General features: G+C 36.9%; 4 protein-coding genes across 4 annotated transcripts; 3 read left to right on the top strand and 1 right to left on the bottom strand.

Moving 5' to 3' along the window:
• Positions 1 to 2,199: 2,199 nt before the first annotated feature.
• On the top strand, positions 2,200 to 6,874 carry LOC125179348 (mucin-2-like). Its single transcript, XM_047885046.1, has 4 exons — positions 2,200 to 2,265; positions 3,955 to 4,046; positions 5,533 to 5,716; positions 6,212 to 6,874. The coding sequence occupies exons 1-4, from the start codon at positions 2,200 to 2,202 to the stop codon at positions 6,872 to 6,874; spliced, it is 1,005 nt and encodes a 334-aa protein (XP_047741002.1).
• A 31,177-nt stretch (positions 6,875 to 38,051) lies between these two features.
• LOC108678167 (proteasome subunit beta type-2) lies at positions 38,052 to 42,351 on the top strand. Its single transcript, XM_018166519.2, has 5 exons — positions 38,052 to 38,248; positions 39,072 to 39,146; positions 39,498 to 39,691; positions 40,335 to 40,500; positions 41,371 to 42,351. Exons 1-5 carry the CDS (start codon positions 38,227 to 38,229, stop codon positions 41,526 to 41,528), a joined length of 615 nt encoding a protein of 204 aa, XP_018022008.1. The 5' UTR covers positions 38,052 to 38,226; the 3' UTR covers positions 41,529 to 42,351.
• Positions 42,352 to 50,233: 7,882 nt separating this feature from the next.
• LOC108678162 (microtubule-associated protein RP/EB family member 1-like) lies at positions 50,234 to 57,538 on the top strand. Its single transcript, XM_018166513.2, has 7 exons — positions 50,234 to 50,515; positions 50,898 to 51,004; positions 51,611 to 51,670; positions 51,971 to 52,139; positions 53,028 to 53,134; positions 53,984 to 54,136; positions 54,616 to 57,538. The coding sequence occupies exons 1-7, from the start codon at positions 50,356 to 50,358 to the stop codon at positions 54,673 to 54,675; spliced, it is 816 nt and encodes a 271-aa protein (XP_018022002.1). The 5' UTR covers positions 50,234 to 50,355; the 3' UTR covers positions 54,676 to 57,538.
• Positions 57,539 to 59,888: 2,350 nt separating this feature from the next.
• Positions 59,889 to 66,222, bottom strand: LOC108678161 (basic proline-rich protein). The gene is made up of 5 exons (XM_018166511.2): positions 66,067 to 66,222; positions 65,365 to 65,441; positions 64,823 to 64,904; positions 61,974 to 62,318; positions 59,889 to 61,082 (listed from the first exon to the last, which is right to left on the bottom strand). Exons 1-5 carry the CDS (start codon positions 66,136 to 66,138, stop codon positions 59,949 to 59,951), a joined length of 1,710 nt encoding a protein of 569 aa, XP_018022000.1. The 5' UTR covers positions 66,139 to 66,222; the 3' UTR covers positions 59,889 to 59,948.
• Positions 66,223 to 72,089: the final 5,867 nt, after the last annotated feature.

Genomic DNA, 72,089 nt, shown 5'->3' with positions numbered 1-72,089 from the left:
GAATAACATAATTGATACCACAAGAACTTTACTGCAAAGAAAGCACAACAAATACCAAATTATTGTGACTTATAATGACTGATCCTTCAGCAGTACAGTAAATGACTGTGAGAAATATCATAGCAAGCCATTTAGTTAAATTTTGCTTAACCAACTCAAGTTAATTTAAGTCAAGTTGAGACTGCAGATGCTAATGTTGTGAAACTCAAACTTAATTTTTCAAGTATTAAGCTTTAAGACATATTCGATGTTTAAACGATTAAAATTAACATTTTCATCATTCGTGGCCGATGTTCCGTTTCCGGCTTTTTTCTACGAGCTGTGAGATTTGCAGTTCGTCACCAAATGCGTTGATTTTTGCAGTCTGTGATAATTAGTCGTATTTATTCATTCTCGGGCTAAATAGTTCGTGATGAAATCCTTCCGTAATTAAATCTTTCATAAATAATTCGTTTGTGGTAAATTTGTTCCTTATAAATTCATTCGTGATTAATCCGTTCGTAGCCAGTTCATTCGTTATTAATTCGTTGGTAGTTTCGTTAAATGAAGCAATCACCGTGGGACGGCAGTTGGTAGGTCACGGCGGCATGATTGCCGACTTCTTTGCCTCAGCAAGCACTTGGCCCTCACTTTGGCTCCGGCCGCTATCAAGGGAAGGTGCATGTGATTGATGCAGCTCTCCAGAGTTCACTATATCATCAGTGAGCATGTAGCTTAAGGTGAGATTAAAATAATGTTTCATAAAATATTACAACCTGCATTATTATTTACTTTATTCCACAATTAGACCGACTTTGCAGGATAATGTTTCACATTTTTAAGTATATATTTTTGTCCCGATCCATATTTTTAACGCATCCAAAATGTACTCAAAAATTGCAACTATAATCACAGTGACTTTGTAAAAGGATTTACATCGGGAATTTCTTCCACTTTCGTGAATTAATTAAATGGTTTAACGACAATTCTTTTGAAAATTTCTTACAGTAATTCCTTTTTATCTCGTCATAAACACGAAATACTTTCATTTACCATAATACCATATTTTTCGTTCAAATTAAAATTTCGTATAATTTTTTGGAAATAAATTTAAGATTAACTACTGGACTGACTATTATTGATTTTTACAACACTTCTCTTTAACTTCACTTCTTGTCTGTTTGTTTGTTTGTTTGTCTGTCTGCTACAAATCTTATAATCAATATTAAACACACTTCTAACGGTCCAATTGATCTAAAATTTTGCACACTTGCGTAAAGTTGAAGACAAGGCATGAATCAATTAACAGAATATATAATTTAGAAATTAAAACAATTTTTTTTGTAATTTGAAAAATCGAAAAAATTATTTTTTCTGCTACAAATCTTATAATCGATATTAAACACACTTCTACCTGTCCAATCAATCTAAAATTTTGCACACTTGTGCAAAGTTGAAGACAAGGCATGAATCAATTGACAGAATAAATAATTTTACAAATTTAATTTTTTTAAATATATTATTATTAAAAAAAATTAAAAATTATTTTTATTAATATATGGGAATAAAATTAGAAATTCATTGTAGATGCGCAATATAGGAGACACTGTTGAAGTGTTGACACTGTTTAAGTGTTCTTTAGAAAAGTTGTCTTTAAGAAGTAATTTGTAAACGCATATTATTAAAATAATATTTAATAAATGCGGTCAACAAATATTTGCCTCTTCATATTTTTCTGGCCACGCAAAATTTTTTTCACTCCTCCTGATTCCAAAGTACTTTTGTCATAATATCTGCAGGCACTGCAATAGTTGACGCAATAAGTTGACGTTGCAATAAAAGTTGCAATAAAGTTGACGTGGTCCCTTATGGCGTTTACCAGAAGTTATGGCAAAGATGTCATCATTTATAACAGGTATCTGGCCCCTTTTAGTTTGAATATAGTTTTGTTTTATTTTATCTGTTACAGACTATATATATTACAGACTATATATGTTACAGACTATATATGTTACAGACACATACTTGCGTGCATGACTCATCGACGTGGAGGGCTACGGAATATAAGAGTTTACTGTGGAGTGACACTCAAGTGCCCGTTAACAATCATCCGATGACAGCTGGTGACAAGAGTTGACTGCGGACAAGAGTTGACTGCAGACGAGTTGACTGCTGACAGGAGTTGACTGCTGACAACAAGAGTTATTGCTGACAACTGAGATGACTGGAATCATTGTGACGGTGATTTTGTTCTTGGCTGTGGCCACAATATCTTCCGACCTTCAGGTAATTTGATCACAGTGATTGTCACTAGCGTTAGAATTGAATAATGTTTATATAATTTTTTTAAATTTTACCTATTTTAAAAATCGAAATATTTTTTAGTATTTGTCGAAGGTCGAAGCATTTGTCCTTGTATCATGTATTGACGGAGGCAGCAATATTCACGACGCACTATTCATAACCATGCATAGTTGGACATAATTACACTCGTAATAGTTTACTAATCTTGTATGAATAAAATTTAATTCGATATCTTTTCGGCATAATTCCTGCCTAACTCACACTGCCACCGAACCTAGTGAACAAATAAACTCGTACATGAGAGGTACGAAAATTTGCATGAAATTTTTCTCTTATTTATATCATTAACTTTCCGATGATAGAGTTTTTTTTGACGCACACAGCTAAATATGAAGTATGGTTGAACTTCTTTGAGTCTTTCTAAGAAAGCAGACTCAGAAATGATGAAATTCGAATTGCCTCATCGCGGCTTTGACCCAGGAGTCGTAACGAACTTTTCCGTGTTTTAAATAGACACGAAAATATATTTTATTTTATTATATATTTATTTAAATAGTTAAATATATATTTATTTTAAATAGTCACTTAATAGAAAATAACAACTTGCGAGCAAGAAAAAACTATAAGTATCCATCATACACATGGTAGCAAACAATGTAATTATTATTCACGTATCATATACTTATTATTGTGCATATTACACAGTTTATTAGTATGTATCAATTCATATTCGTGTCTATCATTTATATATTATTGTGCAAAATCCCCATATTTAATAGTATGTATCATATTCATATTAGTGCACATCATAACCTATTAGTGTACATTATAGACATATTAGAGTGCACGATGCAAAAATTTTTATGCATCATACACAAATTTTCATATGTCACACACAAATTAATATGCAACATGCCGCACGTGTTGCGGATAAAAGTTTTGAATATTTTACAATATTACATATGTGATGATATGAGTATGCGCAAACTTGATACAATTACAGCTTTCCTACGTTAAAATTTTAAAAACATCTCACATAATTTTTCCGTCGAAAAAATGCCAAAAATTGTGCAAGTGTTATTTTTATGGTTACTTACAATATTCCACCGATCTTCTCATTACTTACAAAGGCTAATGGTACACATTGGTATTTGGCGAAACATGATCGATAACCAATTATTTTTTGCGACAGTCACTAAACGTTGCCTTCATTTGGCGGCGCCTTCAAAGTCAGTGGAAACGAAAGTTTTCTGATATTTTTTCTTGTAAATCCTCTACGCTTGTTAATCAATTACTTGATTTGTTTATTTAGTTGTTCTTACAATTAACTTCATCATAAAGATTTCTACTCAAACTCGTTAATTCAATTACTTGTTGCATCGTTCTTTTTTTTTTTTGTTGCATCGGTTCAGTTAGGAAAAATTAGTTCATAATGACATAAGGATATCTCAGCCAAGATTAGAATTACTCAAGACTGTTGTTTTAACCTTAATCTTTGACGATTATGACCACGTGACCCATGTGAGATGCGAATGCTTTCTTATGAAACTCGGATAATTTCAATTGAAAAGCAATGCAGACCAATGGTCTGCAACTGCTCAGAACCTTTCTTGTTTTCATGCAGTCTATTCGATTCTAGGTTTGATTAATGATTTTATTTTATTTATCCAGGTTGGACGAGCAGGTTTGCGGAGATCGGGGGCCCTGATGCTTCTACGCAAATCGCTCGCTTCTGACGACATTTCGGGTTTTGAGGCTAAGGCGTGAGTGGAAAAATATTCACAATACTGGTGTGAATTATAATACAAAGGAGACATTTTCTCTTATATTTAATGCGACGAAAAATGCTCCATTTTGCATGTAAACGCAAGATTATTATGATCTATCAAAAAAATAGCCGGACGTTCGTCACTTTTGAACTACTTTGAAAACATTATACATCATACAAGTCACTCAAACTTCAAGTCAATAATCAAGACTACGAAAATAGAACATCATGTGAAATACCTTTAAGATTGTTGCATTACATTCTGTTTATTTTCAAGACGAACGATATCTATTAACAATACACAACATTTCACTCAATTTACGCTCCGGTATGTTGGCCACTATCCAATCCGACCGTATCCTATGCCTATAACGACCGTATCCTATGCGTATCCTATGTCTGTTCTGCAACTACCTACCTGTAATCAATAAATAGTGGGAATTTATAAAATTACGAATAATCAAAACTCGAGTGAAATATAAGCTTATAGAAGAATTATGAGATATTATATATATAGAATATATATAATTATAATATATACATTATATATATGGATATTATATTTATTTTTAATTCCAATTATCCGGACTTTACTTTTTTCTAAATTGAGAAAAAAGGTTATAAAATTTACCTGGCTGGACCCAACCGCTATAGAAAGGTCTCTAGCAACGTAAAGAAGGGTTTTATACACACCTAACCCTAACTCCAACCCCAACCTTGTTGGCGTTTTTTTATGTCCGATAATGTAGTTCATTTATTTTCGCGACCGGTTTTTAAGTAAAAACTAATTGCAGAGTACACAATCGGACGCGATTTTGTCCGGGTTTCTAACCCATGTTCGGTAATGTTACCAACTCTGTCCGGCTATTGTTAGACTTATATATTTTAAAATATATATATATATATATTATATATATTCCATAAATAATAGATATAGAATATATATTACCTTATATATATATATAAAAAATAAACTTATATACCTATACGAAAATATCATATAGTTTATTCTTGGCGGACTACATGAATGTAAGTGAAACAATAACACATATAAATTAACGTGGCATAAAATGTGTTTATTCAATTTCCTAAATCATGCCTTCATGGACTAACGAAAGGGAAATTATAATCACAGATAGAAATAGGTTCAACAATTAATATATTAATGGGCACAGGAGAGTTTAATTAAAATAAAAGTCAATAAAAAAATAATATAATCCGGTGCACAAAACTGAGAAATTGTCCATGTAGAAGAAAATCAGGATGAAGTTGCTGAAAGAGAATGATGCAATAAAAGTATATTTCTATGTTAAATTTGTTGCTTTAATGCAACCAAAATACGAAATAACTACAATAATTACAACTTATTCATTTAAAATCGTCAATGTTGCACAGCCTTATTTCCGCTAAACCAGCTTCTTTTTCTGACTTCAAAGAGATTCTTTGAACTCAAAGCCTAAAAAAAATAATAAATTTTGCAGCGCGAGAGAAGTTCAGCTGGACCCGAGACCTGGCCAGCCCCCGCAGCCCTTAGCTCCTGTCAGAGCTCCAAGCCACGATCACGTCTGCGTTCACAATCAAACTTACTTTGGCTGCGCCACATGTTCATTATCCGTCATCTGCGTCGACAATATGGCCTTCGTGGACAGATGTTCCGTTCCAGAAGTAAGAAATATTTTCCATGCAGTCAGGTTCTTTTAAGGTCAGAGGTTAGCAAATCAGGTTGTGAATTGGACAAAGCCGCTTATTTCACCTTTTTTGTAAAAAAATTCTTATACACCAGATAATTAAACGAATAAGTAGGCTTCGAATCAAAATTAGCCTAAAAAATTTGTATGGGTTGAAGAGGACGCTTGATTCCATGAGAAAATGATTAAGCATTTATCTTTTAGTCAAATGCCCAAGCTATACTGAGACTGGCTTATGACTTTTGATTTTGTATGAATGCATGACTAGCTAATTTCGTATTTGGCGCTCGAATTTTGACTGTTCAATGTTTAGACCTGCTCTTTATTCAACAACTCCATCCTGCCGACCATATATTATTATTTAATATATGTTAGTTATGACCATTTATTTTGATTTAACTTGCACCATTACATCGATGTTTGAACCACTTTCTACATATTCGTACTTTTAACATCAGCTGCTTTGTTACAGGAATCGTGTTACCCGGACCCTGCGTTTGGAGGAGGGGTTTGTAAACCTGGTCTTCAGACCAACTGCTCGTGCACCCAGGGAGTGACTGAGAAAAAACCTGATCCTTTCGACCCTGGCTCGTACTTTCAGTGCGATGGTTCTCATTATCCTAAATTAGATGCCTGTGAACCATCTAAAGAGTTCCTCCCAACACAGAAAATTTGTGCGCAAGTCCATCCTGTTCCCCGGTGTTCTGGTTTAGGTACGTTTGCTAACCGCAACGATTGTCGGTGGTACTACACTTGTTTGTTCCCCTCAACAGGAGGTGACAGCTCCCCTTACCGACAAGTGTTGAGTCGCTGCGCACCAGAGGGAACTCTGTACAGCAACACAAATATGACATGTCAACCTCTTGATAAGTTCCCTGCGAACCATGAATGCATTTCACTTCTTACAACCACAGCACCTACAACCTCTACTACAACACCTACAACAACACCTGCAACACCTCCTACAACACCCACTACAGCACCTACCTCTGCTTCTACTGCGACTACAGCTACGACAACATTGGCTCCCATCACACCCACAACTGCAGTCCCTCGATACAATTGCCCAATTTTTGTAATATTTTTCATCTTCTGGTGGCCAGATGCTGTAACTTACATGTGCTCGCCTATTTAACTTGACGCATTTAATTATTTTCTACGTACAACTATGAAAAATATGTCAGGAAGAAATATTTAATTCCGGAAATTATTTTTCAACAATTCCCTGTTGCGTTGCATTTTGTGGGATTTCAAGTTTTATTTATAGATAGTCCAAAATAAACTGAACATTTTTTATTTGGCAATAATTTGATAAATTAAAACAAATTCGGTGGATGACGATATGTATTCCATCGACTTTTTCTCCTTTTTGATGGTACCTTCAGAATCTACATCCTCGTTCTATAATTGCAATAAGCAACTTTTACCTTTTCATCTTTTGCAAAATGTGAAAATGAAAAATGCCTTGTCAGTGATTAGAAGTAAGTTTGCCTTAAAGTATTCATTTTGATCTAGCAGTATAATAAACTTTTATTAATTTTACGAATACCTGAAGAACAGACGATGAATGTCTGTTATGTTGAAAATGACAGGCAATTTTTTACCAGTATCTCACTTACCGCTCCCTGTTTCTTTGAATTAGGTTATTCATTTTCTGCTCTTGATACCTGAATGGTGATGAGCTCTCATTTACGATAAATCAATGATAATTGAGCATCTGCTTAAATAGTGAGCATCTTTCATGTTTCTACGCACATTATAAGCCGCACTTTTGTTTCGTGAGTTCGAATTGATATACAAAAATTTCGTTCATTCCGCCTTTGGAAATACAATGTCTGGATGAACCTGTCGTTGCCCGTTTCTGTTATTATAATTTTTTCATCTATTAAATTTCAGAAGAAGATTATGAACTTTCTTTCTCTCTTTAATGTTTTGATAAAATAATAGTTTCTATTGTTAGAATGTTGAAAGAAAAATTGTAATTGACTGGCATAATACTGATATTACCGAGCTGATCCATCAGAAGGATCGTATGCACTCTAGATCCAAATTAAATACGAATGACATGAATCAATTAGTACCCAGAATAATGGTGAAGCGTCTTTCTCGCTGCTGTACATAGAACAATTCTTTAATATACTTTAGTAAGATATGTAATTGTTCATTGTTTTTCGTTATCGTCTGTTAAAATTGTAATATTTTAGCTTATAACTAAACAAAAGATATTAAAATCCTAGCATTTGGAATTCTGTCATTCCTTTGGACGCTATAATTATTAAATGTTAACATGCGTTTGTTGCATGGCTACGGCTAGACTGTAATGATCAAATCCTATCGTGTTTACCATTCATATCCAAATCTTGTGCTGAATGTCTCTGCCTATCCTATTTTTATTGCATATAGAAACTCAAAAAATACCCAAAACTGGAAAAGCAGGAATCGATCGGAAATACCTCGTCGAATCATCTTTATTTCATTAGACTTCGGGACAATAATTTGTCACATAAATACATTTTTAAATGGTTAATTTTCAAGTGGTTACTCATCAAATGGTTGCTTATCAACTAAATTAAAAATTTCCGCCAATGCCTGATGATCCAATATAAGAAACGCGTCACAAAAACTGCCAATTTCCTTATTCGCATATAATTCCTCATACGAAATCATTTACTTTTAATATTTTTATACCGTTAGTACGACTGAGGGTCAATGTGGCCAAATTAAATGTAATAAAGAAACTCAAACATCATTAAATAGAAATACGATAAATAATGCCATATAGAAATAATAAGCATAATTTGTAACTATCAACTTGGGCCATTAAATCTAACATTCGAGTATATGCACACTCAATTTAATCCTATTACATTAAAATAGGTTCGGTTTCTTCCCATTTTGCCTTATAATAAAGCATTAACTGTAATATCTTTGGCATCAGTCTTCTTGAGCATACAAATCTATGCCCAAGTAATTCAATTATCTTAAATTTCTAGCCGATATGTGCATTAGTCGCTCCTTGCCGAAATTAAGCATAATATTTTTGTGTTGTTTAATATGACAATACTAATTCTGTTATAAGTAAATTATTGTCACTTTAAAGAAGCTAGGTAACTTTTACAATACATATTTAAAAGTTCAGACAGGATGTTTCGTTTCATTACATTATTAATAAATTTAAGAAATTGCAAATAGGCTATATGTCTCACCAGGAATTTAAAAGTCCTCCTCATTCAGCTGTGCGCGTCCATGCCGAGCAGTGCAATGTTCCGGTGTCTGATAGTGATTTCAGAGTTCTAGCTTACACGACCGGTGTTACTGACCTACGGATTTTAGAATCCCTGTACATTTTTAAACAGAAACCTGGTTTAAATGCAGCCTTCAGCTCCTATCCCCTTGAAATTGTAAATAGATAGGCCTGTCTCCTTATGTGTATTTGTTTTTATTTTGTCAATTATGTTTTTATCTTCGATGTGAATTTAGTTTTCTAATTGATTCTTATTTTCTTATAGGTTTTGAACTTTTGAACTGACGATGGAGCTGGACTCCGAAACGTTTTCATTCTTAAGAAATGGTTAATACTCTGGCTGTTTTCTTTGCTTTTAAATTCCTGGTAAACTTGCGACTTAAGCAATCTAGTAATTTTTGGGCTATATGTCTTTGCATTTTTGTCAGTATTTCCTTAAATTAGAGCATAAGAGACTCGAGTGAAATTTATAAAAATTTTTTGCATTTTCACACACCTTTTTGATCATATTCAATATCACCTATACCAAAAATAATCAAGATACAACATGCTTACATATCCACAAAAATTTGTACAGTTCGCCACATCATTTAATTCCACTTTGTTAGTGCACAAGAGTTCATAGTTTGCCCGTCGAGCTTCAGTGTTTTTTTGCCCAGCAGTGGTGAGCAGCCTCTTTCCTTACGAGCTCCGCGTGATGATTTTTTTTAATCTTCATAGTTAAAGTAATTACAGAAAACCGAATTATTTCATTGACGCCGAATGCTTGTACACTGACGACGCCATCGCAATACTTTAAAAAACTTCCGCATTGCACCTTAGGTTTTGTTTACGTAATTATACGAACAACCCTGGCTTCTCACTGCTCGTCCTCAACCTCTATCAACGACTTCCTTCCCGTTACCACTGCCTATACAAATCTCCTACGATGCTAAGCACCACTTCTCATGCGGTTATTACTTTCGGCTACCCTCACTTCTTAAATTTATCATACATATAATGTTTTGATATAATCATCACTCATTCTTATCAACATCATTATTAATTAATTGTCATCATCATCAATATCATTTCTTAACACGATGCGCACAGCGTGGTCGCCAGACCTTGCCACAGAGCCGCCAGGTGGCGCGTCTGAAGTTGCGGTTATAGACGAAGTGCAGGGCGCTGTTCCACACGCTGTTCAGTGCCAGCAGCCACGGCGCCACGAACAGCAGCTGCTTCAGTGGTGCACGGTGATTCAATGACACCTGCGAGGGATGGCACTTGTATTTATACAGCAGAGTGATATGGTACTTACGATGTATGTCACTTAATTTTATACAGTAGAGTGGAATGATATCGAGAAGATAAATGCTTAGAATTCAGCTATCGGTTTGCATTTAGAGGGAAAAAGTTAATATGAAATAAACAGCCGCCACAAATGCAATTATGAAAGTTTCGTTCATGACTGATAAAAAAATTCGATTTTAAAGCAATAAAAACTTGATTTATACAACTTTATTTTCAAGCCAATACTAGCCTCACCTGGTGCGTGAAGAACAAGTACATCATCCAGCCTCACCTGGTGCGTGAAGAACAAGTACATCATCCAGCCTCACCTGGTGCGTGTAGAACAAGTACATCATCCAGCCTCACCTGGTGCGTGAAGAACAAGTACATCATCCAGCCTCACCTGGTGCGTGAAGAACAAGTACATCATCCAGCCTCCCACAATGAGCATCGGGAAGCAGGCGAGGATGAAGACTATCACGTTGATGAGAACTGCTTGCGTTATTTCCCGGTCACGTTCCACACTTGACATTCTGCACAAAGGTTTATTTATTTATTGCTTTGCCATTCGCAATAAAATAGGTTATCAACACTATTGAAGAAAGCAACACCAACCGAAGTGATTGCTAAATACAAAAGAAAGAAGACATACAGTATACGATATAGGGTGTCGTTTCCCATTCTGGCAACAGTTTGAAAAGTTATTATTTAAATTTAGTGTTCGTAACCGAAACTGCCTGTGGTACTGCATAATAGACTGCATCATATCGCACTATGTACCGAAGAAACGCATCAACAGTCCATGAAAAGTGTTAATACTCTCTTGTTGGAGATTTACGCATTTATTCTTCATATAATCACAGCATCGATGTCTCCAATGTGAAGTTTAGCTGGGTATTGTGCATTTAAAAAAGATCGGAGCTAAAATTGCTGTTTATTTTACAGATCAATGTAGCAAATATGCTCCAAAATTTAAGTGCGCAATATAACAAAATTGGTCCTTAATAGCATATGTCAAAACATGGCGACTGAGTCCGAATGTCAAACAAAGGACATTGAAGGATATCGGCCCAGTGAAAGTTTTAAAAGTTTTGTAAATACCAAAAGGAAAAAATTATCTCCGCCATTAATAGTTGAATTTGGTTGATGCTTCTGTGGTTGAACAAATGTTAATCAAACAATTTTTCAGGGAAATCAACAAGCAATCGACTTTGATTCACCGCCATTTACCTTGAAGGAAATCCTTCACTATACCGTTTATGGAGTCTGGAGCTCCTGGTAGAGCTGGGCCGAGTGCCAGGCAGTCCAGCGTCCAGCTCTGCTGGGCTGCTGGCGGTCGACGGCCGCGGGCTGGTGGCGGGTGGCGGCGCCCGACGGCAGCACCGCCACCACCACACCTGTGATGCTGGCCTCCCGCCACCCGCTTTGTCGTGACTGCCTTCCTTCTCCTGGTCTGCTGCGGGAATGATATTTTATTTAACTTTTATGGCATCAATTTAAGTTTGTTTTTTGAACTGTTTTATCAATTTATGTTTGTTATTTAAACTATTATATCAATTTATATTTGTTATATAAATTGTTTTATTTACTCATGTTATGTTTAGGTTTCAATTTTTTCAAGAAAAATAAAGCATGTTTGAAGCCAACATTATTCTGCATGGAAAGTGAATCATTTCTGTACAGATGTTTTAATATTTTGTAATATTTTCATGAAAACAGAAAAAATTTTGATGTCGTTAAGTCAAAATTAGCACGCGGATTCAGTTGAAGTTGCTTTATTCTAGGGTTAAATCAGCGTAACATCAGCGACTGATGTCAATACTTCTCAACAAGACTTCCACTAAAACGACTTTACACTTTGCTTATTCCACTTTAAGAATTACGGCATTAATTAGGGCATACATATTGAAAAACTTTTAATTTAAACCCATTAACTAATTTTAGTCGCAGTAATGAAACATCTTTTATAATTTTTGGCATATAAAACTTATACTTGAATATTTTAAAGCTTCGTATCTCTAGAAAGATGTTAGAAACAAATGTAGCCACGATAGTGGCTTGCACGGTAGCCACAGCTTTTAACACCTCTCATCTCCCAACACTTTCATGCGTTCATGTTAATTCCGTAAACATAGATTCTAATGCTTGAATGTTGCCAACGCTTCTAACCTGGCGACGTGGGACGGTGTGGGGTATCAAAAGAGACCACAGCGGCCGGGGCGCAACCAGCGTCCGCTGTCGGGAGCTTGGTGGCCAGCGGCTGCGGCCAGCGGAGGGAACCTCCCCACCATTTGCCAGAGCTGCGGTATGGGGAACATTTGTAAGAGAACACTACATACAAAATATAAACTATCAAATAATCAAAAATCAATAATGAGTCCCAAAATGTTCCCTGTAAAAGTTTGATAAAATTTATTCACATTGCATCGAGTGAACTGCGCAATTGGGGACAGCCTAATGCGCGGCACAGTGTTGGCAAGCTTACATAGCCTGTATGCTGGTCTTAATATATTATTGTTTGTGTTGGACGATGTGATTTCTTCTTTTTCTGTTTTTCGTTTGATGTAAATGGCCTAAGCCAATAAGGCTAATTCAGCAATGCCTAGCATTCGGATCAGTCAAGTATAAGCAGCATAACACGTCAAAAACAAGAAACAAAATAAAAGAATGCTTACATTTAATCAAGTTCAGTGCCAAAATATGTTTTCGAAACTTACTTCGCAACTTCCATACTTTGAACATAAATTAAGAATGTGAAGCGAAGGTATCATTAACAACTTTATGCCGAGATCTGATCAACAAACTGTTTATCGCGAAGCAACTTCAGTGCAGGAATACCGTGGGGACGAAAATTAAGCCAGTCAATCTGCTCGAGGTTCACTGCGCTTGTGCCGTTTTAATTGCTGATTTCGAATTCCCCAACACTGATCTCCCTTCTAGGAATAATTTGCATTAACTAATTACGGATCAGCAATATGCTCTCCATGGTCAGTCAAATGAGGATTGTTAGTTTAATTAGATCATTTCAGAAGAACAAAAGACTAAATTATTGTAGAAAATCGGGGAACATTTATTCTCTTCGGCACACAGATTTTACCATATATTAGTTGTTATGAGGCTTTTCTCCTTGTAAGTCATAATTGTGTTATCCATGATTTTTCATGAAATGCAGCACTGTTACGAAACTAATTATTTTATACCTCTCTAAATTAGTTCGTAAATAACTAGTTGTGATTTGTCTGTTCTGGAAGACGATGTTGCGCATCTCCTACGCCCCAGCACTATTCCCCTTAGGCGGCGGTGTTGCGTAGCGCTAGATAACGGCACTGTTCTTCCATACTTCATCACTAACCCCTTCTTATGAGTGTTCCCTCATCACTAACTCCTTATAAGTGTTCCCCCATCACTAACCCCTTCTTATGAGTGTTCCCCCATCACTAACCCCTTCTTATGAATGTGTTCCCTCATCGCTGACCCCTTCTTACGAACGTTCCCTCATCACTAACCCCTTATTATGAGCGTTCCCTCATCACTAACCCCTTATTATGAGCGTTCCCTCATCACTAACCCTGTCTCTTATACACATCTAGATGTGTATAAGAGACAGCACTAACCCCTTCTTATGAGTGTTCCCTCATCACTAACCCCTTCTTATGAGTGTTCCCCCATCACTAACCCCTTCTTATGAGTGTTGCCCAGCAGGTTGGGGTCGCTGTAGGTGACATGGGTGAGGAGAAGCGCTAGTTTGACCTGCCGTACGCTGTGCTGCTGGTTGTACGCGCCATACTTGCGCATCGTGCGCAGAGAGAACGCAAGCATCGCAGTCACGGGGACGACCACCACCACCACCGTTACTGTCAGGGGCACCGCCTGCAGCAGGTACAACTGCAAGACAAGTGAGTATTAAAATCAGTGTTAAATAACATGGAAGATGGATGACAGCAACAACCACCAACGTAACTGTAACTTGCACGGCCTGCAACAGGTACAACTGCACGCCACATGAGTATTAAAATTAGTATTGAATAACAGGGAAGATGGATTACAACCACCAACACCGTAACTGTAACTTGCACGACCTGCAGTAGGTACAACTGCACGCCAAATGAGTATTTATATGAGTATTGAATAATAGGGAAGATGGATGACAACCACTTCCACCGTAACTGTAACTTACACCTTCCACAACAGTTACAGCTTCCAGTCCAATAGACTGCTTAACTGACAAGTGATGAATTTTACACGAAACTTGACAGTTACTGTACGATCTATGCAGCGCCTCAATAGCTACGATAAACATTCAGCCCAGAAACGCAAAATTCTACGATTTTTCAGAAATTCTTTCTCACCAACGATTTATTTTTTTCGAGAATTCTCAAATATTTAATAAACATCCTTTATTTATCTCGCATTGCAAGCTTCTTTTGAAAGGTCGGGTGTGGCAACCCAAGTCAGGGGTTGTATGCCATTTAGTCGAGACTTCATTCCACATTTTTTAAGCAGTACTGAGAGACGGTCCGCTCTCTTCGTCATACATGCGAACTACAGTTTTGTGCTGCCTGTTGATTACTGCCTTCAGAATCACTATTCTCATCAGTCATTAAGCATTTCTCAATCTTCATATGAACCAGCTTCTCTGTTCCTTATTCTGTGCGGATGCCGTGACATTTTCTTTTCGCTTGGTTTGTAATAAATATGCTTATTTTGCTCCTATAGGAAGTTATAAAAAGTTTAAAGAATACCGTAATTTGTATCATTTTCAGCACATTTATATCAATTTCTATTAATTATGTGTGACATATTTCAAATATATATAAAAGCTTTTTAAATTAATTTGAGATCTATATTGAATCTAATTCTGTAAAGTTCGTATTAAATCTATATAAAAGGTATTAAATATATTATATCAAATTTATATCTAGCAACAGCAAATCTATATATTATATCAAAGTTTTCTCAGAATATATTAAATCTCTATCAAATATATTCAATTACTGCGCTGCAATTATATTGCAATTCGCAATGGCAGTAGGTTATTCTGTTATGGAATGTGCCATCCTAATTTAAGTCTTTGATTGTCGTGAAGTTTCTAGGGTAGTCTTCATATGTACATAGTATTCCGTACCGTAGTGAATGCCAGTAAGTTACTTTAACCGAAAAGTATTGACTATCAGCAGAACTGGCTCAACTCTTGCAATGTTAACTGCTATTCTCATTCCTTTGTAAGTATCCAGCAATTTACCGCTCTACGTGTGACATTTCATGTATGAATATATCCAGTTATTTCGTTCTTTGTATTTTCTATAGAAGTGTTATTTTGTTTCAGAATATTGCGTTCTTGTGGATTAAAGCTCTTTATGAGTCGCTTCGAGTTTGACTTACAACATTGATCTTCTTTCAACACGCAGCAAAATCTCTTGCCATCCTTGCAGTCTTCTTCCGTCCAACATTCAAGCCTTCTAAATAATTTTCTTTGAATTTCTGAAATAAATTCAAATTTATTCAAATGAATAAATTAAATTTTTTATTCATTTCATCATATGATCTTTAGACTGGGCATTATAAACCTCAGGTTAATTGGTTCAATAGGTGTTAATATCTTTATACCATAGCCCTGAAATTATGGCGTCTTTCATTTTACCGTAGTAATCCTTATCGAGTCATGAAATTTATGCTCTCTTTCTCGTATCCTCAAATAAAGCCATAATTGCTATGAAATATTACTCTTTATTCAGTGACTAAGTTAATTTTAACTACCGAATCCCTGATCAACGTCCACGCATAATAACACACTCAGCGATAGGCTCGTTGATCAAAGACTTTAGAATCACAGGCTAAGGCGCAACAGACGACAAGCTTCGTTATTAACAATATGACTAATTGTGTCGTTCCAACATGGCGTTGCAATGCCAGCTCAACAATTAATAATATATCAGCTTCATTCACTTCCAGATTACATTCAGCAAGTATTTCATTAACTCTCTTATTCAAGCATTTCATTGACTATTTCAGGCGATGATCCCATTAGCAAAATGGAAAAAAATCAAAATTACTTATTGTTTCATGAAATTGCTCAACACTTAACATTGTATTATTGTGAAGAGTGATCAATTTCGCAAGTAATATTCAGTGTTGAAACGTTATAAAACTACTGCATTCAAATGGGCTCATTTAGTTTGATAAAAAACGAATGAACTCAAGTCGTATTTGGTTTCGAACTACGCGGTTTCACTTCCAGTGTGGCCTTACGTGCAAAAAGGCTTCATGTCAATTTTTAGTTATTCTTTGAATTATCGAATCGTGAAAGACATTAACTATTAATTCATCTTCATAGTTTTTAACAATCGATTGATCAATTAAAATAACTTGAAAAAAGCTAAATCAGTTTCTTCGAAAAACTCTTTAGAATCCTAAATATCAGTAAGTAAACTGACGGCTGGCAAATCTTGCTCTCGTTGTTGATGAAGTGCACACAATAACAGCAACTTTACAATAACAGCAACTCACAGCGTAGTTGACGCTGGCAATCTTGCTCTCGTTGTTGATGAAGTGCACAACATACTGGCAACTTAACAATAACAGCAACTCACAGCGTAGTTGACGCTGGCAATCTTGCTCTCGTTGTTGATGATATGCACGTCGTAGGGAGACGTGTCGTAGTTGATGCAGATCGCCTTGATGCGCATGGGCTTGTAGAGGAAATGCAGCGCCGGCACCGACAGCCCAAAGCCCCAGGCGACCGCCAGGCTCATCAAGACGCGCTTACCTGCATTCATAATCGCTTGTGAAACATTTAATTGTGCGAAGGAAAAACTAGAATTAATGCTCTAGCTTAGAGTAGAACTGAAAAATCACTGAGCTTTAATTGTAAAATCCTGTGAGACTTTAACCTCGTTAAAAGTCATTTATTAGTCATGCGAAATATTTAATTTGATTGCTGAAAAGATACTTATTAACAAAGTTTGTTTTATGATTCAGTTGATTTTTTTAACTTTAAAATATAACCCATGCATTTAATTTTGAAAGACTCATTCTACCGATACTGTCATAAATAACATCCATGATGAATAACATCAATGATCAATGGCATCTGATTAATAATATCTCGTAATCTTCTTCAGATAATAATAAAATTTATCGTTGTTTGTTCAATTCGAATTCAAGCAAACTGGGAACAAATTTGAGCGGTATCGATATTTTGATGACACACTTTCAATACATCAGATCGGCACGATTCTAAAAGAAGCATGAAGCATAAAAGTTATTTATACGGCCGTCGTCTCACCCGTGACAAGCGTCCGGTAGTTTGTCTTCGTCAGGAGAAGGTGTCGGTCTAGCGACATGAAAGCGAGCTGGTAGAGCGACGCTATCACCGCTGCAGACGCCACAAAGCCGCTGATTTGAGTGGCCGTGTCCGACACTCCGTACAGACAATTCGGCACGTGACGGAACAAGTGTCCGTCTTCGAGATTGGCGTATCCTTGGAACCTGTCTCCGGGAACTTCTGAAAGACTCACGTACTGGTTGTAGGCTGCGTGCCCGCATACCAAAACACCTATCAAGAAATCCGTAAAAGCCAGCGAAAATCGCAGGTAGTATTTTGGTTTGTGGAACTCGGAGCATGAGATCACTACGCACATGATGGTCGTGGAGAGAAAAATTATTACGGCTGTAGTGAAGAGCATGAAGCAGAGTACTACCTCTTCTGCGACCCGACACTCAGACGGCATGCAGTCTGAAGCCGACATTAGGAACTTCGTATCATCAGTAGCACAGATGAAATCGGTGGAACACATCGGCCATGAGTGATGTTCCACGACCATACGCGATATGTTCTTGAAACACCTGCGATGTTCTTCAGTGATATGGTTGAATCTTATCATATAATAAATATTTCCTCCTTTCATCATGGCGTCACTGAACAGAACTTGAGAGCACCAGAAGTCCACACAATGAGTGTCATTAACTTTGCGTGCGATGTCGTACCCTCGGGCTACGAGGGTAGATCGGGCGGCAAAAGGGCATTCCTCTGGGAAACCCGGGACAGACATCACATCCCGCAGCAAGTCGTGAGCCATATTTGCGAGTTGGGACTCAACTCGACGAATTTTACAGACTGATACGTTTATTTGTTTCCCATATTTCTTTCATCTATGTGATATTTTAGTTAATTTTCTTCGATTTGAACTCTAAAATAACAGTTCGAGCTGCATTTCAATAACTTTGCTATGTTCATTGAAGGAAGAAATTTGTAGATGGTTTGATTAATTTGCCTCTGCAGGGAAAATTTAATTTATAAAATTATACGTAAGGTCTAGAAAAAGCCTGCTACATTGAAAGATGTTTGCAGAAATTTGTTTGAAAAATCTGATTTTTTTTACTGCTTTGACGAGAAATTTTTGATTATGCTTCCATTTTTTATTTTTACTAACGATTATGTCGATAAAAATACCAAACTTTAAGTTTGCAGCGCATCGTACAAGTTGAACAATGGGTTTTATAGATCGTGTGTCTCTGACTCAAATCGAAATAGAAGTATTCATGTTTTGAAATTATTTTTCAATTATTCCAATAACTTGTATTACTTTGAAGCATGCAATCCTTGAATATTGCGCAATCCGTGAAAAAATTCTTAAAAGTAATTTTGTTCGAAAATTGTAAGAAAACCACCCCTTAGTCACTTACTTTGAATGCAGAATATTAATAAGTAGACTAACAATGCTAAATTCTAGTAGCAATATCAATAAGTCTATAGGATCAAATATATGGTTTTACCACGCTAACTTTAAACAAGTCCCGTTTACTCTTTCAACTTGAATTAAAAACTTTGAATTCAAAGAGAAATGCGATAACAGATGTGAATTAAGTTTGCTGCACTGCATCTTCTTCGAAGTATTGTAAAACACAGATGATATTACATTCCAAAAATAATTTGTGAGGAGCGTGTAAATACCACCGTGATATTCTTTAAGTACGGGCTAAACTTTATTCTCCTCGTTTTGTAGTTTTAGCTCGTGATGCTATTTGTATCATTATGAAACTGGTATTTATTAATAAGGAATTTATGGATTTTCAATGATTATGATCAAATAGAAATAGATATCACGTAATCAATTTTAACAGAATTTACTAAAACACTTTTTACCTTATAATTTTGCTGCAAGGGTACATCAACATCAATAACAACAAAGTAACGAAAAACATTAAATTCATAGCAATATTCTTCATTTCAGAATATCTTCAGAGATTTTCTCCTAATTATGTCGTCGAAGCTCCGGCAACTTTAAAAGAGTATTTTTTACGTTCTCTGTTCATAACTGTTTATAAATTGAAAAATTCATATTCATATGTGTCATGGACAAATCGTTATAACTTTTAAACTAAGACCTCTAAACAGCCGCAACATTGTTACAGTCAAAATTATGAGAGATTTCTTTAGGAAGAGAAAAAATTCATAGAAAACCTGTAATTCGTTCATTTTAGAATATGGAAATTAAAAATTAAGAAATATGTAAAGTATTTGACGAGGCATGTGTGTATCTAATATGGCTGTACTTTCCCGAACTCGTTATTGACAAGCCATGTGTGATTATTTATACTCTTCATACTCATATTCGATTATTTTTATTGCCACAGCACTTTAATTAGGTAATTTTTATTACTATAATAACTTTTGGTACTTGAATGATGAAGAATGGCAAGTAATTTAAATCTACGTAGTAATCACCGTAGACTAAGCTCCAATTGCTAGGCGACCGCAATCGCGTTCATCGGAGTTCTGTGCTTGCTTCATTTTACCCATAATAAAAAAATAACATCTTATTACAAATTATAAATTTTATAATATTATATGCAAATGTTCTTTATTGAACAGCTTCCACAATTTATAAAGCCCAGCAGGAACGAAATTGAATGTTTTTACGTATATCAGAACCCAAGGGCGTCAAGGCCATTGCTCTGCTACTCAGGAATGACTAAAGTGGTGGTGTGTACTAAGATAATCATTACTTCTGTTTCCTTGCCGACTGTTGGCAGGTTAAAAATTAAATCAAAGCCATGTTTAGATTAATTTACTCTCGTAAATTAATTGTTCTAATTAACTACTTGATTAACTTAGGAAATTTACCAAGTGGATTTTAGAGAACATTTCAATTTTTCTAGCTGTGGCCATTGAAAAGTGGAGTGTTTTCAACCAATGATCGTTACATGGCTCTGGCCACAAAATTATTTATTCAAAACCCTTTCTGCACCAAATTTATAACACAGCAATGTATTTGATAGAATCTCATATATAATTAATGGATTTTATGGTATATTGTACCATTATTTCACGACACAACGAGCCGTAAGGGTACTAACTTTTTTATAAATGGCAAATGAGGCGGCGTTCCGGGGACAGAAATCTTAGGAGATTTTCTCGACCTTGGGCGACGACTAAAAAAGCAGCGGTGAGTGCTGGGGGTAATTCCGTGGCCCAGCTCTGGGAATACTGACAGCTGGGTACAATTTTCCCCATAAGAGGGCTTCCGTCGGACCCGCCTTAGTTGGGCCTTTGTTTCATGGGGCTGTTATTACATCTCTAGGACCTGCTTATGTTGGACATTACCTTGATGGAGTTCTTTCTCTTAATCTTATAATTCTGTTGTACCGGCTTAAGTTGGGCTTTTTTTGCTAGAACGATGTCTGATGGTCACGGGTTAAAATTAAACCCGTTTAGGTTGAGCATATACTTGAGCCTCCTTTGCCCAGCATAGCGGCGTTAAGCCTGCATCGTTCAGTCGAGCCTGGTTCAACGGACATAAAACGCTGTTTATAAAGTTCTCATCGTTCCCAGTTTTCCAATACAACGCCTCCTAGCATCTGGGCTGGTTTCTGATGAGCCTTCTCACGTGTAGGCCTTCTTTTGTTAAGCTTCAAACGGGGGCATCTTGAATTAAATTAGACCCGCACCGCCTTCATTTTTTGTTCAGAAGAAGTAAAAAAATCCGAAATGTTTGCATACCAAGCATCAGCGGCCTTTCCTTTTTATTGCAGCTTCTCGTACTCCCAAGCAGGGCTGAGTGTCGTGCTGCGCATAGTAAATGACAGGAGCAAGCAGTTTATTTCGTCTCATAGCAAATATAAAAAGAAAATATTCGTGAAGCATAGCATCTAAAATTTATGAATAATAATTGGAAGATAGGAAGTGAGTTTTACTTGTAGCGTTATAAAACGATAGCATAAACGTAAGCACAAACCTCTTGCGTTACTGACGAGAGTATCATAATTTATCTAGGCTATAATGAGTGAAATAGATCTATTGTCTTTTAGTTGTTTTTTGATTGTACAATTATAAAAAAATCAAGGAAATGCTTTCAGAATTTAATTCACTTTTCGGAAACTCATTGAGTATATGTATGGGTAATGTGCTAAATGGACGCTTATTTTGACTCTAAATTTCATGCATAAGAATTTACATGCATCACTGAATCTAGGTTTAATTTCAGGACAAAAGTTCGGCACAAAGAAAATAATCCGTTATGTGTCAAAATTATGTGCGAATGTAAAGCAAAACTGCATCAAAAGAATGACCCATCAAAATGTATACGTCTCTCATTCATTCCAAAATTATTCTTTCAAATCTTTCTTTGAATGAGAAAATATAAATATGTCCCTTTTTTAATAAAAAAATAAGCTCAATGATTATGTTAGTAAATAACATATCCAACGGAATGATTTACTTGGAAAATAATTTTTAATGCTATGGAGCGGAACCCCTACCACTAGTGGCCACGATGGAAAGTTTACTGTACTTTGCGTTGGAGAGAAAATCTTAATGCCCAGCACGTCTGTAGGCGGTCATGGTGCAAGTTATCAAGTCGTAGTCATTAACCAAATACGTTGAAGTCATAAGTTATTGTGATACAGCAATGATTGACATTTATTGTAAGAAATGATAATTACTCTCAATATTCACATTTGTTAATTGACCTATTCAAACATACTCAAGTTTCACTCCCTCTCGCCAAATCTAATGTTGGCTGACCTCCAAAATAAATGTCGGCTGACCTCCACTCCCTTGAATAAAGAACAAAACAAATAATACAACAATTTTATAAAATGTTTAATTTGACTTAGAAAGTTTACCTTGACGCTTCCTGGGTGGTTCAGACTAAATAGTACAATTACTAAATAATGCAATGACTTTGACTCACATTTTACCAATGAGGTAAAAATGACGTTTTCTTTTACAGGCAAATTTTCAAGTAAATATTCAACTCTTTCTATAATCGAAATGATTCCATATGATGAACCGGAACCGTTACGAGTGGTTTGGATTCAACGGAACCAACACTGTGGCCAAGTATGTCCAACATTCTCTCTTAACATTCAAGAGGTTCAGACTTAAAAAAATGAAGTTTATTAAAATTTTATTTTATCACGAGGGATTCATGTAGAAATTATTTACGTCATCGGACACCTCAGCACCGTCTCTACGGGGGTCGCATTTTGGTTTCGTAGTACAGCAATCTTCACGATTTATCATTTCAGCATCACATTGTTATAATTTTTCCCTAAGCCTTTACGGATGACATAAAAATTCAGGAGAAACATGACCAAAGAATTGGTAGAAAATTGCGTAAATATTTGTTACCTCCTTCGTCTCTCGTCCGGTGCTCTATCTGTCGTCTCTCTTAATGCTCTCTCCTTTTTTACGAAAAACTACATACAACGTAAAACCGTTACAATTTGAAAATTTTATTTTACATCCAGATTTTTAAAGTAGCCTTCGTCAAAATTGTAAAAGAACGCGTCTGATTTCCAAGCTCGTCTCGGCTTCGTATAAGGAAAAAATTCGCTACTGACTGTAACAACGTGAATGTAAATCTCCCATTTAGCAAAGTACCAAACTGTCGCTATACCTACAACCTTTCAGAGTGATGGCCGTAAAAGGGAAACTCGTTGACCTGAAATGCTGTTGTAAAGTTCTTCAAGTTCGTTCAAGAATTTAGATGATGCGCACCGAAATTTTGCTTTGTTAAGTCGAAGTTTGCAGATAAGTTATCAGATATCCAGGAGATTTGGACTTCGTCGCAAAATCTTCCAGTTCCAAGAACCATGGCAATCTCAAGCTTCCAGGGGATTACATGGATCGCCAAAAACATATGTGTTAGCTCATACTCATTGAACTGAAACTACCAAAAGATTTCTGGATATTTCGGTGAGCTAGATAACGAATGTTGAACAGGATTAGGGTTAGAAGAGAATCACAAAACTAATGTAAATTATAGCGATCTAAATATCGAAAGTTTTTACGCTTGTTGAAAATATGTAGAGTTAAGTCACCCTGTCAAATAAGAATATAAATAAATTTTCATTGTAGCGAATAAAAGTTAATTTTGAATAAATAATATATGTTGTAAACGGAAATTGCGTAATGGAGGCCAATAAAATAATTGATTCTTTTGGCTCTACAAACGAAATAAATTAGCACTCTGAGGGGCTTCAGCTAAGTCTTGATTCGTAATAGGATTTGTCTGAAACATAAGAAGATCGTAAACTGCAACTCAATTAGACCTCTAGCAAATAGGTCAGATAAACCTAAAATAGTTAATTATATATATAACACATATTAACCGTAGTTTTTCTTCATAGGAACTAGGATTTCATATGGGGAATCCTATTATTAAATACATTTTTATGAATTCATAAGCAAATCTGCGGACTATATATCTATATTGAAGTCAAGTCTTTTAGGAAACACATTTCATGTTTGCTGAAAGTCATGAGAAGGACTTCGGGAACGACGATTGCAGCCGAAAAACATAATCCGAGAACATTAACGTCTTATAGCAAAACTTGCTGGCGAGGAATGCTTTAAACTTTTGGAGCGTGCAATGATAATTCTGGATCGACCTCAACTAGACCCGAGCTTGAGAGTTTTTTCATGGACCAAACCAAATACTTTTCTATAAATTATTAATGGAAATACATTGAAATGGCCCTGTGACTTCCCACTTGTGACCTTACGGAGAGAAAATTTAATCTAGTTCAGGAATGAATGTTCATCAGGAATGTTAAACCATATTCGTACTGACAAAAAAAATGGCAAGACGTAGATACAGATCTCCCTTTTCAAGAAATCTGAATTTAACTTCAACTTTTAAATAATAATTACCATCACCTTTCAGCATCAAAGTGTTTAGTTGGTCGAGTAAGATGCATCGCACGAACGCCCTACCACGAGCATACTCGTATGTATTGCAAGTGCAACAATAAAGATCATAAATACCGTCTATAGTATCGTACCGAAATGAAAGCAGCCGTGACGATATCTACAGACCAGCAGGAGTAGCTTTCGGTTTCTGATTTTTTCTTCCAGAAGGAAGGAAAAGCAAAGACTAGCGAAGTATCGAAAGAATGAGGTGGGGCGCACTGCGAAGACATTTGCTGGTTCAAAGCTAAGAACAAACAATGGATAAATCTAGTTCTGTTAATTAGACACCCTTAGTTGAATCGATATTTCAATTGAACGAAAAATGTTAAACTGGATGGATTATTTAAATGCCGAAATGAAAGAACTATTTTTGTGATCGTTTATTTTATATTGTATTTGCATATGCAAATGAGAAGACTTTACTTTGGGAACTATTGTTTATAAATTGCACAGACTTGCCAATCACTGAGTGTTGCATTTGATACTTTTTCTACTCGTCCTGCTTCCGCCACACAGTCTGATCGCAATAATAGATCGTCCTTCATAATCATTCCCCGGCTCAATCTCCAAGGGCTTATGGAGCTCTAGTTTCTTCGGTGATTGAGCCGCGAAATTCTACTTAGACGCATCGGGTTTAATATGTCAATGACCTCACTCGCTATCCCAGCCCCTGGATAGCGTCCTCCGATATAATCGTAAAGCTGCTTGTTCTGAGCTTTTGCGCTCTGAGCAAGCGGCGCTACTGAGGGCAGAGCAAGCGGCGCTACTGAGGGCAGAGCAAGCGGGGCTACTGAGGGCAGAGAAAGCGACGCTACTGAGGGCAGAGCAAGCGGCGCTACTGAGGGCAGAGCAAGCGACGCTACTGAGGGCAGAACAAGCGGCGCTACTGAGGGTAGAGCAAGCGGCTTTCTTGTTGCTGCGGTCACTGACCCTCAGGCAGCGCCCATAGCTCGCGTCTACTGCCATCTTTCAGGGTTAAGTAATGAACGGGGCAACGGTTCAGTATACAGGTGTGGTGAAGTGATGCGGCTTGCGTTGTAAAGTTCGTGAGGTGAAGTTCCATGAAGTGAAGTGATGAAGATTATGAGGCTGGTTTGTGTTAGCTGTGGCAGTATGACATGAGCGTGGCGCAATAGGGAGGATTAGGGAATGTCCGATGCCTGTTTCTTGCTAAATAAAAGAGAGTTGGTCCGTGAGAGCAAGGATCTCAGCAGTTTTTTATCGAATTTAAATGTAGAATTTATTCGATATATCTATGGAATGTAAATGAAATTGCTCAGTATTAAATAAAAGTAGTTTCTTAATTAAGCAAGTGCCAATTGTTATGTGACGCCAGTATGATGGGACCTACGTTGGTCTTCGAGTTCAATGAGTTAAAGATAATTAAAATTAAAATTTTCTTATTAAATTTGAACATCTGCGTAAATCTATGTACAGAACTTCGCTAACCAGAAACATTTTAATTTTTTTCATCATGTTTCTAATTACCTCCACAGTGCGAGCGTCAGAAGCATTGTTTAGACGTTGCAATTGAGCAACGAGAGCCTCATTGTGAGGCCTTGTTTGCAGCGCTGTTCACGAGCAAACGAAGCTTAACTGACAGACAGACAATGACTTGTCAGGGGCACAAGTATCCGTGTTGAACTCGCTTCAATATTATCCAGTCTATGAAGCTGACGTGAAAAGACCCCGCCCTTGAATAAGACTTCCAATTAAGCAAGTCTCATTTTCCTCGAAGCAATCTTTCAAAATCTTCTTTCAAAACAGGATCTCGACACGTTCAGTATCATAAATGCAACAATAGATGCGAGATAAAATTGTGGTAATTGGTTTTGCATCTTTGAGTCCCCCAAGGGCAGGGTTTTGCCCTTGCATAAAAGTTTAGATTGCATTGCATCAATTGTTTTGTGAAAAAATTTTGGTTCTGGGCACAGGTCATAACTTTGTTCTTCAGCTCTACGGTTTGGGAATTTTAAACTATTATAAAAGACATTGTCCCACGTTCTCACTCACAAATGTCACTAAATGTCACAAATGTCACAAATGTCGATTGGAATCAGAGAAAAATTATTGATACATCCTTTCCACATATGTATTGATGTCTTACAATAATTTCGCGTATAGATCTTCGATATGCGGACTTACACGCAACTAAGAATGCACACAAAAAGACTCTAGCTCTCAGTCAACGTCATAGGAGAGACAGATGTTTTACTCGTAGCCGCATTCATTCGGCTGATGCAACATCGTACATGCTTTTGCCGATTGGCAGTAAAGGATGCAATCAATCTTTCGTCACACATGATGCAGGAAGGACCGTTACTGTTGAACAGCAGGATCGTTGACTGTTGAACAGCAGTCAACGATCGTCTTGGTTCAAGGAACAATGGCCTGATCCTTGAGTTGATACTTCTCGTATCTGCCTAATACTCCTACAGTCTATACATAACGTCAGAAACTTAGTGTGAGTGTTTTTATTTGCTTGCTATTCATTGTATTTATTCCTCGATAATAATGAAATTTCGATAAAAACTACATCAGTTTCAATTAATATTCGTGATTCTGACACTGACCGTTGTAAAGTACAAAGAATTAAAAGCGAGAGAAAAGAGTCCTCATCGAGAAAATCCAATGCATCACACTCAAGATCCCATTCATCAAATTTCAGATTAGTCACGAATAATTCATTGAGCTCAATCATGACAAAGTTGTTCATAACCTTTTTATCCGCAAACAGATCATGCTTCTGATATTTTGTCTGTTAAGAAAAACCATGTACATTCATTGGAATGTTGGGATCACAGATCAATTCTTGTGTTATATATACTTGCACAACATATTATAGGGTGTTGCATATTTACGGTTATTTTTCTCGAAAAACTATTCATCATGCAGGTAGAAAATCAAAAGCATCTAAGTGCCATTAAATCATCGAATCATGATAGCAATCATGAAATACGATGAGTTTATGATGAGATGCAAGGTTGTAAATGAGTTTATGACTTTTCAAGAAAAATTAATCAGAAATTAATTGAAACTTTACGATTTCAATGAGTAGAAGAAAGAAATGATCTCATGGTCGAGAAAAAATTTTGGCTCGATCTTAATTTTGCTTATTTGCGTGGCCCTTTTGCTAGAATGCAAAATTTTTGCGTATGGCATCAATGATCGAATTTAAATAAACTTCAACCAACTTTATCGAATTAATTTTGAGGTATTATAGCTGACTTCTAATTCTCTTTATTAATTTGCATGCCTTTTGGATACGACTGAAAATCGAAAACTGTATAAAATCTGGCGGTAATTTGTTGCTATTTGATATAAAGAAACTATAACTTTCAACTTTAATTTGCGGCAATATATATTCAGTAAATATCTATACGTGAATATGAATAAGTTCAGCAAGCAATATTAAAAATTCACTCTAAATTCGAGAGTAATCTACTAATGAACTTCATTTTGTCCATTGAGATACACCAAAATATACTAGAAAGTTTCAATCGGCATATATCCTAATCACGCATGAGCCTTGTAACATAATTATACATTCTCATATTTCTATCTTCTTCATTTTTAGAATATTTAAGCAGTATATAAGGTGAAATTAACAGTGGCTTCTACCCTTAAAAAGCAACATGAAAAGATTTCTAGGGTATTTTGAGTGCACGACCTGCATTTAATTTGCAAGTCGTTTCCTCATTAATTCAATATGAATAATTAATAAATTTCATTTAATGAGTTTAATAAGAAGCTTTAATATATTGAGTATTATTAAATTATTACTCGACTTTATACTTTTTTTAATATTGAATCTGAACAGCTACAGACAAGAAATTGTAAGTCAGATCAAATAAATTCTCAATCAAAGCACTCAATTGTATGTAGAAAGAAAATAATTGTGTTAAAATACATTATTTGTTAGCCAAAAGATATTATTTGCAAGTCAGAAAAAATACTTGTACGTCAAATATTCGCTTTAGCGAACTAGCAATTAATGTGCAAATTTAGATTGAAAATTTTCACTTTTTTCTTGGATTTCTGACATTGTCATTGACTTCAAATCAATCAATTTTTATGACCGTGAAATAAAAATTTTAATTGATGTAGTTGGATTATTTTGAAGAAATTTGCGAAAAAATTGTTCTGTTTTCTTCGTTTTTAAGCTTCTTTAAAAGATTCTTCCCGGTTAAACAAAAAAAATCGTATCCAGGGTTCAACGGCGAGTCTTCAAACTCAATGCCATCTAATGACAGTATTTTCCTGGAACCTTATCATCTTCAACGATCCCGTTCCAATGATTTATTATGTCCTTTTGTATACATTTTACCAACAGACCTGAAGATGCGTCTGCAATTCACTGCGACAAAACTTCCATTCATTCGTTCTATTTCTGTGAATCCTTTTGAGGGATAATTTCTTCACAGTTTTTCGACGTCATTGAGTTCACGAATTTGTGTAAAGGTTTTACGAACATCGGACGACAAATATGAAGTTCCTTATTTCAAATATAAAGGGTATTTTGAGAAAGTGTCTTCGAGCTACTCTATTTTTTACCCTATTTTAAATTCCCTTAATTTAGGATTTTTTTAACCCATGAGATGTTACGGGTAACTTGTCGGCTTTAATACCCAAGGCCAATTTTAGAGGAACAAGTCAGCCTTATTCCGAAATACTTTACTATGCATAAAAATATTATCTCCTCAAAATTTACGACTTTCTGAAGAAACAAAAGCAGTTCCCATGTGATCAGCTGGTCTCATGTCGGCTGAAACCTCCCAAAGTTCAATCACAATCAAATGATGACATTTTTCCGGTTAGCATAAGAAAATAAAATTGAACAAAGTTTAGAATATCTGGAAAAATGAACAATTTCCAAACATTTGTTATGTCAGGGACTGGTATAAAGACTTATTTCTTCAAACAAAACTTCATAATACAATTGATGAAGCATTGAGTTTTTATCATGATATCTTTACCTACTAATTGGTGAACAAACTCTAATCTATTTGAAATCAATTGCAAGTCCGACAAGCTTTATTCAAACAGAACTCTGTGTGTTTATTCTGTAAAGTTGTTGAAAATCAGTCGTCAGCCATCCAGGTTTTATTCAGATAAGAAAATTCCAATATTAATTTCCTCGATATGTTGCAGTTAGAAAAGAACACCATTTTTGGCTTAACACGCGGGCAGAATCAATCCCGACGCCTGGGCCTCAATTGTGTTCCATGTGCGCAGGCTGGCAAATCCCGTCAGTTTGACTACCAAATCCTGTTTGGCTTCGGATTTGGTTTGTAATTCATTAATTAAGAAACTACAAGAACTTTCAGGAAATATGACTACACTCCTATAAAACATTTTAAAAATACTTAATACGTGATTTGAGGAACACTTGCCGTATTTAAGAAATTTCATGTAAATATTATGTTCTAATAAATATCATGTAGCCCATAATAGAGAAAGTCATAGAATGATTTTTTAATGTATTTACAAATAAATTAGTTACAAACAATACATTTAGGTAGTTTTCGGAGGGAAAAATTTGCATATATGTATGTATTTATTTAACGTTTTATTGCGTCCTGCGGAGTTTAAATGTTATCAAATTGCATCGTTTTTATTGATATTTTATTAATATTCACATTTACCTTCGACCCGAAGCACGACGTTACAGCTTGCAGTCATCATAAGTTTTCAATTCGAAACATCGCACATACTCGTTATAATAACGCTTGCTGTATCAACAACTGCTCAACTTTGTTTCAAGCCACGGAAGGTCAAAGGATACTTATCGGCATCAACTGAACGGGCAACGGCCGTTCCAATACGATTTTTCATTGAAATTTAATAATAACTTAAAATAATGTTTTGCGAATGTGTTTCAACAAACTATAACACATAACTCGTTTGCAAATATTTATGTTTTTGGAGAAGGAATTGTTCTCTAAAATATTTGTAATATTAAGTTTATTTTTGTTGACGACTCGAGAACGATCTGCCTATTGAAACATCCCTCAGCTCACCGCTATGCGATTCGCGCATTAATTTATGTGCTATTCAGCAGGTATTGAAAAGCCGGCCAGATTGCAAATGCGTAATCATTTCCAGCAGAGATTTGGTTCAGGGAACCAATTTCCCTTTAATGTTCCTTTAAATAATAAATAATTATTGGTATGTTGTCATTGAAATAATGTGAGGTCGGGCGCTAGTACGTGTTAAAGATCATTATTTATTTAAATAAGTTGTTTCGCAATTAGGATCTTAAAAATGTACGCATGAAAATTTTAGCGCTTTGGAATTATGTTTATTTCCTATAAAATGTGTCTGAATTGATGTGATAAATGAGAGAGGAATCTAAGTACATTTCCTCGCATTTATTTCTTATGAATACTCAACTTTACATGGATGAACTTTAAATTTAGAAAATTTAACGATAGCTCAGCATGATTTTTCATTGTACTCCACAATCATCATTAAGCAATTCGCACAAATGGTAACCACAATTACCGCGCGGAACTCTGATAGAAAATACACGAAATTTCATGTTGCCTTCTATTTACGGCTCATTATTATTATTTGTAGCTGATTGCAGGTTCGAGGGTTTCTTTCTTCCGATCACGGCACTTAATAAACTGCAATCCGCAATGCAGCGCGTGTCGGATTTGACTCCTAGAAGACGACTGCGTTCGTCATCAACAGCGGACCTCGATCTCATCGTACCATCTACGCGTATATCTACCGTCGGTGACAGAGCGTTCCCGGTCGCCGCCACCAGAACCTGGACCAGTCTGCCGGCTTCCGTAACATCGGCTCATTCGTTGCAGGTGTTACGTCGCCTAAAGACGGAACTATTTCGTAGAGCCTAGGAATCAAGTGCTTAGAAATTTTTATCCGTTCTCATCCTTACTCTGATCTATTTATTTTTCGCTTGCTATTAAATTTGAGTGTAACGTGCTCTAGAAGTTCGTTTGAACCGGATTAGCGTCGTAGCGATTAGCAGCGTATAATAATAATATTAATATTACTTTCAAATAAATTCTATGTCGAATTCTTTCAAGGTGATTTAAATATAAACGATGTGTACTTGAAATCGTTCGTGCCCGTACGAAAAACTTGAGCAACCGATTTTAAATCTAATTCAAGACTGAATTATAGAAGATAACTACTTAACTACTTAAGACATAACTACTCGACTATTCATCAACTCATGAATGTAAAATTTGATATTTCACTCGAAATTTATATTCCAACTATTATCCTAGCAGGACACTTCACAACAGAACTTCGCGGTGTCACGGGGATATAAGTAACAAACAGTAAAACACATGCAACTTCAGCTCTTAAACTCTGATGGATCAGAATCTAGGAAGATTTGATGCAACGTGACCCAAAAAATTTATTCAGATCACTGAAAATTAAATCTCTTGATCAGATTATACATGAGCGCGGCTTCTCCATGACGAACAGACATCTCATGACGAACAGACAACGGGCAGCGTTATTGTCATGTGAGCGAAACGGCCCGTAATTTCTAAGTTTATAGCAGTCATCTATGATTTTGTGTGTGCTGTAAAAAAATAATGTACATTTCATGGATTTTCAACCATAGAACACATAATTGTCAGATCCATAAATCGGAAGCCTTTACGTGCAATTTGGAAGTAGATTCTAACGTGCATTTAAAGAAAGTAATTCTTATGTACGAGTTATCAGGTGCTGCTATTGCATTGTGTAAATGTCCCGAACTGCGATAAAAAATCAGAATAGTTTGTTTGCTCTCGCTTTTGGTTCATACCTGAAGATAAACATGCGAATGTAAAAGATGCCTAACGCTAATTCATTAATTTTACATATAAATATATAATATATATAAATAAAATATATATATATATAATCTATATATATATAAATTAATTAGATATAATTCATTAATGACGTGATATATACTTCAAAATGGTACACAGCGAAATTTCCAATGAATTGGTTGTTTCTGAACGATACAGTACCCTCGCTGCATCGCGCTTTACCTACCGCGGCTTCACTTCATCGCGAAGTTTCAAGAAAATGTAATGATAAAAATCATCAATTATTGCAAACCATTATTATATGAAACATTAATGAGGAGAATCATTTGCGAATCTTCCCGGGTTCGCTGGTTTCTGATGAAATCGGTCGGCTGATTTAAACAGAACTCGATTGCAAGTTGGAAAGGTATTTAAACACATAAGCCAATTAAATCTTACGAAGCAATTAAAATATCAATACTTTAATAAGTGCTATCTGTCGAACAATTTCCCATCGTGGATCTCACCAATCGCTGGCGAGATCAGGAACGATAACGCCTGCAATAGGTGAGGGATTAGTAAGCATCACAGAGGACAATAATATTGAAAAGATGTTAATAGCAGCAAGCGATTTAGTTTTGTTTTCGGGTATCAATCATATCTTTGGCATGGAGTTGATGCTGCGATGAAGCATGTTCTTGTCTAGCTAACGAACGCTGATAGAAAAAAAATCGAGCTATGTCGCATAGACCAGAACCCTTATGGAGTGCTGTTTTAATTACGCAAGCAATGGAACCTTTTTTTTTTTTTGAGATCTGCCACACGATTATACAGCTCAAGCCCGCATCATTTTTGAAGGAAAAAACAGTCGTAATTTGGTCGTTCCACGCTACGAGAGTTTAATGATAAACGCACGGGGGTTGAAGGACTTTTCCCATTACCAGTTTTGGCTTTCAGAAAAGATTACAAAGCAGTTTATGCGTGAGTTAAAAATGGCGCTCCATGCTAATAGTGGCGATTAAACTAAGCTCGTTTGTAAGTGAGTTTGGCTCTAGTTAGGAGTTCGATAGTAATTTGACGAGTTTTTAATGAGTGAGTAGGGAACGAAATCGATTACGATCGGACCAATTACCAGAACTAATTTGGGTGGTCGAGGTCGACGTAATTCCAGGCATCCAAGATTTTTTTCCAGTCCAAGGCTAAATAGAAATTTTTTATTTGCCCATCGTTGACTGATGATCAATCTTTGCAGGCAAACATGAATTCATACGATAATTTGTGTCAATTCTATAAAGACTATTTTCATGTATACCATAGCCATAGTGGTCAAAATGTACCATAACTGGCAAGAATAGTTTAAGACTTAACTACTCGACTATCCAAATTAAACTCGGCTCGAATATCGTTTTCCCGATAGCCTGAATTGTTCACTGATAAATATTCTGTATTTTCTCTGTTAGCATACTCGCATTGTGAAGTCATAACCTCCAATTCCTGGGTTTGGAAAAAAATGCCAATACATGTCCAGTATTACAGATATTCACTCCATCATCCTTGTGTAGTGAACTGTCGATTCGATCAATCGATAGTTACGTACAACAGACGTATTGCTATAGCCGATTTCATGCAAGTCCAATAAATCGGCTTCATCGTGAAATTTCTTCGTGGGAGTTTATTTGTGAGGGTAATCCGTGCTTGCTGCTAGTGCATGGGCAATATTCTCGCTGCATTTACTGAATTTGAACAATCAGCGGTGGAAAGAGACCGCGATAATCCCTAAACTATCGCGGGTATTACGTTCTAGACCTCTGTCACTCCAGGTGAAATCCGTGTTGGGGAACTTATCAACTTATATTGATTATTTATATTGTTTATTTTACTCTTACTGACGGTCGAGTTGAGCGGGCAGTTTAATTAAATCAGCCGATCGACTTCCTCAGAAACCCGCGAATAAGCGAAGATGCGCGAATGATTTTCTTCTTTAATATTTCTTGAAAACCCGCATTGACTCGTAGTGAAGCCGTAGGTGAAGCGCGATGTAGCGATCGATTATTGTGTATGCAGAGCAAAATTTGGAAGGATTATTGTTTGGTCAAATTGAAACCGGCATCAATAATTTAACTGAGAGGATGGACACACTTGGCTTTCGAGCAATAGAATTGGACAAGCCACAAACCCTGCGGAGACAAATTAGATCAGACATATACTCAGCTCGATGAATTGAGTATATGTCTGATCTAATTTGTGTAGATTTGTCTGATTCAATCGCTCGTGTAGTTGGTGAATGTCGAAATGCATGACGGTCAACTAAGTTACAGATAACATAACATAACATATTGATCTCGGCGCCGAAGTGTAGGCATGATGTGGCCTGTCGCCGATTCTTTTCCTTTTCGTGCCTTGTTCACAGAAGATCTAAAATTGTGTCATTTGACCGGATCTTATCATGATTGACGATAGTTTAAAAATAGCTACTCGACTTCCACCGGGTTCGATATGGTGCTAGGCATTTCAAATCTGAACATATATTTTCCCATAGCTTTATCTAGTCTGTTCTTGAACGCCTTCATACTTTGAGTGTCAACTATGTTGGCGCTCCAACATACATACATCATATAGGCCATTTTTACTGTATGCTTTAATATGGTACTATGACTTCCATTTTTCAAACAATTCATATCCTCTTGCTCTGGAAGATCTATATTGAACACTTGATCCTCAGCGAGTGGTAGACTAATTTTTTTAGAAAATAGTCAAGTTCTGGCATTGGCAATTTAGTGAATGAACGCAGTCGGAAACGAAGCTCTTTTGACTATGCAACACGCCGTATTAGTCACCATTGAAAATGAGCTGTGACATTAAGATTATTCTACAATCGTCACTCCCAGGCTGATAGTGAGACATAAGGTGCTCAAAAACTGTCACTTTTGAGAGAAAAAGCTGTCCTGCAGGATCAGGTGTGGACCAAGCTCAAACTTTTGAAGTATATTATAACTTGAAAATTAAATGTTTAATTTAAAAAGCTGAACAGGAATTCGCGTAAATTATCAGTACTCTCCGTTTATGTAAAACATTTAGTTTTAGAAGCGTTAATGATAACTTTAGGTTGAAATATAGCTTTCATGGCTAGGTTTACAGCAGTTGGATTTACTCCCTATTTTTTACGTCAAGCATAAATGAAAATATTTCTGTTTTTATTATGATTGGCGGATTTAACCTTACCCGAAGAAATTGAGCAGAAAACTTCAGGGTGGCGCAGTGGTTACAGTTCAGAGTACCGAGATTGGAGCTGAGAGGCGCGGGTTCTATGCTAGCTCTGTGCGCCAGTTGTCAGAATCGGCGAGACCGGCTGGCGGTTAAGCAATGCAAAATTGGAGCAGTGAGTGCGAGACCTCGACAAGCTGTAAACATTCTGCAATGTTAATAATCGGCGACAGGCCTATGGCCTAATAAACGTTAAAACCGCTATTATTTTATTAAAACTTCTATGAAAAATTACGATTCACTTCGATTTTTGCAGATGATCATATCGACGTGGGATGCACTCAATAAATTGGTTATGGGAAGAAAAAAGTTGGAAGAACGAATAAATATAGTGGAGGGGGCTTCAACTTTTTATACATGATATAATTGATATTTTAACATATATTGCTCAAAATATTACGCTGTCACTTCACTACTAAGTACTCACTGGGAGAGTATTTGGTCCATCGTATGCAATGTTTAATTTTCGCCCTTCTATAAACCAACCGAGCGACTCATTTTTATAAGAAAAAATCCGAGACAAAAACATCAAGGACGTGAAGCTCTTCAGTTGAGAGCATGTCTTCCCTCAAGCTCACACCACGACGAAAAGCTCACGTCCTAGTCCTCTCCGGTGCACGGATGAGAGGCGACTGGAGTGCCGCTCAAGCAGCCCCGGCCTGAACCTTGGTTTGGTGGGCGTCGCAAAGGATTCAGCGCCGTGGTGATATAATTCGTCCATGGCAACAGCGGAGACGGCTGAGAGGCTCATTATTTCTGCATATCATGACCGTTGTATATGAAAACTTCTATTTACTCTTAATTATATGCGATTCAGAATGAAGGTAACTTTTTAATTCCAGTCGCTTCCAATTCCATATAAGAACATTGGTCGTTGTTCGTGCTCACAAAAAGTTGAACTAGGCCATTTCGTTGGTTTTGAAGAATCCTTAAAAAATTTATCACCACCAGCTTTGCATGAACTATAACAAAACCCCAGGAACTTTCGGAGAAAAAACGTGATAACGTTCGGAAGCCGTGAACTATCAGATCCAAGGTCAAGCCTAATTCAAGGTTGATGCGTCGAAAAATTTTTCTTTATTTCTGAATTTGCAATGCGGTCTAGGATGGAGTTAACGAGCTTTAAAATAGCAGGTCGTCAATTATAGTTTCCGCCAATGACATTAGCGATCACGTAATTAAACGAGAACGCATTGCGCATTCGCCGTCCAATTGCACATTTGTAATGACCAAATCCTGAGTCTGTCGAGCTTGGCAAATATGGTAACGTGCGTCTTATTATGAGGATAGCAGTAGTTAGTTATAAGATAAATTTTAGACTATAAATTAATATAAAGACTTTCTTACATTATCCGTTTCATCATTCTTGATTCATCATTCTTGAGATACGATGCTCATCATTCTACATAAGACAGTTACCACTGGACAGTGGCTACTGGCAATGACGCAATGCAATGCAGCAATGTAGGTACGAGTCTTCACCGTTCAATAGCCGAGTTCCAGTTGAAATTATGGATATTGATAAGTAAATCTTTTCATATTATAAAAATATTTCAAATAATTTGGCATTTGTTGATGCACTCTAACATAACAAAATATATTCATTATCTGTAATACATAGTTTATGCTGGATCCGAAGAGGCGTGTCGAGGAACTGGACACTTTTGTGCCCGTAAACCGAAGTCCTTTTTGAATTAGCTTCGTTAGCATTAAATTTAAATTTAGAAATAAAATAATGGGAAATATATAATTCTTCTAACCATGGTTGAATTAATACAAGGTTGACCCACGGCGACGACGATTTTTTCGCCGTTCTGCGCATGTCTCGTGTGACGTCAACGTGGGCCAAAAATGTAAACAGTGGAGATCAACACGTTGTTTTTGTGCCATATTTGAAATGATATTAAAAAAAATTGACCTCTAAAACTGACATAATTAATCAGAGATAATTAGACATCAACTCACTTGATATAAGCGGGATTCGTTGAGGAGAGAGCTTCATTTTTTATGGTCATCTTCTGAATGATCGGACAGGAACTCCTTGCCGATTACGGCCTCTCAGCAAGTTGGCCCTGTTTGTTTGTTTCGAATTTATTTGTTTTACACGACCGAATTGCTCAATAAGCCCTATATACTTAGAGACAGACTAGCTGAAGCTACTGGGATTTTTATAACGATTTTAAGGAGGGCAATTTTTTTTAAATTGAGCTCAAAATCGGCACAAAAACAACGTCTTTCGCGACAGTATTTACATTTTGGGCCCACGGTGACGTCACAGTCGGAACAATAAACGACATCCGCAAAGAGCAGCTGCGCGTGGGTCAACCTTGTATTAATTCAACCATGCTTCTAACTACTGGAACTCACTTTTTTATATGATATTGCTCTTGATCATTGAACGCATTTAACAGTACCATGATATTTTATGCTACGAATTTGAAAACGATACAACAATTTTGAGATTGGAAGATATTGATGCTAATTAAAATATGAATCACATCAAATTCTTGAGTTGTCGGAGCATAGAATTTTTTAACAATCATAGAGGTGCAGTCTGGTGCACAAAACCAGTTTGAACGGTAGCCGGTGACACTCGAAAAATCGCTCATTATTTACCGCCGTAAAAAAGTTAAATCACTACAAACTTAAACGGAGAGGCATTCAACGCCGTAAACGAAGATTCACAAATCAACGCTCGCTGGTGAAGTTGAAAACCACCCTTCTACAAAATGAGTTTGGAATGCTTAATTGGTAAGTGAATTAGGCTATTCAATGTGATTAATTAATTCAATGTGTAATCAGTGTAATGTAAATGGATTGAGCTTCACCTCCTTTGGCTTTGGTGCATTTTGTCAATTGTTCAAAACTTCAGGATAACTTTTATTACAATAGCCTATTGAATAGCATTTAAAGCATTGCTATTTGTGTGGAATTATTTTACAGGAATGGATGATCAGTTATTGCATAATGCTTAATGCATTGAAAATAGATTGAGTAGCCTAGGCCTATTTCTGCTAGGCTAACTTGCTAAGTCACTTGCTCTGCTGGAGACTGCTGCAGGAGGGCCTCCTCAGGAGGCTACTAGGTACTATTGGCACTGCAAGTGCAACTGTGCAAGATCAGAAAGTTTTTACTTATTTAGTTAATAGAGGAATTAAACTCTCCTAGTACTTGAAACTGACACCTTGAGCTGCTTGAGCATAGGATGATAGGTGTCACCTTGGATTCAATCATTTCAATGCATAGCGCATTGAATCCAAGTATTAGGTAGGTTAAAAAATGGTTGAGCAGAAATTTAAAAGATTATAAATATGACTAGATAATAGTAGATATTATGCATCAAATCTTTTACAATAATTTAATACATCAAAAAATTTTATTATTCCAAGAATATTAAATATCAATTATTCTATTAAAAAGTATACAAAAATTTTGTGCTTCTAAAAAATTGTTTTAAAATTGTGTCTTTCTTGTTATTTTGTCAAAATTTACATGAATTTTGATTATAGATATACATGAAGCCAAATTTGTAACATTTGGATGTTGTTACTAAATTTATTTATCTCTTTTTCAGGAATAAAGTTCAAGGATTTTGTTATCATGGCGACTGACATGTCATGCCTGCAGAGCATCATGGTCCACAAAGGCGGTGTGTAGAATTTGTAGGGAATTTGTTGTTATTCCGTTTACAAAAATTATATTGTTTGAAACGTGTATATATTTATATAACTGCCTCATCACTTCCAGTTGTGGCAATGTGCCAATGTTCTAATTGGTGATGACAATCATCACATTGGTGATACTAGGATTTTTTCCGTGCTTTTGGGATAGAAACGCCCAAAGAGGGAAAAAAGAAACTTCTACGTTGAAGATTGTTTATTTCTTATTCTAAGAATTCATTTTTGTTGCAATATAATTGTGTATGACCTTTTTTGTGCTCAATTATATATATCAGTGTATTACATTAATTTTTTACATGTACATGTATTTTTATGGCCAGATGCTGACAAGATGCAGAAATTGTCATCCCACCTCCTGATGGCTGTGAGTGGAGAGAGTGGTGATACCACCCAGTTCAGTGAATACATTGAGAAGAATGTACAGCTTTACAAGATGAGAAATGGTTACGAGCTTCCTCCCTCTGCGGCTGTGCACTTCACACGCAACACGCTGGCCACACACTTGCGCTCCAGAGTCAGTATGAGATTAGCTGTATTTAAGCCTGTTTAAGTTTTCTTGAAGCAATGTTGTTATTCTGTCATTTTTGTGATAGTGAGCTAATTTGGGTCTGTTCTCAATGATATTCCAGTAATATTGACCAATAAATCGTTCATTTAGGTAGAATATAAGGTCAGTACAAGGTACCTACATTCTGAGATGAATTGTTCCATTGAGAAATTGATTTTGTTCAATAGGTTATTAATTCTTTGTTCTTGATTGGACATATAATGTTATGAAGATATAGTTTGAAGTATATATAAATGAATCCATAGGGACCATAGCAAGAGCCAGCATCTGTTATGGATTCATTTATGGCTCTTGGCTATGGATTATCTGTTATAAATATAAAAAAATCATTCCTAACTGAGTCACAAGTCGACCAAGTTATCAAGTAATGGGTACTATATCCAGTCATAAAAACTACCAAACATTTTAATGATCCAGGCCCTGATGTTTGGAAATTATGGGAATGTTTACACATTGTGTCACTTTATTTCTTCATGTTAATTGACATCTGTTTTTTTTTTTCATTTAACAACAAGCACACATGGTGGCAGTGCAGTGCAAGGTTATGCTGTCACTACTACAATAATAATGCAAGGCTCCATCTCAACAGGAGCCATACATGGTGAACTTGCTACTGGGGGGCTATGATCCTGACCAGCAGACTGCGGAGCTATACTACATGGACTACTTGGCTGCTTCCATCCCAGTCAACTATTATGCCTTTGGTTATGGTGGCTGGTTCACTCTATCTGTTATGGACAGAGAATACAGACCTGGTGAGTAATCAAGCCTTTTGCAATTGTGTAAACATACGTTGTTCTCATTGCACTATCTTCAAAGTTCTAATTTGAATTTATGTATAAGATGAACAAGGTAATTTTTTTGCAATTAACATTTCATTTGTTGAATTGAATTAAATACATATGTTTTCAGAGTAAGTGAATAAATATATATTCTGTTAACTTTCACTGAAGACTCTCCTCAATATTTACAATGTATGTTTTATTCATAATACCCATTGTCATGTTCAAAATCTCTGTGTTTTACTCTTTATTTTGTGCGTTGATTATTTTCTGTATTGGCACACAGGTATCTTGATCTTAATTTTGCTTTGGCTACTCAGAAGTTGATTATGTATCACCAACTTTTATTTTTCCAGTTTTATACATGGTGCTTCATACATTCATTACCTAGGATGCTAGAATAGAGCTCTTCATGTGGATTTTTTTCTTTTTATTACTCCTACTGGTAAACATAAACCTTCTTGTTCAATCTAATATTTTTAAACAGGAGAAATAAACATCATAGGCTTCTTCATTTTATTGTCAAATTCTTATAACAAATCTAATAATTCTGCACTAAGTGTGTGTGCGTCTTTTGTGTCTACGTACCGGTACTTGCACGTTAAATGAGCACTCTAGCGTTGCAACTCAAACATACTGTAGTCATTAATCAGATGCTGATGAAATATGTTTAACCAATAAGTGTGAAATAAGATGGAATAATTTAAGAGTTTATTTCGGTTTTCAGACCCTGCAATAATTTTTCCCATACATTTTTTTAACTTATAAACATGAATAATAATATATACCAGGTAATTTTTTTCACCTCTATCCTGAAACTAAATTGTGTATATCATCACGCAGATATGTCAGAGGAGGAGGCATACGGTCTGCTGGTGAAGTGCACGGCTGAAATCAAGCGCAGGTTCCTGGCCAACCTGCCCAAGTTCCGCGTGCGCTGTGTCAACAAAGACGGCATTAAAGACATGAAGAACATTGTTGCTGACGGCGAACCTGCCTAAATATCTCGCTCGCTCATTCTTTATATCCCTTTCAGTGGGAAACTAGAGAATTGTTTTCAAGACCTATTTTTTAGAATGTCATTTCATTGCGAGTACTTACAAAAGTTCGATATTATCACTAAAATTTGAATGTTGCTATTGGGTTTTTGAGAAACCTGCCGGCCATGTCAATTGCGTGTTACACGAATGTGGTTGACTGATGTCCTTGTATTAATAATTATTAATTGCACAGACATTTACAACATTAGTTAGTTTCGATCATGATGTCCGTGTATTCTAAATAAAACGAGCTATAAGTACTTTGCAAGTCAGCCTTTTTGCAGTCAAATAACTTACATCAAGTACAGAAGATTTTATTTTGTGAAACTAAGTCTTGTGTTTGCATTAGAGAAACTTGAAATTTCTAAAAAACTATATTCAATCATTTGTTTTTTATTCCGACGTTTTGTGGAATCATGCGTATGCATAAGATCAGGATGTTTGGCAAATGCACTTAAAGGTGGATTTTAACACCTTCTTGAAACTGGGTCTTTGGAAACGATCTTCAGTTGTCCACTGAAGTTTAAATGTTAGTCTGAGACTCAACGCATACTTTTATTATCAAGTTTATCGCTTTAGGTGGTTGCTAATAAAAACTTAACAATTTAATTCATTTTTTGTTCGCAAGATTACGTGTTGAACTCCTGGTAATGCAGCAACTGCAATGACTCCAGAAGTCCGAAACCTAAACCAAGATGATAGATGCACAATTCAAATCCTTAACAAACTAAATGCGTTGTTGATGTTCTCGTGCGAGCACGAAGTATAAAATTGGGCTAAGTAATTTCAAAACTTCAGTTACCTAGTTGACCTTTCTATAGTTTACTAATAGGAACTACTATTCCATATTTAAATACTGTCGCTACGAGTTGAAATGTGATGAATTGCTCAGGTATCTATGTTTATTCCTGGGTAACTAGCATGATCACAACAAAGGCATTATGGCTGGATTGATTCTCATGAATTCGGGCACACGACATTTTCAGTTGATGGGTCGCGGGTGTTTTCGTTTGAGGGACTTGGTCACTAAGACCCAATCGTACATTAAAATAGTAAATCTTAAATTCTTTTGGCCGTGGTTCAACTAGCCGCTGTGATTCCTTGACATTGATTTTCATACTTCAACCAGTGAGTATATCTACGCTCCTCCTTTCCTATGACAGTAACAAATTTGATCTTGATTCGACTGCACTGTCGCAAAGATAGCTTAAAGCGGATGGAAATTGAACGATGCCAAGTTGATAGTGTGAACGCTAAAATGCTGATGCCCAGCTTGAAGAAAAGAGGATAATGGTATTATTGGTGATATGTTGCTTCAGTTGCAACCTTTTAGAGAGACTAAATTGAAATTACGAGTGTATAACGACTAAAGTCGCTTAACATCATAGAATTTTTTGTGCATCGCTACTTTTCTGAAACAACCCATTTTAGCTGCCGTTCAATGTAGGGGTAAGACCCATTTGAAATAGAAGCCTTTCTTGCTGAATTATGAGATGCTAGGGGACATTCAGATCTTCTTATCCAACGAGTTTATATTAGCGTCTCCTGAATGGACTGCTGATGATGCGTTGATACACTGAAATCAATTGATGATACACTAAGGCAGAAGGTGGATTGAGATGATGTATTTGAAAACTGTCCCACCTCTGTGTGAGTAAAATAAGCCAGTATTGTCGGTGGAATAGGAATACATTTATTTTAATCTCTTTGCTAACTGAACGCATGCATTTTCTTGCTGTAGTTATCATCGGTCAACCGGCAAAAAAAACGAGAAGTATTTTTTTAAAATATTTATTATTTATTGACGATGGATGAAGTAACTGTATTCCTTTAAATAATATTTTTTATAATTAACAAAAAAAGTTTGACTGAGTCACCTTGTGGAGTCACAAAAATTACACATTCGGCTTCGCGTTCATTTGTGCAGTGGGTGTGCGCCGATGGTCCGATTTCTACTGACAAAGGTATTCATATTTGTGCATAAGCCTCCACAAGATAAACTTAATTTATTTTTATAAGTATTTAAGGGAACCATGAGGTTGTAAACAATTTTTTCTAGAGTAAACGTGAAATATGGTTTTCCCCATGGCCCATAGTGAGCCCCATACCGGGCCATAGGCATATCACTGATATCAGTATTTTTGAACTGAAACATGTCTTGTTTGTTGTGATTGTTGTCCTGTTGAGAGGGTTCAACTTTTGGATTCACTAATTTTGCTGTTTTTATATTTTATTCTCAGTAGCATAATTTGAATTGCATATTTTATTCTAAAAAAAGTTCATTCTTCTGCTAGACGGCTAAGGTGAGTAGCTAGCTAAAATGCTAAATAGCTACATAGGCCGACGCCGAATGACCAATGATAGGGTAAATGTGGTATATTCTGTCATTCTGACATCGTGGGTAATTCTGACACTTCTCAAATTTTCCTTTGCATTAAGATTTGTCTTAGTTCCATGCATTTGTTGATGGATGAAATAGTGACATACCTACCTAGTGATGTCATACTTTTGTGCGCCATACTCATAGGGCGGCCATAGTGGCAAAGCAGAGAGTTTTTTAAGACTCCCTCAAGTTCATTTTTGAGTCCTATATGTAGACCAGTAAATTATCCTGGATACCTGCATTGTCATACATAAGAAAATTGGTTTAAATCATGAGCATAGTGGCAAACCAGAGCTTTTTTAGAATCAGTTCATTTTTAATTTCCTCAGTTGCTCAAGATTTAAGCCAATTTTTTATGTATGATAATGCTGGTATCCAGGATACTTTACTGGTCTACTTATAGGAATCAAAAATGAACTTGAGGGAGAGTCTAAAAAACTCTCTGCTTTGCCACTATGATCATGAGTAGCTAAATGAGGAAATTAAAAATGAACTGATTCTAAGAAATCCGAGGTTTGTCACTACCATGGTGGTTTTTTAGCAAATCCTTGGGCATTTAGCCCCAGCACTCCAGCAGGCACTCCGCAGGCACTGTGGCGCTCCGAAGCAGAAAAAAACCTAGATCTAGGTTTTTTGCTTCCCACTAGGTTTCTAGTTTTTTCATTAACAAACTGATCCTAATCTAATTTTTTTCAGAATGGTGCACTGAAAGCATAAATCAGTCAACAGTTATAGCCAAGAAAGGGAGAACTGCTACAAGACTTACGCGATGGAGCCATTTACAGGAGATATGAAAGTAGATTACTGGATGCAACTTATCAGGAATGATCACGATTCACGAATAAATATTACTTACTAAGTTAGTAAAGTTCTATGCTCATAAAATGATGACTAGCTTAGTCAGTTATCACTTATCATTAATCCACTTGAGGAGAAACTGGAGATCGGAGTAAGAACAGCACCTAGCAGTCAACGCACTTCAAAACTGTTACAATTTACGTGAATTAATTACGCGCCAGTTGTGGACTATAGATGTAATGGACTATAAACAAAGGACAATAAGGTAGACAACACTTAAAAGAATTTTGCACGCGTTAAAAGGGTTGAAAGCCTTAAATTTACATTAATATTTTCGCTTTCAAAACATACATTTTATCTCCTATGTATATTGATTATCGGCTGCCATTCTGCAACAAAATAATGTGTCAATCAATCTAAATAGGCTAGTCATGGCAACAACTCATTGCTATTTAAATTAAAAACTCGTTAAGCAATTCAAGTGTTTTTTTCCTTCCTAATTTTTATTTGTTCATAATTCTCTCGTTTAATAATTTTATCACAACAATTATACCCTTGACTTAAGGTTTGTTTGAAGAACTTCGAAAGGCAATGGAAATTCTGGTAAATTTTAGTAGACCGAATCGAATCGACAGTTCTGAGACAAATTTCCACTGAAAATGTTCCACGTATACTTTTTTTAAATTGAAACCAATCTTGACCTAATAAAATGAAGGGTAGTTTTTTTTTGATATTATTCAAACTTCGAAGTAGTTCCCTTTGATATTATTTAGCAAATTATGGCCACTTTTTACCATCTGCGCACGCACGAGTTTGCCAAATTAATACAACAAGGAGATAATTAACAACTAAATTATAGATTGATGTTATCATTTTTTGTGCGTTGTCATAATTTTTTCATCGTTTGATTTCATTTAGCTCATTGAAAGTTAATTTTCAGCTCCCTTACAGATTAGAAGCCAATTAAAACAAAGCTATTTATTGACATCTAAATAAGTATTGGGAAGTAGTCATTGATTAATTACTATCATTAAATAAAAAATCTAAGGAGATTATTTAAAAATGTAATGGAACAATGTAATTCTCACATGAAAAATTGTTTCCAATTTTTTTTAAGAGAACTCGATTGTCGAGTTGCATCCTGATCCTTTTATTTACTTTGAGTGGTGTCAATAATCTTCTACCAGTGAAGTGTCATTAGAGTGGCTTTTTCTATTTTTATAATTTGAAACGTGCCATGGGTAATGTTTAAATAATTTTTATGAATTTTAATAATAGACATCGGCTTTTATACAAGTATTTTCTAATTTTACTGAGTATTTCAGTTTAAAACTTGTATAAACAATCGTGAAGTGCAATACAGCTCGCCATTGTACCTGTCAACAAAACATTTACAAATTAAAAGCAAAAAGCGGTATGTTTTACGAAGAAAAACGTGTAACTGAGGTCATAATTATTATTAGCGAAAGTTTTTCTGTGCATACCAGTGTCTGTTTAAGGAAGAATGTTGCTTTTATTAATTTATAAATGATCTTGAAGATTAGAGTCATTTCACATTCTGAAGACTGTGTTTCCACTCCAAGACTATTTCGTATTGCTAGAGCGCAATCTTCATTGCGCAGCTGGCAGCTGCACTGCCGCAGGCAGTGTTATCTAGACTGTCAGCGTGGGAGGTTGTCTGCCGGAGGCTGCAAGGCGCTCCTCTAATTTAAGGTCGGCGTTCACAAAACTCAAATTACTAAGGTAATTTAAAATTGATATGTAATTGCACCATGGTCACTACTATGTGGCATGTGCCATAGGGTAAACGCGGTATATTCCGACATCGTAGGTAATTCCGTCACTTCTCTAGTTTTTCCTTTATATTAAGCTTTGTTTTAGTTCCATGCTAAACTACATAATTTTCCTTTCCTTTGCTATTTTTGAGGATTCATTATAATTATTCCCATATATTCTTAAGTTTGATTAGCGCGGTTTTGCTTAACACGGTAAAACTCGGGGATTTATTTACCGCGTTAATCAAGGGATCGCTGTACGTCTGTGAATATATTAGGAATCCTTTAAGTAAACTTGTATTCGCTGATTTCAAGTCGTAAATAAATTAATAGATGATTAAGTTGAGTGATGGATTTAGATCCATCAAAACTAATTCTGTCACAACTTGAATTGGACACACACATATCGTTCCAAGCTTTGTACAAAAATTGAAATTTGCTTAATTAAAAGCCTAATAGCTGTTAATTAAAACGTAATTAAGTAGTGTTCAATATTCGTTAGTGTTCTAATTCAAAGCCGTGTTGTATCCCAATACAGCTTACACAGCGAACGGAATTCGAATACGTGGATGTCGGCATTACGTATCAGTTAAATTTGAAGCGCTGACGCAATACGACTCACCACGTGTCAAATATTGCCACACACAGTGACGGAATATAGGGATTTGATAGGTTTCCATTCTAAAGGCTTTTTAATAAATATGGCAACATTTTGTGACGTTTCATCGTTGCTGACGTGTAGGGAAGTGTTTTGAGAGTCACGTGAAGGCAACAGAACTTACGTAACACATACGTTTTTTTTATAGTTTTTCATTTCTCGATGCGTCCTTAATGTGTCAGAATATACCGCGTTTACCCTTCTATTGCCAAAACACTAGGTCTGGGCCGCTGGTGGGAAAATGTTGAGATCCAAAGAGAGACAGTGCACATCACCCAGTGAGAACATTGAAAAATGTGTCAAAGTTGATAGTAGACCTTGCTCTACCAAATAGTGATAAACTGTTTGTGTAGGCTAGAAAGAAAGAATATTATGGTTTGAGACTTTTAAATAAGTCTGTGAATATATTAGGAATCCTTCAACTTCGAGTATACTTGTATTTGCTGATTCCAAGTAGTAAATAAATTAATAGATGATTAAGTTAAGAGATGGTTTTAGACATATGAAAACTAATTCCGACACAGCTTGGAATTAGACACGTACAGCTCGTTTTGAGCTGTGTGCTAAAATCAAAATTTTTGTAATTAAAAGCTTAGTAGCTCTTGATTAAAAGCCTAATTAAGTACCATAAAATGGGGTAACTTTGACCACTTTTTTTAAAATGATGCCATTTTTTTACTATATAAGTTGAACTTGAATTGGAACATGCAAAATACAGGTCTATACTCTAGCTTTACTCACCATAAATTGCTGGCTCCTGCCTCTTATAGTTTTGATCTAATTTCAAAAAAAGTGATGGTCTTTGTTACCCCAGCTCTTGGGGTTTCTTTGACTGAGTGGTAAAATCCATTTTATTTTTTGGTAAAATAACTTCAAATAACTCCAGGTTTTGGTGCATTGTAGTAGAACTTGTCTAGTTACTTATGCAAATGACAAATTTGTGGGAAGTGTCATAGTTTGCAAATTGGGGCACCTCCCCCCAATGGGCAAAATGTGACCACCTAATGGCAGCCGTGACGGGGTAACATTGACTGCCATGACCGGCTTGGAAATTAAGTTAAAATTACCATATGTAAGACTCTGTAGAGTCTGAAACATAAAGAAAAAATCATTAATAGGTGTATCGAACATAAAATATGTTATATAGGTACCTATGGTAATTTTAACTTAATTTACAAGCCGGTCAATGTTAGCCCGTCACGGCTGCCATTAGGTGGTCAAAGTTCCCCCATTGGGGGGCAGCGCCCCCATTTGCAAACTATTTCACTTTCCTAAAATTTGTCTTTTGCATATGTAACTAGAAGAGTTCTACTACAATGCATCAAAACCTGGAGTTATTTTACCAAAAAATGAAAAAATTGGAGGGGGTACTCCGAGAGGCTTTAAATCATAGCTCTTTTTTGTGGGTTACATTATTAATTTTTTAACCTATTAGATATGCAAACTTTTAAAATCTTTCTATTGTGTTACGTAGCCTCAGCATTATAGTCAAATGGGGTAAGACAGGATCGCAGCTTTCATGGGGTAAGAAAGGACCAGCCCATGGCATGCATTCTAATTGCACTGAATTCAATTTGACAAAAGAATATGTTAGGGCAATCATTGCCTGTCATTTCAGTGTTTGTTTCAACCCTCTTCTGCAAATAATGAATTTTTGGTTAATTTTTAAAGAAAACCTATGTAAAGAAGGGTCACAAAATAGTCAACCCTGTTTGGGAAATAAGCTCTGTCTAATGACAAAAAATTTTTTGGCCAGGTTTGTGGATGTAGGCAGGTAACCTCAAGTAGTAGGCAACTTTTTAGACATACTAGGCATTCCTACCTGCTACCATCACTACTTGACATGTATTCTAAAATGGGGTAAAAAAGGACCGGACATGGGGTAAGACAGGACCACTTTATGATCCTGTTTTACCACACAAGTGGTCCTATCATACCCCACAAATGGTTCTGTCTTACCCCACAAATGGTCCTCTATTACCCTACAGTTTATTAAAAATAGTTTTTAAATGAATATATTATTGTGTAGTACATGGAGTATTTTGGTCAAAATTTTTATCTTTTAACCGTTATTTTTCCGTTTTCTATGAATATCACGTTTTCTATCAATTTTTTCGAAAAATTCATAGAAGTAAAATGTTTTTATTTTTACATTTTACGTTTGAATGTGAAGTTTCATGATGATCGGATAATAACTTTAGGAGTTATAGGCTATCTCCAATTTAGGTTAGACGGTCCCCTTAATCTGTACAGAAAACTATGTTAGATGCAAAACATCTGAGTTGTAGCTTAGAAGCCTATTGCATAACTACACCTTGTGATAGGTTTAAGGTTTTTTAGTTATTCATGGTATAGATGCTACAGGCTTGTTAGTGATTTCGGTCCTGTCTTACCCCATCTGACTATAGGCCTTTGATGGCCATTGACAAAATTTTTCTATGTCAAATACTTTTTGAGTTTTGGGAGTTTTGTTAAAAAAACGAAAAGTGGTCAAAGTAACCCCATTTTACGGTAGTACAGTTAACACTGAAATATCAAATTACTGATTGAGAGAAAACTGAACCAACAATAAAGCAATATTTTATGGAACCATCACAATGGTCTTCTACCAAACCCAGATGAACAGAGGCTACAAAGTGGAAGAATGAGTCGTACAGTGAATCATCCCTAATAACATCAAGAGCATGACAGATAATGAAAAAAAAATTTTCAAGTGTTAAATGAAAATAAAACAATTTAAAGCATTGCAATACCTTCACCTGCTTGATAATGAAAATTGTATTTTTGAAATATCGCATTCCATCAAAATGTTATTTGGTAACCTGCTTTTTGATCATACGGCACCAGCTAGAAATTTTGTTAAGACTCATTGAATAAGAAGATTATTAACTAAAAGCATGCTCTGGTCTTCAATCAAACTTGCATAAAAGAAAAGCTTCTGCCAAACTATACCAACATATATTATTGTTTCTTAAATCAGGCCTGACAATTATGCTGAATTTTTTTTTTCATTTTTGAATGTTAACTATTCATTTACAATTTTTGAATTCAAAATTAATATTTATGCATTGCATGTTCCATCCAGAAGAAAAGCTATTAGTCCAATTACTTAAAAATACATCCCATCATCTTTTATCTTGTTGAATTTGTTGCCAGATACTTCTACCTCTAGAAATGGCAGTGAATGTTTTTTCAACTAGCTCTACTGCAGATAACCTGAGCAGACATGACCTGTTGTCATGGATAAACAGCAGCCTTGCTGCTAGTTTCAGCAAAGTTGAAGAGCTCTGTTCAGGGTCTGCATATTGCCAGTTTATGGATATGATGTTCCCTGGTGAGTTTGAAACTTTTCAAGTTGTTCAATTAAACCATTTACTTCTTGCATTTAGTGAGTGAAAGTTAAGTGTTTCAACTTTTCATCTGAGCAGTGTGACAATACTTTTTTTCATTTGTTTCTGCTTAGAATTCTCAATTCTCTCTTATTAACAAACGAGGGAATTTTATTAAAAGTAAAAATTAGAAAGAAAATACCAAATGACCCACATGAGTTATATAAGTGGTTAATTTCTGGGCTCAGCTACTTGTGTTTTTACCGCGTGATGCTTACATTATGTGTCTTTAAATCATGTGTCATTGTGATCTGGTCAATGACCAGCACTTGGACCAAATTTATGTTGAGTTTAGGTGTGAGTTTTAATAATAATGGTTTCATTCAGGTTCCATTCAACTGAAGAAAGTGAAGTTCAACACAAACTTGGAGCATGAATACATCAACAACTACAAACTCTTGCAAGCAGCATTCAAGAAAATGAATGTTGACAAGGTAATAAATCCCAATTATGTCTTGATGAAATTCAAAGAAATCTTATTAACATCCATAAATTTTTTTTTTTGTCAGAATATTCAGGAGAAAAGAATCAAAGGAAAGTCTTTGATAAAAGCACTGCCGTGGAATTTGATCAACAACTTTATTCACTCATACTTATTTTTTGGTACAGCAAATTTTTATACGTTTTATGCTGATCATTATATTTGCTCAGTAAAGGCCCTCCTTGCATCAACACCACATTGCACTGTATGTCACTATCAGCTCAAGTAATTTCACTGTTATGGTAAAAAATCAGATCACTTAAGTTTTGCATAGGATTTTTTGTTATTTTTTAGCGCATTTTCTCATTTATGGAAAAAATGCACTATTGTGCTCGCCCTGTCTGTCCGTGACCTCAAGTTTTCGTCGATGAGAAAATGCGCTCTCTGTCACTCACTGCAGTGAGTACTGAGTTATATATAAATTTTTTTTTTTGCTGTATGAAGAAAATTTCATAGTTCCTCAAAAACTTATTTAAATGGATACAGAAAAATTGTACCTTTAAAATTTTTTGTGTTGATACCAGGATTCTTTTTACTACTGATTTCTCTCCTGTTACAGATTGTTCCCGTTGACAAGTTAATAAAAGGAAAATTCCAGGACAATTTTGAATTTTTGCAGGTATGTTGATAAGAATGTTGGTTGAATGATGATCATTTAGTTACAAGCCTTTATTGTGTCCTGCTGCACAGCTGCAGTGCCTTAGGTCGTTTATATATATGCCACTTCAGGACCTGGTGAACAATTAATCGTCCTTTTCTAAATTTAAATTAATTGCTATTAAAAATGAAAATGGTCTTGTGACGCAATGTGTGCCGGATTTCAGATCTAAAACAATTGACCATCTACATGTGTTCCTTATAATGTCAAGTTTGTATGCTAGGTAGAATTTATTCATTTATATTATCTATTTATTTCCAGTGGTTCAAGAAATTTTTTGATGCAAATTACGACGGATCCGACTATGATGCCTTGGACATGCGAGGAGGAGAGCCTCTAGGCTTGGGACGTGGAGGTGGGGGTGGCATGGCCTCTGCCATGCCCAGACGCACCGTGGCACCTGTCAAGCCTGCTGCCCGACCTGCTGCAGGTAACTATCCTATTGTCTCCGTATTATGGTTGGTAATTACTCTATTGCCTCAATAGTTTGGTAGGTAACCATCCTATTGTCTCCGTATTATGGTTGGTAATTACTCTATTGCCTCAATAGTTTGGTAGGTAACCATCCTATTGTCTCAGTATTTTGGTTGGTAATCATCCTATTATCTTGGTAGCTTGGTAGATAATCATCTTAAAGTATCAGAAGTCAGGCAGTTAATGATCATGTTGTCTTGTGGTATTTTATATTGTATAAAAAGTAGCTTGGACTAACAAATGCCTATTGCTGCACGAGCTTGTGTCTCCACATTTGCTTCTATGTGCTGCGTGTTTATATCCAGTAGGTATTTAACGGGATACTTCTTTATTTTTTAAATTTTCCTTTTTATCTCTTAATTCTAATAATCCTGATGAAACGTCATGATTGGGAATAAAATTATCTCTAGTTTAGAACAATCTTTGTGGGTACATGATGTGAAATGAGGTTCCCAGTGTTCCTGTAACACCATTTTGCATCATGTGACAAAAAAAATGTTCTAAACAAGATTTTTGTATATTCACAATCATGCTTACTACCTGTATATGCAATCAGATTTTCAACTTTTGAGAAGTTTCTTATATGTGAAGGTACCGTAATCCTTGAATATGAAGATATTTGAGAATAATATTGAAGTATATCTCTCCTTCACCAATCAATATGTAAATTTGGTTTGTATGGACATTTGTGATGCTACTGTTGCCGATTATTCACCTTCATGATGTCTTTAGTCAAACCCATTTCTGAAAAGAACACGTCCACTCATCTCAACCTATCACACACCAACACTAGGAATATTAAAGATCAGCCGCGAGAAATAATGCTTTTTTTTTTTCTTCTCAGGACGCGCGCCCACCGCGTCTCGCATCGGCGTGAGCAACAAAACGAGCGTTAGTTCTCCCCGCAACAACGCAGCCACCAACCAGCAAGTTGAGGAGCTCACCAACCAGGTCTCTAGTTTTGCTTGTTAGCCTAATATCAGGTCTCTAATTCTGCTTGTTAGCCTAGTACCAGATCTCTAGTTCTGCTTGTTAGCATAGTACCCGGTCTCTAGTTCTGCTTGTTAGCATAGTACCAGGTCTCTAGTTCTGCTTGTTAGCATAGTACCAGGTCTCTAGTTCTTTTTGGCCTAGAACCAGGTCTCTAGTTCTGCTTGTTAGCATAGTACCAGGTCTCTAGTTGCACTAGGTTTAACTTAACATTGCTTGCGCTTCCTGCTAGTAAGCAGGTATGATTTATGTCATATTAATGAAGTTTCTTATTTTTTTAGTAGCTTCTAGAGGTATTCTTAAGTACGTAGTTTTAACTGGTGAAAATATCAAGGCATTTTCAATTCCTGCGGCACATCTTAGTATCTAATTCCGCCAGGCCCGATATATTTGTGAAGGAAGACTATACTAACATGTGAAATTTTGTATAATATCTATTTATTAGTAGCAACATCGTCTAGCTATCTTAATGTTTACTCATGTATTTTAACTGAACCAAGTATTGAAGCAATTTTCAACTCCTCTAGAAATTACTCTGCTGCTAAAATTGCTTATCAAATAAGTGTTTACAGCATTTATCATAACTTTGGACGAACAAAAAATGTTAACACTTGGCATACCTCTATTGCCACTCCGAATCAAGTTTCGTCATTCTATATAAAAGTCTGGTATTTTTTCAGAGTAACCTGTCAGCCCATATGCGCTGACAAAGACAAGTTCCTCTCCATTTGCTGAATTCGAAAATGAATTAATTTGAATTTTTCTACCTACCTCCAATGAACGTAGTTTACAAAATAAAATTTTGTGCAGATGATGGATATGAGAATAACGGTTCAAGGTCTTGAGAAAGAAAGAGATTTCTATTTCGGCAAGTTGCGGGAAATAGAAATGCTCTGCCAAGAACAGGAGGACGGAGCTGTGGCACCCGTGCAAAAAATACTCGACATTCTTTACGCGACGGAGGTAAGTCTTTCGATTCTTTTAAAACTAGAATTATCTTTGATTTGTACTTCTAACTTTTTGTCTTAATCCCCTTGTTTCCGGTAAGAATTTTTTTTTGCGATCAAATACAAAGAGAAGAAATGTGCCTAATTCAAGTACCTATACTCGTCGAACGGTTCATCAATAAATTCTTTGAACACAGACGCCAGAAGCCCCAGACTTTTCCCCCTTTTTTGGAAGCTTCGTTTCAAACTCCTAATGAAAGATGTAGGCTGTAATCAATACTATGGACTAGTGAGGTTTCGTTTAAAAATGACTCCGCATAAGCTAGGATGATTCAGAGGAAAATCTCCATTGCAAATTTTGCTCGAACGTTATGAAATAAATCCAGTATATTTTTGCAATTGAAGTGCTGCAACAAGAGATTATATTCACCCGCATAGCAGGTTTTCAATGATTGCTTAGTAATAGTTAAATTAAAAAAATTTTGTTGTGTGCAGGATGGCTTCGCCGCACCAGACGAAGACATTCCCCCTCCCGCTGAAGACGAAGAGTACTGATTAGGTGACTACGCTGACGCCTGACCTCCACTTTGCCCCGTACTTTTATTTAACACCACCATACCTGCAATAGCAATTCTTTCTACTCTAACGTGCTTACGTGGTGGGCAGACAAACTTGCTAAGTAATAGCCACTCCCTCCCTCTAAGTATACGTAGTTCCCTTTTAAAACCTTCTTCAAGGTAACTAGTTGTACATCCCTCGTGATTATATCGCTCTCCGTTTATACGTATTTACTCGTGAAAATCGCTCCTGGCAAGAAAACCGAGTTTTCTATGTATTAGTCACTCCTTATAGCCCCACATTTTTCACTCCTCTCTATTCTATCCGTAAGATTCCTTGCTTGTAACTGTTCAGGATACAAATGACACTTGAGCTCATATCTGCTGGGACTGCGGTGTCTCTTTTGCATGTTGATGCTGAGTCTGACATTAACAGAACTCCCTAACAAATGGGAGGACTTTGTACGATAATATTAGAATTTTTGGTTGTGCGTTTACAGGGATATCAGGCCCATTCTTATTCGTGATCATAATCTGCCACGTGACCATAATCTGTGATTCGTGATCATAATCTGACTTTTTCTGGGTTCAATTTGTCTTTTTGCTTTTCATTTGGCTGGCTAAAAATTCTCCAACTAATAATCATTATCGGATGTCTGTAGTATATGCTAGAATTGCTTTACTTAAGGATACGCTTCCATACTTCAATGGGCTACATTACAATTCTTTCCACTTCTGTGTCCGGAGGTAAGAATTGCCAGTGTGATTTGATCGCTAAATCACGACACACTTAAATGCCGTGCATTGATTAGCAAATCATGAAATATTTCAGTAACAAGCAAATCAAAATTATTCCCGATTATATTCATAACGCACTAGTTAGTTGGTGTGATGTTGTGAGGACCTTTTCTAAAATATATTCAAATGGCCTTGTTTTTCCTCTGAACGATGTGGGTTATCCCCATTATCTTAATTATAGTGTCTCTTCTTTCATATTCCTTACCTATTCAAGCTATATATATTTAAATGAAACAATTTTCGGTCGTGATATCGCTGTCACCTGAAAATCCCCTTATTCCATTGTTACCTCTTCTACAAACTTGAATGTCTTTGCGAACCAAGAGTTGCTCAAATTTATCGGATATCAATGAAAGATCTACTTGCACTTGATAATCACTCGTTCGTTTTTTCTCCCATAGCTTCACAGGAAACTTTGTGACCTAGCGGCGAAAAAGTACATTACTTTGATTGAGTTAAAGATACTCTAGCAATTAGAGGTGGCTCATCCCGCAATATTTTTTCCATGTAAACATTTTATATTGCACTTTGTCGATTTCGAGAACAGGTCTTGAGCAAGTAGCATTTATCTAGGCTCTATGTACACTGCAAGCTGTTGTTATTGTTTCAGTTGGTCTATTGGTGTTGTAGTCGCTAACTGGAATATTCATGTTGAGGTGATGACGTAGCGTAGAGTTACAGTCGACGTCTTTTGTTCCAGTGGATAACACTGCAATATATCACGCCTTTTACGATAATAATTATCCGTAACTCTCATAGATATCTCAGTACTTATCCTTCTGATGATATCTATCCTCGTGTCATCCATGTTTTCTTGTAGATGCATTTGTTCCGTGAAAATGATGAGGGTCGTATTCCTGAAGACATATGTATTGATTATGATATGAGTAAAAGGACTGCCAGCACTCGGCAAATTCGAGATTATTTCCTAGAACATAACAAGAGACAGTGTTATCTCGGTACGCCTGGCAGGTCAGACGATTGAAGCCTCGACAACATTTTTTCTGTTGTCGTCGTCCCTATGAATCTTCAATTGCTTTTAAATAAGTAAAACTCCAGGAATAAGTCCGATACTTCTTTTAATGGACGGTACCTCGTCAGTCGCTGTTATGGTACCGGACGCGCTCTTTGAATTCCTTCTATTACAGCGAAAAGATTACCTAGTTGACAATGTGTACTGTCTTGCTTTTTGTTTACGCTGTTCAATGTATGGGTAATGATGTGTAAATTCATGCATGCGTAGGTATTTCAGTGAGTGCTCATATTCACGAGGCTGTCACGCGGCTGATGAACACGTAATTGGCTGTGTCATTAAGATGAGTTTCTTGGGTAATGTTAGCGCTTTCTTCCTAAGCGACTCGTCCGCACCAATGCAAGAGGACGCTGTCACAATTTTGTTATCAGAACTTGTTTGTGGTGAGCTTTCTGGTGCCGACACCCATAGGGCGCCGCAAATAAATTGATGCGCCTTTTCTTCCGTCGTAGAGTCCTTATCTTAGTAGTTTTTATTATTTATATTTGTATCGAACTTGACTTCAGCTCTTGATTATGTGACCTTCGGCTTGGGATCATGTTTATTATTTTCTTACTATTTTTTCAATGCCTATGTAGCTGTTTGTTGGTCAAGGAAGCCTTTGCTTGCAAATGCCTTCGATTATTTAGCGCCGTGATTGCCTCTCGCAGACATCATGATTTCGGCGCAGCGTTGAGATGGCGGATAGTGTTCTGGTCACAAGTAACTAACATGGTTTCAAATGTCCTCTGCGTTCTGTGTTACCACTTCAGACCCAAATAAAATTTAGACGATATAATTATTTAATTTTAGAGCACTATTAATTTTTCTGTGTCGGGGTTCAGCAAATACCGCTGCTTCTTTTTTTAATTGGCAATTCTTGAATTTTTTTGTACTAATCCTATTCATATACGGCTATGTTCGCCTAACCTTTTCTCTCGACATTCCTGTTAATTGAGGCGCTTTTGGCCACGTCGTCGCTTTCGGTCTCTAACATCCGCGCTGTCGTGGAAAATTTTACTGAAAACGTGTAATAAAAGCTAACACTTGATACGTTGCATTTCAATTCAGCAACCTTAAGTTGCTTCTATACCCACCGTGTTGTCACTGATGGAATCTCAGGTCTTGCCAGGTTTTAATGAAGATAATCAAGTATAAATAGAGAAGGAAGAAAGCCGCAATCATTTCCACTACAGCTTGTGAATGAAAATGTATCCGTAGATTATTTTATTCATCACGTCATTATCTAGATCAACGTTCCATACAGAAAAAAAACGAACTTCATGTACAGAATTGGCGCGAGTTACACTCACACCGCAGAATCTGCAATCATTGCGTTTTTTTAGAACTATAAATTTTCAGCGTTTTGGATACTTGGTTAGTGGTAGGTCGAGTTCGATCGGTTGCGACGCCAGATGCAGCATGTCACGAACACGAGACAGTCGTGTAAGGTGTGGTTATTGTAATAAGCGACACATTTCCTATTTGTCCCAAGCAGCCATAAGCCTTTACTACAACTGATCAGTATGGGCGTATTCATAGTTCATATCAATCACAATTACTCTAACGGATAATGTGAATACTTTTATAATGTCATATTGTATACTACAGTAACGGCAATGCATTTACGTCAATATTTTAGGGATACAACTGGCGCATGCTAATGAAATCAAGTGACGGGAATCATGGTGGAAGTTAGAATTCTATCGACATCACGTTCTTGTCATTTCGGGCATGCATATAGAGGATGAAATCTGTTTATAATATGAAAATAAGATTTGATACACATCAAAACATTCAAAGTGAGTTGACTTAAGCATGAGAACTGGGCACATCAGTAACAAAATTTATATCATACAAAAATGTTACTAGTTTCCTTATAAAATTGATCAAGAAATATTGGCCAGAAGTAACAATTAGACGCTTTTTATACTGGAAATTCTCACGCAATAGAAACATCAAATGCAAGTTGGATAAAATTACATTATTCCCGTTCTGTAGCAGTTATTCGCTTCAATTAATCGGTATAACCAACACCTGCTAAGCACACAACCAGCGAGAAGAAAATATTTGTACAAGTTAGCCTAACTAGCTACTAGCTAGACACAAGTTAGCTCACGTCAACGACCACTTCACTACACATTTCAAGATTTACTCAATCAACTTAGCCAATTTTTATAATCGTTCGGTGTTAGAAACGTTGTTAGAGCGGCTCCTATAACACCACCTAAATTACAAAATAATTCCACCACCTAAATTACAAAATAATTCCGTACCACTGAAAACTCAAAAATTGTCTAATTTGAGAACTTCATACGAACTTCATTTTCATTTATTTCATACGAGATATTTTTTTACATTTACGTGCTTGTGTACGGTACACAATAATCGGTGGTAATGACTCAGCCGATCCACAGAGAAGAATTCGCAGAAATATCAACATAGGATTACTTGATGCGTCTAATTTTTCTTCGCTCCTCAAACATACGGCGCCACGCTTCATGTTATCGTAACTATTACAGACGAGGGTCCTGTTTACCTGAGGTGTTTACTTCACTCCATCACATTTCCAAGCTTAATTTGTTGCCAACAGCTGGCAAGCTTCAGTTGAAACCCAACTTCATTAATACTGATAATTAGAATCGACGTCGATTTTAGTGCTTACTAGGTATCTGGAATTTTAATATTAATGTTCACGCTAAATTTTCAACTACAATAATAATTCATGCCTCACTAAGGAAGTCGTAATATTTCTGGGTATATTCACACCGCATTTATTGTAGTTGCAAATTTGTTCACCGAAATCATAGGTATATAAAATAATAGAAGTAAGAAAGATCAAAATACTGCTTCTAACTTTTTAACCAGAACAGTAACCAACCTAGTTATTGGATAATAAACAATCAGCCAAATATAATAAAAACCAAATAATGAGCCAAAAATTTGAAGCAAAATGGTGATTGCGACATCCAAACAAAAAATCTTAAATTCATGAAATGTGCGGAGGTTCACATCATTTTCATCGCCAATAATTGAATAAAAATCCGGAAATAGCAAATAATATCATTATTAAGTTTTTAAAAATAAATTAAAATTTTTAGCCACTTTGAAATAGAGGAAAATCAAAATTGTTACGCATAGACATGCCACAAAATATTCCTTATTTGGTAGACGTTTAGCAAGCTAATTATGTATCATAGATGCAAGCATGAGGCTACATCCATTGGCTGCGCATGAACAATTGGAATATAATCGTCTTATTTAATTCCACTATCCGATTGTTGTAACCTAATTGGGAAAAGCTTGCGTGAGAATCAGTAGGTAATGTAAAGTAGAATATTATGCTTATTTGCTACGGAGTGTAGGAAGCTGCCCAGCACACTAGTGAGTGTCAAGATGCCAAGTTAAAGGTCCATAATAAACAAATGAGAGTCGGCAATCTCAAGTGGCAACTCAGTACACTAATGGGAGCCAGGGGGCGGTCCAGGCGGCCCAGAGCCCTGGTAGCCAGGATAGCGTCCCTGGTCATAGCCAGTATACTGAGGCTGGCCAGTAGGCGCCCTGTACTGTACGTACTGGGAGGCGGGGGGCGGTGGGGGGTATTGGCCATACCCGCTGCTGTGGCCCTGGTAGCCACCCTGGCTGTTAGGCATCGGCGGGTAAGCGGGGTGCCCAGGAGGCGGCGGGTACGATCCGTATGGCTGCGAGTAGGGCGGCTGTGGAGGGTACTGCCCCGGTGGTGGGGGATACTGCGATGCGGGCGGGTACTGGGAGGAGGGCGGGTACTGGTGGTGGTAGGGGGAGTTGGAGGGAGGGGCGGCGGATGAGAAGTGCTGTGGTGGAGCAGCCACAGAAGGGGCATGGGAAGTGGGAGGAGTGGGCGCCGTTGGCGGAGGAGTGCCAGTGTACCCTTGAGAAGGAGGAGTGGATGAGGAGCGCGATGCAGCTTGGGGAGCTGGGGAGGCTGAAGAAGGCCGAGGCTGAGACGAGTACTGGCCTGGAGGAGCAGTAGGAGGAGCGGGGGAAGGAGTGGATGACGAGGATGAAGAGTTAACAGAAGCAGGAGGAGGAGTTGGCTGGGAGGATGATGGAGGGCCACCAGAGGGAGCTGAAGCTGACATGGGAGGATAAGGCTGCCCTGGAGGAGGGTAAGGCTGCCCCGACGGCAGAGAATATGGCTGCGAGGAAGGAGGGTAGCCACTGCTGCTAAAGGGGGACGAGCTGGAAGGCTGGTGGTTGCCAGCTGTTGGACCAGTGGTGTTAGCAGAGGCTGACGGTTGCTGACTGTTATAGTCACCAGGCGAAGCGGCTGACATTTGCTGACCATATGGAGGACCTGATTGCGACGAAGGAGGAGCTTGAGAGCTCTGCTGGGGACCGTGAGGAAGGGAGGAGTGAGGCATTGCTGAATGTGGGGACTGGGATGGGTGAGGAGCCTGCGAGGAGTGAGGTCCTTGGTTGGGTTGAGGAGGATATGATGAGTACGAGGACGGAGTGGAGGTGGAGGGCGGAGGTGGAGTTCCATATCCCTTGGCGCTCTGAGGGCCAGCAGAGGGCGGCCCGCCCGAGCTGGGGTAGCCACCTTGACCTCCATACTGCACACGAGAATACTTTTAGGACTTTATAAAACTTATTATAAGCATAAATTTTGACTGCACGATCACCAACAGGTAGAGGTAAAAGAGACTCACTACTGCAACGGTCCACTTTAACTGCCTCGCATTGGTGTTAACCATAAATTGACAAATGATATAAGATACATAAAATACAATTATTATGTGGAATAATAACTGAAAAATTATCATTTTATATAAATTTGAGTAACCTGCCATTAAGTGCCGTTCTTGTCAAACCCATCAAATTGCGTTATTATGGCTAGTAGGTTAAGTACATTGAATTCAGAGTAAATTAACATTTCTGAACAAAATAATGCCTGCCCACAAAAATTATGAAACAAATTGAGATGCCGGAACATGTAAAATCAGCTATGAGAGTCAATGCAATGCTGAGAGAAAATTACAATACAGAGTACTAAGTCAGCCCAGCTGAAATAATTATGAAAGCAGCTTGAATAAATTGGTTAGGTCTAATAACTTCATTCTCTATTGAGGCGAGGTCTGACAACCTAGTCCTCTATTGAGGCGAGGTCTGACAACTTAATCCTCTATTCAGGGGAGGACTGACAACTTAATCCTCTATTCAGGGGAGGTCTGACAACTTAATCCTCTATTCAGGGGAGGTCTGACAACTTAATCCTCTATTCAGGGGAGGTCTGACAACTTAATCCTCTATTCAGGGGAGGTTGGGAGGACTGACAACTTAATCCTCTATTCAGGGGAGGACTGACAACTTAATCCTCTATTCAGGGGAGGTCTGACAACTTAATCCTCTATTCAGGGAAGGTCTGACAACTTAATCCTCTATTGAGGCGAGGTCTGATGAACATATCCTGCATTACACCCGGTGAAGAGCAAGTTTTCAACTACCTGATGTGGAGGATAAGGCTGAGGAGAGTAAGGAGAGCCTTGTCCGTGCTGTCCATATGGCATTCGGAAGCCAGCACCAGGAGGACCTCCTGGAGGAGGTGGGCCTGGGCCCATGTTGGGAGGACCAGGCCCCATACTGGGTGGGCCAGGTCCCATGCTAGGGGGGCCAGGTGGACGGTAGCCTGACTGCTGAGACGAGTATGTTGGAGCAACAGAAGAAGGATGAGCACCCGGCTGGCTCCCGGGAGGACCTCCCTGGTTCACAGGCCCACTGGAAGGTCCATCACTGCCTCCACCACCTCCACCTCCGCTCACACTGTTGCTTTGACCCACAGGTGTTGGTGGCTGTAATGAATTTGGTAGAAGTAAAAGCCACTATTGGACACAAAGGGGCTGATTAGGTGCTCATTGCTTTGAGAGCTGCCGCTCGTATCTTGTTTTGAATAGATACCTACTCTTTAGTTGTTGTCTATGAGATCAGATGACAAATAAACTGGAATCATATACATCTATCGGTCTCCCTGAACATGACCCATTTTTCTTTAATTAATGTTGGGCCAATAATCAGATGTGCAATGATTCACAGGGTCTATACTTTCAATAAGAGGTAAGAGATCGCAAGTTCATCAGCCAATCATTGACGGCCTTTCATGCAAAATCCACCAATCATAGACAAGAAAATAGAGCTGAAGTACTTACGTTCACTTAGCGAGTTTTGAAAGTATGGCCCCTGAACTATAAATGTAACAATCTGCGGACAGTTTAAATTGGGCCCACCCATTGAGAATTTTTTTAGCAAACATATCAGTATTATGCCATTCAAATTATTCAGTTGTTGTTGTTTTTGTGATTCCCTCGTCTCCCTTTTATGTGGTGGTGTTGTCTGAGATACTGCCAGAGCGGACATTCCAGGAGAATGTGTGTGCTTGTGGGGGGAGCTCCCTGGCAGGATGGACAGGTGTCTGAGTCTGCTTGACCAATTCTGTTTGTGTATGTTTGTTGACCTAGACTGCGAGAGGTTGCAGGATGATCTATCGTCAATCTACCAATTGGGCCCTAGTGAACAATATGCAGTTCAACGGCACCAAGTTCAAAGTAATGAGATACAGAGTCCGCACAGAGATCGGGATGCCACATTGCTACTTTGCATCAGATGGCACAAAAATTGAGGAGAAGCAACTAGTTCGAGATCTTGGAGTGTTGATGAGTACTAAAGCCACATTTGATGCCCATATTGGGGAAATAGTCGGGCGCAGCCAACAACGGATGGGGTGGATATGGCGGACATTTCGAACGAGAGAAGCAGCACTAATGATTACACTCTTCAGAGCCCTTGAGCTCCCCAAACTTGAGTATTGCTGCCAACTTTGGTCGCCACTCAAGGCGGGTGCGGTGCGGAAATTAGAGGCAGTGCAGCGGGCTTCACATACAGGATTAGTGGCATGAGGGAGCTGAACTGAACTACTGGGAAAGGCTGAAATACCTGGGACTGTACTCAATGGAGAGGAGAAGAGAAAGGTATACCTATCATACTGTACACTTGGAAGATGATAACTGGACTGGCTCCCAACTTTGAGAGTGAGACCTCCAGAATAGTGACACGTCACAATGAAAGGAGGGGGAGACTGCAGGGTTCCCCCATTTAATAACCGAGCCGCGGCCAAAGTACAGACTCTCCGTGAGATATCATTGTCCGTTGTAGGACCGAGGCTCTTTAATGTCCTGCAAAAAGCGCCGAGAGGAGGGTAATTCACCCTTGCAACTTTCAAGAGACGACTGGACAACTGGTTGAGAAAGAGCCTGGATTGTCCAGTAATGGGAAACTACCCTCAGCAAGTGACAAGCAACAGCATCTTGCACCAGCCGGCCCAAAAGAAGGCAAATAGACAGAACACGTCCAACGTTACATCCAGGACCAGAGGGCGGTGTGACCTGCCTAGCGATGACTGGGAGATGGAGGATGATGAAGGCAGCGCATCAGCGTGACCAGGGACTAGGAAGTCCCGAACTCGTCATAAGGTCATAGTGAAGGGTGGTGGCTACAGCATAGCATGGCTATGTGTACTCTCTCCAGTCTTGAGAGCTGGGTTTCTGTGCCTAGATTCTCTGTTAGGTGGTGGGTGTCCAAAGACTTTGTTGTTGCCGACCAGCACTAGCATTCTCCGTCGTAGTTGTGTGCAAGTGTTTTTTGTGCTGGTGTTGCCTTGGGGTGGGGGTACTTTGTTTAGTATGTTGGTGTAGTATCTGTGTGGGGTTATCATTATTTGTCTGTGTGTACGTCGGTGGTTGCGCAGGTAGTAGCATGGGTGTTCTGCGTTGTTTATGACTGCAGCTAGGAACTGTTTTCCTCTGATGTCGAGGTGTGCTTTTATGGGTAGTATTTTTGTTTCAGCATGACGGTGTTTGATGGAGGTGCGTTGTGTGCAGCCTGTGACTATTCTGAGAATTATTCAATAGATGCAAGCAGCATACGACCCTTTACTAAATAAGCTGATTTTGCAGGAGATTAGAGGTATTTGTCTTTTGTCTTCAGATAGTAGCATTAGTTGCCTGATCTTCACAGATGAATACAATGAAATTTTTTGCATTTAATGACAAGTGATTTCAAACAAAATATGTTTCAGTAAATAATGAAATGCTTCCAGTTGCAAATGACACCTGAACCCAATTTTTCCCTATCAGACCCTTTAGAATTGAAGTATCATTTTGTTTGGCCTTCAGTTTTGTATATACAAGGTCTACTATCAATAGGACAGTCATTCTTAATTTTCTTATAGTCTTTAAAATTTATTTTTAGATTTTATTTTGATAATAATTGATACTAATTATTATATATGGAAATCACTCACAGGCAGGAGCTGAGCCATGTTCTGACTGGTGTCAGCAAATGATGCCAGGTACGTCAAGTTGTGGTGAAGGCTCAACTGGTACCTGAAATAAATCAAGTTGTCAAAAGGATAACAGAGGCAGAGGATCAATTGCTACCTGGAATAAATACCTAATCTTTTCAGGAGAACAATAGGGTCCAAGACTCAACTAGTACATGAAATAATTATTCTGTCAGAAGGGTAAGAGTGAATAGGCCTCAAGATGATGTCTACCTTGTTGTGGTGGTTACTTGATCAAAATTGATATGTACCATATTCAACAATTGAATGATTGAGGAAAATCATTAATGATTAATGAAGATTATAAAGCTAGAGATTTTTCCCTAATAACTCAGATAGCCAATTTTTATACAAATTAACACCAGTCCACAATATAAGTTAATTCAAAAATATAAGATCTATACATATATCTACATTTTTGTTAAAGTAATTAAGTGATAAATTTACTCCAGTAATTAAATTTTACCCCAAAAGTTCACTGAAGCTCTCTTTTTGTCACTTACTGATAACATTCATGAGCATTTCCTTGGCTCTGGAACTCAGAGATGGTCTTGATGAGCTGGTAGTTCTCATCCAGCATCTGGAGGACATTTTTCAGACTAAGAAAGAGGTAATTATCAAGTAAAGTAATTGACGAAACAAGTAAATATATGCGTCAGTTGACTAATGTTGCAAGTCCCTTTGTGAGTTTTAAAAATTAAACTGATAGCTCACTGTTGTACTCAAGTTTATAGCTTCCTCTGGTCTCAATCAATGGACATGTCAAAATTCTTCAATACCAAGAATGTTAGGGACACAATTCAGGTCATCAAGTACATGCAAGTTTCCACTGGGAGAATTTTGCTAACAAGAGCTAGCACGTTTCCTACTTTAAACATTGCAAGTTTGAAACTGGACTCAAAGAATTATAGACTCCCATGCTACTCACACTCAATCAAGTTCAAGTTACCATGAGCATAACAGCTACATGTATTCAAATGCTTGACACTGGATGAATAACTGAATACAATGGAGGAATAACTTACAAATATCAAGAAACAAAAACAAATCAAGGGTGCGGCAATGCAAGCATAGATTTCAGATCATTCAATTAAAATAACTCAAGTACTTCCAATAACTTAAAAAACAAGGCACCTACACATATATAGGTATTTCCAATATAATTTCTATTACGAGCATATATATTCAAGGAAAACTTCACTCACCTTCTGGATTTGAGCAGAGGTTGGGGCAGGCCTAGCACGCTGGTTATTCTGGTTAGGATATGCCAGCGTCATGATGAGTCAATAATTATTGAACTATGCTGAGATTAATTTAAACTCAAATTGAAGATTGCACCCTGCTTCATATGACAATAAAAGAATTCAATGGAGAAAATGGATTATTACATTTATTGCATTTTATATTAGTGAATTGCATTTTTTCTATTGCAAGATATGAAAACCATTAATTTTTTTAGTGCATTTTCTCATTTACAAAAAAAAAATACACTATTGTTTAGACCATTCACTAGTAAATTCATTTGGTCAATATGGCAATGGGTATCAATTTACTGTTTTTTTTTTTTTTGTATATTTACTGATTTTTTATAGTTTTAAATATATTTTATATTTATATATATGTTTACATACATGCGATCGATGACCAAAGAATTTGTTGATTAATATTTTCAGTGAGTGGAACATTTCTTCAGATGACGATAGATTAAAAGGCAAGTTTCAGGAAGTAATTCTTATTTATTAACGTTTTGAATGCAACAAACATTCACTTTCAAGTTAGAAGAAGCATTAAACATTGAAATTTTGGTGGAAATAAGTACATAATATAAGTAAATAGGATACAACAGTAAAATTTTGGACCAAAAATTACTCAGAAAATTCTTTCAGAAGTTCAGACAAATCCGGTAGTCAGAAAATAGATAGCTGGAGTCAATTTTTTCAATCAAACAAAAATACATGACATTAGGGCTGCAAGATTTCATTCCTACTGAAATTATATGATATTAGAGCCACAACATTTCAGAAAAAAATAGGACTTTTTCAGACCTGTATGGATACCACTGTGCAGAGAGTTGATGAATATTGCAAGATCTTTGGCGACGCTTCAGTAGCAAAATTTACACCTTCAGTAGATCTTGCTGACATATTTAGATTGTAATTCTTGCATTTAATATATTTGCCAGTCTTCGGCCAACTATTTAGAAAAAAAGTAAGGTTTCCGGTATGTTGGATGGATCAGGATGCAGTTAAGCTTGTCCAGAAATCTGTAAAGACTGTAGTGTACTGACTGTACTAGTCTGTAGTGGGCCCAAACTGTAAACTGTAGAGCATGGCACAATGCACATTAAATGTGCCTCTACTCTACACTTTACAGTCTGGGCCCAGCCTCCCCAGGGCCCTGGCCACTGCCCACTGGCCCCTGCGTTAATATCACATCAGCCTAATACCATACAGTATACACTGATACACATACAGTGACAAACCAGATAGGGTAAACGCGGTATATTCCGACATCGTAGGTAATTCCATCACTTCTCTAGTTTTTCCTTTATATTAAGCTTTGTTTTAGTTCCATGCGTTCATTCATGGTTGAAATGGTGATGTCATACATTTGCGTGTTGAAATGCTGCAAAAACACTAGGTCTTGGCCATCTAGTGGGAAAATATTGAGATCCAAAGAGAGACAATGCATGCCACCTGGTGAGATCATCGAAAAATGTGTCAAATTTGACAGTTGACCTTGCTCTACCAAATAGTGAATAACTGTTTTTATAAGAAGAATATTATGGTTTGAGACTTTTAAATATGTCTGTGAATATATTAGGAATCCTTTAAGTAAACTTGTATTTGCTGATTTCAAGTCGTAAATAAATTAATAGATGATTAAGTTGAGATGTTGGATTTCGACACTGACGACACATGAAAACTAATTCTGACACAACTTGAATTGGACACACACAGATCGTTCAAAGCTTTGTACAAAAATTGAAATTTGCTTAATTAAAAGCCTAATAGCTGTTAATTAAAACGTAATTAAGTAGTGTTCAATATGCGTTAGTGTTCTAATTCAAAGCCGTGTTGTATCCCAATACAGCTCACACAGTAAACGGAATTCGACCACGTGGATGTCGGCAATACGTATCAGCTAAATTTGAAGCGCTGACACAATACGACTCACCACGTGTCGGATGTTGCCACACAAAGTGACGGAATATAGGGATTTGGTAGCATGGTAGGTTTCCATTCTAAAGGCTTTTTAATAAATATGGCAACATTTTGTGACATTTCATCATTGCTGACGCGTAGTGAAGTGTTTTGAGAGTCATGTGAAGGCAACAGAACTTACGTAACGCATACGTTTTTTTTTTTTAGTTTTTCATTTCTTGATGCGTCCTTAATGTGTCGGAATATACCGCGTCTACCCTATTTCTTAGAATCAGTTCATTTTTAATTTTCTCATTTACCCAAGATTTAAACCGATTTCTTATGTATGATGCCGATGGTGCTGGTATATCCATGATAGGTACTTTACCGGTCTACTTATAGGACTCAAAAATGAACTTGAGGCTGAGGGAACTGGGAACGTCTAAAGAGCTCTCTGCTTTGCCACTATGAATTTTACCATACATACCTAACAAATGACTTCTAGCTATCTAATTTTCCATCAGGCTATTCAGGCTCTTAGCTGCTCTAGGACTGATGATAACTGTTGCCAAACTTTGAATGGCATCAGTTAACTCATGTGAGATTGTGAGTTATGTCACCTCATCAAGTCTTCATGTGTCACTGCAAGTCTGAAATTAATAATATTGCATTTGCATCAATCTCATAAATTCATAGAAGACAGACTCGACAAGTTGACAGTGTGCACTTTTATTCCTGAATGACTAGTTAGTTGTGAAGATTAAAACTACCTACCATAGATAATTCAATACGTCGACAAATCGTGTTATCATATTGTTAACTGAAAAGGAAGACGACACACGGACACAGCACAGGTGCGTGAGTCACTCCCAACCCAAGCGTCACTCAAAGTCTCAAATTAAAAAACTATTTGAAAGTGTTCAATAGTGCTCATTGCTCAATAGCCACTATTGAACACTTTCAAGTGTTCACCGTCCAACATTCCTAACAGCCTTGAACTAAAGCCGTCCCGCTATTTTGGTGGACAAACGCCGCAAAACACAGGTTTGCCAACTACATTTTTCCAGTAAAAAATATTATTGTTTCAGTAAAACTATGGAAATGTGAATAGTTAATTTTAAGTTCGTTCGTTAAGTTGTATATTCGTTTATAATTTTGGCAGTTTCTAAGGTTAATTTCCTCAGTCTTGGTATTTTTTACTGATTAAATTGTTGTTGAGGGCTTTATATTAAAAAATTTGTAGAATGTTGTGGTATTTCAGCAATGAATGTTCCCATACATTGCCTAAGAATGTAAGAACTAAAATATCAACCTGTCGATACAGAATCTGAATCTACATATCTAAGGAACATATGAAGTTCAATGGAAATTTCTACATGTTTTTTTTCAAAATTCAAGGAATACCTAACCAATATAATATCTTATTAGCGTAAGTATCATGCACTTCTTTTATCATGATTTATATCATTTGAACAGAAACGTTTCTCTTGAACTGATGCCCAACGCTGCTTACCTCAAAATTTATTTCACTATTAATTCCTGCTCTGTTAGGAAAGTTAAGAAAAATAATATGATCTGAAGGCTGAATGGTCGGGGGTTTGTGCTTTCCCTTGCAACACTTTTTTTGAAAAACGTCACTTATGCTAACATGTGGTTTGCAAGATGAACGCATAGTAGAATTGAATAGAAGTGTTGGCATTGAAGAAGTAGGCCCATGGCCTACTTCTTGATTTCGTGACTGCACGAAACTTTCTTCTTGTACTTTTCGTGACTTGATTCACAAGGGATCCGGCCTTTGGAACCCGATCTTTCCATAACTGACGATTGATTGAGATAGCTGCTGGACTTATTGCCTGGTCCGTAAGTTGCTGGGCATTTTAAGACTGAACATATGCTCCTGCAGCTTCGTCTAGTCTGTTCTTGAAGGGGGTTCTTACTTGGAGCGTCAACGATGCTATCAGGGAGGCTGTTCCACACATGGTTCCACATGTCGCATTAGATAACACTTGGCGTAAAATCTCTCACATCGACGACAGTCAAAGTTTTTTTAATTTGAATTCTACACTTTTTTATAGATTATATAGTTGAACTTATTCTCTTGATTTAACTGTGCGTTCAGTTTATGTCATAGCAGCGCATTACGGTGATCGAAAAATTTTCATAGGACCTTTCTGTTAATAGGTTTCTATTGTGTCTTTTATACACAAATTTATGCGATTTTCATAGTATTTAATTATCGTGGCATAAATTGTGACGTGAGAAAGTCACTCCAAACTACTTTCAAATTTAAAACCATCAGTGCTCGTCACCACGAAATAATATTTTTTTTTAGATTTACGCTCTTTGCACATGAACAGTACGGAAAAAATTGAGCTACATAAAGATAAGGCGGTCCGTTTGTCAGAATTGCGTAAGATTTGAGATATTCATGCTGAATGCGAGATTTGAGATATTCATACCGAATGTTCAACATATACTGGAAAAAAATGTTTTAAATCAGTGTTAGATTTCATTCGGTTTTGAAAAAACGTCTACGGGATTTAATTAATTCTTGAATATGAAACTAAACACAATTGTTATAAGTAGTTCGTACTAGTCGAACAGAAACGTGAACTTAAGCGTGGACATTCGCAAGTACAGGGCCTAACGTTTTATTAACTCTCACTCTCAGTCACGTTGCAGCTTCTCAACTCATTAGGGTATACATCTAAAAAATTCCGGAAGCCCTGCTAATGATGACTGATGCGGTCTTCTGTCTCCACAGCCTGACGAAGAATAAGGTGCTGATGGGTTTTGTCCGCTGATGAGATTCATCACTGGGCAGTTTAGTTTGAAAATTGGACAGTGATTGGCTGAATGATTCACGGCAATGAAAGTATTGATGCGCTCACGGAGAGTGCGGCTCCAGTGCGATCGCGTCCAGTGATAAGATTTTCCTGCAACAAATCATTAGCAATTGAATGACCGATCATGAGTCGCAGCTCGGTAGATACTGCACTTAACTCACCACTCCTCAGGAGTAAAAACTGTGTAATAATATACAGTTATAATACTGTATAATAATAATAAAACATATTTATGAGGTTAAATTGCCACATAATTACTATTTGCTGTTACGATCATGCTAGAAAGTTTTAGTAGATTTGATTCTCCTCGCGGACGTGAATCATTAGACTGTTAGCCAAAGAAAAGTTCGCAAATAGTATTGTCGTATTATTTATGTGTATTCTCGTGTTATCTCATAGTTTACGTTAATCTTCTGCCTCTTTGATTAAACGTCTTTTGAGGATATCGCAAGCCCTGATGAATAATCACACGTCATCTCCCATTTTAACGTAATCAGTAACAACGTCAGCGCAAATACAAAATAAAATATGTAGCGGATTACCTGCAGAGGGGAGCGAATTCTTTAAGGCAATCCCTCCAATGGGATTGCCTGCGAGCGAATTACCAGCAAAATTCTGGATATAGATGCAACAAATGAACCGTACAAATTGCATTTAAATTCGCAATGCGATGATGATACGCTACATTTAAAATAAAATTTAGCTACGGCGATAATTAAACTGATTAACAAATGTGTTCCTAAATGTCCAATGGCAAATATCAGGCACGAAAAGTACTATTGGTTTTAAACTTTTTTATGTGAAATCAAGTCGGACATCTTATAATTATCTAATATTTGAAAACCAATCGAAAGGGTACAATCCACGTTACTTACGCACGTGTTATTTAAACAGATTGTGTGTGGACTTTGAAATGATTCTAACCGAGCCTTCATTTTAATGTAAGAACAATTGCCGTACCTTCAAGCTATAAGTGACGGCTGTGGCATTGATTATCAAAACGTTCTGTTCGAAAAATGATTAAACTGAATATCAAAGATAACTTAGATCTTCCATATCATTAATGGCCTTTATACCATATTACCACCTGGATTAAAGTGAAAACTTGATGTGAACTATTACGATTTGACATTTTCACTTTGCTTAATATTCCTCCCGGTTTCTCTACAAATGACAGTCCAAACTTTCTTTCGAATTTAAAATTAATTAAGAGATTTCGCGTGTGTCGCAGTAGCAGAG

The sequence above is a fragment of the Hyalella azteca genome, unplaced genomic scaffold (assembly GCF_000764305.2).
Source record: "Hyalella azteca isolate HAZT.00-mixed unplaced genomic scaffold, Hazt_2.0.2 contig2099, whole genome shotgun sequence".
Classification (NCBI taxonomy): domain Eukaryota; kingdom Metazoa; phylum Arthropoda; class Malacostraca; order Amphipoda; family Hyalellidae; genus Hyalella; species Hyalella azteca.
This window is presented reverse-complemented; position numbering and strand designations above follow the sequence as displayed.

Excerpts from the sequence above, each read along its gene's own strand:
- LOC125179348 (XM_047885046.1), top strand. The coding sequence starts at position 2,200 with ATGACTGGAATCATTGTGACGGTGATTTTGTTCTTGGCTGTGGCCACA. Across the intron at positions 2,266-3,954 it reads CAATATCTTCCGACCTTCAG|GTTGGACGAGCAGGTTTGCG; the intron begins GTAATTTGATCA and ends TTATTTATCCAG. Across the intron at positions 4,047-5,532 it reads TCGGGTTTTGAGGCTAAGGC|CGCGAGAGAAGTTCAGCTGG; the intron begins GTGAGTGGAAAA and ends TAAATTTTGCAG.
- LOC108678167 (XM_018166519.2), top strand. The coding sequence starts at position 38,227 with ATGAGTTTGGAATGCTTAATTG. Across the intron at positions 38,249-39,071 it reads GAGTTTGGAATGCTTAATTG|GAATAAAGTTCAAGGATTTT; the intron begins GTAAGTGAATTA and ends TCTCTTTTTCAG. Across the intron at positions 39,692-40,334 it reads CCACACACTTGCGCTCCAGA|GAGCCATACATGGTGAACTT; the intron begins GTCAGTATGAGA and ends CCATCTCAACAG.
- LOC108678162 (XM_018166513.2), top strand. The coding sequence starts at position 50,356 with ATGGCAGTGAATGTTTTTTCAACTAGCTCTACTGCAGATAACCTGAGC. Across the intron at positions 51,671-51,970 it reads ACAATTTTGAATTTTTGCAG|TGGTTCAAGAAATTTTTTGA; the intron begins GTATGTTGATAA and ends ATTTATTTCCAG. Across the intron at positions 52,140-53,027 it reads TGCTGCCCGACCTGCTGCAG|GACGCGCGCCCACCGCGTCT; the intron begins GTAACTATCCTA and ends TTTTCTTCTCAG.
- LOC108678161 (XM_018166511.2), bottom strand. The coding sequence starts at position 66,138 with ATGACGCTGGCATATCCTAACCAGAATAACCAGCGTGCTAGGCCTGCC. Across the intron at positions 64,905-65,364 it reads AATGCTCATGAATGTTATCA|GTACCAGTTGAGCCTTCACC; the intron begins GTAAGTGACAAA and ends GATTTATTTCAG. Across the intron at positions 62,319-64,822 it reads ACATGGCTCAGCTCCTGCCT|CCACCAACACCTGTGGGTCA; the intron begins GTGAGTGATTTC and ends AATTCATTACAG.